The 72,089-nt window shown below is 38.9% G+C and overlaps 4 protein-coding genes across 5 annotated transcripts; 1 reads left to right on the top strand and 3 right to left on the bottom strand.

Moving 5' to 3' along the window:
* Positions 1 to 28,395: 28,395 nt before the first annotated feature.
* On the top strand, positions 28,396 to 33,095 carry LOC112190236 (4-coumarate--CoA ligase 1). The gene is made up of 5 exons (XM_024329662.2): positions 28,396 to 29,460; positions 30,779 to 30,977; positions 31,610 to 31,823; positions 31,995 to 32,097; positions 32,720 to 33,095. Exons 1-5 carry the CDS (start codon positions 28,465 to 28,467, stop codon positions 32,837 to 32,839), a joined length of 1,632 nt encoding a protein of 543 aa, XP_024185430.1. The 5' UTR covers positions 28,396 to 28,464; the 3' UTR covers positions 32,840 to 33,095.
* A 5,481-nt stretch (positions 33,096 to 38,576) lies between these two features.
* LOC112186604 lies at positions 38,577 to 39,442 on the bottom strand. The gene is made up of 2 exons (XM_024325068.2): positions 39,295 to 39,442; positions 38,577 to 38,862 (listed from the first exon to the last, which is right to left on the bottom strand). Exons 1-2 carry the CDS (start codon positions 39,405 to 39,407, stop codon positions 38,616 to 38,618), a joined length of 360 nt encoding a protein of 119 aa, XP_024180836.2. The 5' UTR covers positions 39,408 to 39,442; the 3' UTR covers positions 38,577 to 38,615.
* A 9,539-nt stretch (positions 39,443 to 48,981) lies between these two features.
* Positions 48,982 to 53,264, bottom strand: LOC112189732 (ACT domain-containing protein ACR11). Of its 2 annotated transcripts, none has more exons than XM_040515310.1 (10): positions 52,926 to 53,264; positions 52,049 to 52,127; positions 51,832 to 51,957; positions 51,600 to 51,694; positions 51,016 to 51,100; positions 50,853 to 50,912; positions 50,128 to 50,183; positions 49,810 to 49,915; positions 49,633 to 49,701; positions 48,982 to 49,294 (listed from the first exon to the last, which is right to left on the bottom strand). In XM_040515310.1, exons 1-10 carry the CDS (start codon positions 53,081 to 53,083, stop codon positions 49,232 to 49,234), a joined length of 897 nt encoding a protein of 298 aa, XP_040371244.1. In that variant the 5' UTR covers positions 53,084 to 53,264; the 3' UTR covers positions 48,982 to 49,231. The 2 variants fall into 2 exon arrangements, with proteins under 2 accessions (XP_040371244.1, XP_024184849.1); XM_024329081.2 differs by having other exon boundaries at positions 52,049 to 52,106; positions 52,926 to 53,259.
* Positions 53,265 to 66,829: 13,565 nt separating this feature from the next.
* On the bottom strand, positions 66,830 to 69,440 carry LOC112184415 (actin cytoskeleton-regulatory complex protein PAN1-like). Its single transcript, XM_024322672.1, has 4 exons — positions 68,787 to 69,440; positions 68,440 to 68,593; positions 68,114 to 68,143; positions 66,830 to 67,200 (listed from the first exon to the last, which is right to left on the bottom strand). Exons 1-4 carry the CDS (start codon positions 69,438 to 69,440, stop codon positions 66,830 to 66,832), a joined length of 1,209 nt encoding a protein of 402 aa, XP_024178440.1.
* Positions 69,441 to 72,089: the final 2,649 nt, after the last annotated feature.

Below are 72,089 nucleotides of genomic sequence, written 5' to 3'. Positions count from 1 at the left end.
TTTTTTTCATGAAATACCTCAAACTTTATTAAGTTATTCAGAAGATATTAGCCTGGACAAGTGGGTCAAGCAAGCCTAGTTAGGATGTTCTTCATCCAAATTACTACATAATTGAAATACAGACAACGAGAATCTAAGGAAACAAATGAACGACGAGATGTTGTTCATGTTTTGGGAAATGAAGGCAGAAGACACCATTATAGCCTCTTGGAACTGCAATTCTTCTGCGTATTTGCCATTTGGCATCTGATATCATCATCGGATCGATGCGAATCTCATCTTCATGATCATCAGAGTCATGATGAATCAGTGATGACAAGGAGGTATCATCCAGATTGAGAAGAAGAGCAGAGGCTGAGACAGCAGACTCCTCTCGTGCCATGACTCTTCAAGTCTTGACTTTTGATCTCCATCAAGTGAAGTTAATTATGAGAAATGGTACATATAGAAAAACTCATCTCCGAAAAGGAAGTCGCGCATGCTTTATTTGCTAGACCTTAGTAACGAACTTATCTAGGAAGGGTCGTTAGCTGCAATAGAAAGTCATCTATTAAGTCCTTCCTTGAGGGGTTTCGTCTTCTAGTCATACAAACAACACAACTTATGTTGGGGATTATGTCGGGTTTGGAAAAAGCTTGGGTCCCCTCTTTTCACGAAAAAAGATTGTAATATTGAATAAAGATTCTCTTGGCCATTGTGGATAAAAAATAAAAATAAAAACATCGTAAAAAATACAAATTGCACAACAATGCCCCATTTTGTATCTTCTGAATTACTGTTTCATTTGCTAGTGCTAAAAATGTAAGAGTCAAATGGTATGACAGTAAAATTGTAGAAACGCAAGTTACAGTCAGCGCTATAGTTTTAGCTAATGTCCAATACTTGCGAGATACAATCTTTTTTTTGAGAATACGATCCTTTATTAAAATGAAACCGAATTATAAAACACGGGAATGACCGGTGGTGGACAAGAATTCCCCACTCTCCTCCCTAAAACCTAAACCAGTTACGGGTCCATCACCACCATGAGCCGAAAGGGCCCAACCCCTAACCACCTATACCGCCCAACACCTCGGGCTACCGAGAATCCCGAAAATATCGATACCACCCATAGACAATCGCAACAACAACCAACGCCCTCTTCCACACCGTGTCCCAAAGATGCCAGACCACGTGCAAGGATAGCTCGTCAGCACATTGACCATAAGATAAAACCGACAATAAACCAATTCGTCCCCAGGAAAAACACCACATCCATGGCACCTCAATTTGACCCAACCCTAGCTCAATAGAGTAGGGACATGCTAAAAACCAGAAAAACCTAACCAAAACCCTAATCGAACTCCTAACCAAGAAAACTACTTTAAACAAAAACATAGACCAGCCGCCGCAATCAACTTCCTCCTCTTCAGTTGACCTGCCTGCAGACCACAACCATAGATCTGTCCCGTCAAACTCGCACCGTCGGAAAGACTCCTTCCACGCAGCAAGCCACACCAACCTTACCTTTTTTCGGCCAGATCCAGGCATAAAGCCAGATCTCGATGAGCCCACACCGAGTATCAGTGAGAAACTCACCGTGCCTTGTCGCCCGGCTTCATCCAACCGCCAGAAAGTTTGACACCCTTGCACTCTTCGCCGATCGACCAAACTCGGAGAGGGAATCAGCGCCGTACGATCCATGGCAAACCGCCGCCACGATCCAGCCTCTGACCACCTGCTCCAACCCTGCACCAATCGCCAACCAGCCATCCCCCCGCTTACACCGCCGCCTGAGAGGAAAGAAACGTCATACACGACCAAGAAGGTTGAACCGAATACCAAAACCTGGATCCCCAAGACCCCACAATCCCGTCCGGCAACACCCGCCACTCATCGATGAGACCTGGACCTATGATCGACGCAGGGGCGCCGCCGGACAGGCAACAACCTCTTCTGTGCTTTTCCAAAAACCTAGTTGCTTAACAGAGAGAAAAAGTTGAGGAGAGAGATGTCAGATCAAAACAGACTTTGGGGAATTTATACCCTAATTGAGAAAGGAGATGGAGATAAAAGAGTTTTTTGAGCTTTTTTCTTGCGAGATACAATCTGATAAAGAAAAAAAGAAGAAAAAAGAGTTTTGCGATACATGTTAAATAACAGTTCTTATATGAGTAATTGCTCTCAAGAAATTTTGGGCCATATACCATATATATGAGAATTCACTCTTAAGCAAATTTGGAGAAATTTTAGTGATCAATTTTGGGAAAGTTTATGGTGTCCCAAATCAATATGCTTCCTTTGGTTTTAGCCCACTTTTACGGAAGCCAGTTGCGCATCCCAAACTTGATGGGGTTTAGCAGCCCTACTTAATTCTAACATGGAATGGCACGAGACGCAAGGCCTTAAGCAATCCTGATATATTGGACGCCCATGTAGCCATGTTGGCTAGAGGGGTGGAGGCTAGGAAGTGTATAATGTCGATCTTTTTTTAATTATTATTTTTTTAATAATGTAGATCAGATTTTTTATTTTTTTTTTAGAATTATAATGTAGATCAGATTGAAGCATTGCTGCATTGATAATTGGGGATGTTATGATTAGTAGCTAATTTGGTTCATGGTGACTGTTGAATTATCGCTTAGTATCTGCTCAATTAAGAAGAGAATTTACTAATTTTCTTTTTAAATATAAAAAATTCGTTAGTCTAAAAGATTACAATGACGAGGATGACACCGTAAATTCTAACCCCTCCAATTAGAGAAGAGGATCTACACATAACCCTAGGATCTACACATAACCCTAATATAGAACCATCGATTACTGACATCATAAGCCGATAGGACTCAACTGTAATCTACAGACAATCAACCTATTCCAAGAGTCTCATACATTCCTACAGCCAACCTCAATAAGAGACTAACACATTCCAATACCATATACCTAAACTGTCAATATAAGTGTGGAGGTGTCTCCCCATTACACTGACAACAAGAAAACATCAAAATTAAAAACAACTACGTAATCTCTATAGATGACACCATAGCAATGGCACAACCAGTAGACCAAACCAAACAAGCCTAGCTCAAAAGAGCAGAGACTTATTAAACCTAAACAAAACCTAGAAATTCAAATAAAAGTCTTAATAAAAAAAACGCAAACAAGCCTCGCTGAACCACCTTGCTTCTGAAATGAGTCGACAACGGTCAATGAACCAATTATTAGAGACTTAGGCCAGTTCTAAAAAGACATCAATAATTTTCCTTTGACCCCATCATTCCTCCAAACCCACCAAGACCACATCTAGCCCCTATTCCACCACCACAGAAGCAACCCACTGACCGTGCACCACCACCTTAACCAAAGTTCAAAAGCAAAAACCGCTTTGAATCACTATTTTAGACTTCCACAGATCAATATCATAAAATTCATGTCACTTTGAAACCCCAATCCTAGCCTTTGAGCAACTCAATATAGATCATCAAAAGGAGATACGATCTCCAACCAGAGACAAGAGAAAAACCAAATCTAGAAGAACACAGACGAAGAACTCTGTGGAAGAACCCAAGTAACACGATCTATCTGTATTCCATCGGAGAACCAGATGGAGAAACCTCTGTCACTACCAACTTTGATCCGAGAAGAAGAAGAACACGACTAGCTTTACCTAATTGCACAACTACTAGAAAAACATACCAGCTTGTTAGGCCACACCTAAGCCACATCAATGAGGCCGGAAGCCAATGCCGGCGTAGAGGTGCTAGCAGACAAGCAAAGAAACCAATTATCAACTGCCAAACGTTGTTTCCTGTATTTGCAGAGCTCTCGAAGAGAATAACTTGTTAAGAGTTTCTTTTCTATTATTTTTTTCTCTAGAATCGTTCAACTCCATATACTAAATGAGTAGTTTTAAATTCACAGTTCTATTTACTTAACATATACCCCTCAATTTTATTTATCTAAATTTTTTCTCAAACTTCCTCTTATACTTCATAATATAAATAAATAAATGTTCAAGTAAATCCAGAATATGTGTCTGGCCCAAACTCTAGGTTACTTGACCTAGTGGTAATAAAGTTAGAATTAGAGATAATAACGGAGAATCTTAGAGATATCCAATCAATGCAATATTATGTTTCCTTGTACAACTCTGATTCTATGCCTTGTAATCCTCTACATAAAGAGACCCCTATTATCAATTAAAGTATGACACAATTCTCTCATGATTTCAGTTTTCCTTAAACACATTATCAACATGACGCCCTAACCCTAAAACCTAATAGCCAAAATGCTAAATCCGAATACAAAAACTTGAAACCCTTCCAGCTCCCGTCACACATCTTGAAGCTCTCGACACCAGGAGTCCAGAACCGGCGGCAGAACAACCAAAACCGGCTGGAAACCTACCGAACCGGCAACCGGAAGCTCCAAACCACCCGCAGCAAATACTCTACCAGTTCAACACCTTTCTGACCTCCGATTGCTACCAAATTTTTCCAGCAGCAGAGCTTCGATCCCAGGATTCAGGAACTGAAAGCAAAACTCATAAAACCGGCCTTAAAGTTACTGAACCGGCTAATTGAATGCCCTGCAGAAAAACCGGCAGAAAGAAAAGAAAAAAAAAGAAGAAGAGGGGCAGCGGGCCCAGAAGAGAAGGCACGGCCCGCATTAGAAGAAAAAAAAGGCCAACCCAGAAAAAAAAAAAAAAAAAAAAAGAGTGGGCTTGGGCAGAACCGATGTCCAATATGATGTCTCATTGGACATCGATTCTGATGTTGGGACATCATATTGAACATCACCTTTCGATGGTTATTGCATTGGTTCTAATGTAGGTTCTGTTATTGGGTTTAGGGCATCATATTGGCATGCGTTATTGGGTTTAGGGCATCATATTGGCATGTGTTATTGGGTTTTGATGTCGGTTTTGGGACATCTATCGGTTTAGGGCATCATATTGGCATCATCTTTCGATGGTTATTGTATTGGTACTGATGTTGGACATCATATTCCCATGAATACACCCAAATGGTCTCATGGAAACGACTATGATGGTAGCCCAGATATTGGTAATGCGCATCAATTTCCTTAAATCCGCTTGGGGTGATGCAATATCGCATGTAGCTATGCTAATTCGTCTACTACCCACTACCACTCAATCTATCTCTGCGTTATAGCTAGTGACTAGGTACAAGTATTTCGTACTTACGCACATTTGAGTGAGCCATTTATGTGTTAATTGCGCCGCCACAACGCACTAAGATGGGTCCTTACAGATGAATAGACAACTAAGTTGGATTTGAGACTCCAACCATCGTTCACCACTTGTACATACATGTACATTTGCAAGCATAATTAGCTATAATGGGCCACGCTCATTGTACCGCCAAAGGTACTAATTCCAACTAAAGGAATGACATGCAGACGCACCGCCAGGCGGGCTACAACCTCAGCGTTGGACCATCCCCAGATCGCCGGCGACGCGCCGCCACGCGCCACGCCAAGATAGCGTCAGAAGCTCCTGAAACTGGGAACTGAGACAAGTCAGTCCCACATCGAAAACAAAGAGAAGACCAGCCTCTTCCTCACCTATAAAAGGTTCTCTCCTCTCTCCTCATTAATTACGCAATCAATACTTACCTACTGTTACTTTGTCAACATAAATACATTGACTAACTTAGGCATCGGAGAGTTGAAGACCGCCCAGCGCGGTCTCCCTCTGACGCCCGTTGTATTTTACTTGACAGGTAACGGGGACTATAACATCAACACAAGTATCGATCCGCCCAACGGATCAGCGTTAGCTAAGGTCCGGCTACTGCCAGACTTTTAGACATTAACACCACTTAATGCCCTTGCTAGGCAATCTCTTTACCACATGTCTTGTGGATTGTCACTTTGATGAAATAGTCTTCCCGTCATTAGGGGGAGATAAGAACACGAATGTTCAGTAGGAACGATAAGAATTGTCGTGGTCTGTCCCCACTATGTCTCATCTCGATCCCTGTTAAAGTGACGAGATCACGCATATCTGTTGCAAACATGCCTGCAAGGATGGATGGACGTCCCTATAAGAAGACGTAATGCCACCCTACACGGAGGTAGGCATGGCACGAACTCCATAGAGAGTGACACTCTAGCGTTATAGGCCACGACCCCAGCTAAAATGCATGGGAGGCCCATGGGTTCAAAAGATACTTTGGCATAACTCAATCCTTGGATCATCGACACTCAAAATCTGTCTCATGAGTATCTTTCGTATTATGGTTATCGTTGGAGGACGCCTTAACGTCAGAACCTAGTCTTGAGAATATAAAGCTCTATGAAAATTACACTAGTGTACATGAGACATGGGATAGAAACTCCATCATAATTGATGATGTAATCGCGCATGAGTTTGTTGAGTCCGATGATATCGAACCACGCTCCGTTGATGAATGAATGCCAATGTAGAGAAATTTGGCCTAAATGGAAAGATGCAATCCAAATTAAGTTGGATTTTCTAACGAAGAGGAAGGTTTTTGAGCCAGTGATGCCTACACCTCTTGACATTAAACTTGTTGACTAATGAGTCTTCGTTAGAAAGCGTGATGAGAAAAAGAGATGGTAATCTTGCCTTATGGAGCAAGGCTTCTCACAAAACGCCCTGGAATAGACTACGATGAGACATATTCTCTCTTAATAGATGTCATTGCACTCCACTACCCTATCAGTTTGGTAGTATCTAAATAACTGAACATGTAGCTTATGAATGTGGTCACTACGTATCTCTATGGGGATCTAGATACGGTATATACATAAAGGTTCATGGTGAACTTCATTTACCCAATTCAAGTAGCTCTAGACCACGGAGTGCGTTTAAAATAAGGTTCAAACACTCACTAAAGTGGCTACTTGATTGGGAAGGGATATGCCCGCGTGTTTCTAAGACAAGTTCCGGATTCTATCGCAGTTTATGTTGGACATGATTTTCATTGGAAGCCTTTAAAGAGTTAAGGGAAACCGCTGAACACTTGAATCTAATTTTGAGATGAAGGATTTTGGGAGAACACAATTATGTCTTAGTGTGGAACTTGAGCATCGTGTTGATAGATGCTTAGGCGTTTTGACAAGGTCAAGCCTTCAAGCACTCCCATGATAGTCCATAGTCTTGATCCTGAAAAGGATCCTCTTCATCCAAATGATGATGACAAAGATGTGCTAGAGGCAGAAGTGCCTTACTTAAGTACAATAGGCGCATTATTGTACTTAGCTCAATACACAAGACCAGACATCTTGTTTGCCGTGAACTTGTTAGGTAGATATGGCTTTGTGCCAAGGTGACGCCATTGAATTGGTGTAAAAGATATCTTTCGGTACTTGAGATGTACAATTTATATAGGCTACAAAGAGACGATGGATTCAGACCCATCACATACCAGAAACACCGCCAACATTGGCCTGCATCCTCTATCCCCATCCCAAAACGATAAGTATTTTGGAAGGTTTTGCTGATGTTGGTTATCTCTCTGACCCACACAAAGGTCATTCCCAAACTGGTTAAGTGTTTACTATGGGTAAGACCGCGATATCTTGGAGGTCTACAGAATAGTCCTTAGTCGCTATATCTTTGAACCATGTAGAGATTATTGTTCTTCACAAAGTGGTTCGTGAATGTATATGGATTGGATCCATAATTACGCATGTTCGAACAATTGTGGTTTGAAGTCTACCATAGATGTGTCTACGAGCATTTAGGAAAATGCTGGTTGTTTTGAACCAATGAAGCAAGGCTACATCAAAAGCGACAACTCTAAGCATAATCAGCAAGAACATACTCTCCTCAAGATCAAAGTGAACTAGGTTCGATCTGAGGATAGTGTGGCAGACTTGCTCACTAAGTCATTGCCTAAATTCCACTTTCGAGAAGCATGTTGGTAGCATCGTTTGCGGAAGTTATCCGAACTCCCATAACCGTAGTCATCAGGGGGAGATATCTACATGTATGGTCTTGAAACGTGAAGGGTGTGTTGTGCTTTTTTTCCCCTTTGATCGAGGTTATTTTTGTCCCGCAGGGTTTCTGTTACACGGCAAGGTTTTTAATGAGGCAACGAGAGGAGTACCATGTTTGGGCGACACAAGGGGGAGTGTTCAAGTGAATCCAGAATATGTGTCTGGCCCAAACTCTAGGTTACTTTGACCTAGTGGTAATAGGGTTAGAATTAGAGATAATATCGGAGAATCTTGGAAATATCCAATCAATGTAATATTACGTTTTCTTGTACAACTCTGATTCTATGCCTTGTAATCCTCTATATAAATAGACCCCTATTATCAATGAAAGTACGACTCAATTCTCTCCCGATTTCAGTTTTCGTTAAACAATAAATAAATAAGAACGCTGACAAAACATCATTTTCCTAATATATAACCAGAAAATGCAGAGATGATGATGAGAAAACTAACGTGACTTCGTTAGTTTTGGATCACGACGCAACAGTTTAGAGAGAGAGAACAAAATTAGTCCTATCAAATTGATCAGACCTTTAGTATACATAAAGTCAATCAACTTGCAACTAGTCCATCACTAGCCATAGAAAACAACGAACTCGGTGCTAGTAGACAAGTGCATTTGCTAATTACACAGTACAGAAAATTGAGTTATATTAGCCTTTTCAATCATCAAGTAAAAGTGTAAAACTAGACTTTCAATGTATGCAGTCGCATTGTACTCATAATAGGAAGTTTGGGCCGAAATTACTGTAACCTGTCAAGATTCAAGATTATATAAAGCCAGATAAGTGTGAATATCAGAATATCAGAACCTTTAGAAGAAAATTCTTCATGATACTCGATCACCTTTGTAGAGTTCCAACTTCCAACAAGCTTGTTTCCCTGTACGTACTTATCAATACGGCGCCATTTTACCAATAGCATCTGGCAGCAGAATTTCTTCAAAAGCCTCACTGCCGGTGTTGAAAGACACAAGATAGCAAGAATGGCCCTTGTCCATAATCCAGTATGCTATTCCATTTTTTGATCATCCAGAGAACCACCGTACGGTCTTTATCGAAGGAGGAACTACAGTAATTTTCTTCCAAGAGAGCTTTAATTTTAAAACTATTTTTCTTTTACCTAGAGGTCGATCAGAATCATTAATAAACTGTTTCCAATAAGGTCGAAGAGATCCAAATATGACCACATATCAAGGTTTTTTTTTTTTTTTTCCTCTTGTTTAACCTCATTAGAAGGGTAAAGACTAAAGAGGTATTAAAAAAAATTCAAAAATAAGGGGTGTGTATTTAGTAATTAAGAGTGTGTATTTAAAATTTCTCTTACTAAATTACTATCACCAAACCTTCAAAACAACTTTGTACTACGTACTCAAGCTTAAATGTAATAACGAAGGATATAGATAAATTTGAAAACAATCTACTAGAACAAATTTCTGATATAATTCGTCCGTTCTTTGCACTTAACTAATTAAGCCTTCTTAATCAGCACCACACAAAAGATAACCATATAACAGAACTATTCAGTCCTCTTCTTGATCCTCTTCATCTTTCTGGCAACTAACACGATGTTCATCTGTCCATTCTTCTGCACAGCTAGCAGAACTGAAAATCGCACCTGAAACCACAATCATTCTGTTAATGACATCATAAACTCTAAGTAGATCCTAACCAAACCTACGAGGGTCAGACTGATTATTCATTTAAAATTGAGATCAAAAGCAGTCAGATCAATAAATCATCAAGATGTTCAAACCACTCCAGTGCATCAATTATGTCTTGTTGAAGACTTTAATGTGTCAATGGTACACCTCTGGACTATACTCATTGTTAGTTCCACTGTAAGACGTACTCATTGTAGTTTACTGTAAGACATTCTAGTTTAGCTGATCCCAACAGGTACTCGATCATTCACAGGTTCAACCGTACGAAAGACGAGGGTCAATTTTTGTATCCCATACCCAACATGCAGTATGCTAATACAAATAAATTACTAACCTGCAAGTAATACTCAAACAACCTCGAGTCTTCTCCAGATAAGATGTGCAACTGGGACACATCTTCCACTGCTCCTCCCTCATAAGAGCTTCAAAAAGGGATCCGTTCCACTTTTCAACTATGGATTTGGGGAGTATTGGAGTACATGCTTCGAGTTCTATGACGGCTTTACAGTCCAATCCAGGGCAAGAAACGATGTGTCTGCCGTCTTTGATCTTTGAGGCCACATGTTTGATTAAGCAGTCAGAGCAAAAGGAGTGTTTACTTATCAGTTTCTTTCCTATCAACACAAAGTCCACAGAAGATTTCGCATGATTGTCCAGCGTTTGGATCTAGAGTTTCATGGTCTGAACTGGAAGGGATTACTTGAGTTGCTTGAATTGTTGTTGTCACTGGCAATGATGAGGAAGACGATCCATTATTGTATGCTTCTGAGGAAGTAGTCGGAGAATCCATTTGAGCCTCTTGGAATACTGCAATTCTCTTGACGTGTTATATAGGGTTTCTACCTGCCGGGTAAGAGATTTCTCTCATCCCTGTTATTCCTTCTTTTTATACTGAAACGTAATAGTATAAAACGGACTTACGGAGCTTAAAATCTAATGATATTATTCATTTATTATGGGGTTTTGTTTTTTTTTTTTAAGGGGTTTGGAACCCAGCCTAGTTGGAAGTAGGGCTGTTAATTCCGACACGACCCAATAACATGACTCGAAACCCGCACGAAATAAAGCGGGTTGAACCCGCACGATTAAAAATCGGGTCGGCCGTGGGTCAACCCACCATGACCCATTTAATAAATGGGTCGGCCATGGGTCAACCCGCCAACACGAAGTGAACCCGTATAACCCAATTATGCTATATTTCTTCTTGAAATTTTAGACATTGGGAGTATTTGATCATAGGATTAGACAATTTGGAATATTTTGCTTTATAATGATTGAATTTAATTATGTATGAATTATATATAATTATTTATATTCTTTGTCTTGTGGAATTTTTAGCGAATTTAATCAATTTATGCATTTTTTTAGTTAAATGGGTCGCATTGTTAACCTTTAAATGAGTCATTTTGTCTAATACGACACGACCTATTTATTAAATGGGTTAAGCAGGTTGGAAATGGGTAACCCATTTAATAAATAGGTTGGGTTTGAGTTTAAATTTTTGACACGATTATAAATGGGTTGGGTTTGGGTTTGTCTCTTGTGACACGAAAAATACATTGACCCGACACGAACCCAACCTGACACAACCCATTGATAGCCCTAGCTGGCCGGGAGGCTCAGCCCCATGCCCAGTTCCATTTATTATATTAATAGTAAAATTTTACATCGGGGGGGACATAACACCTATACCCCGAGCTACAGATAAAGAATGACAATAATCCTCATAGAGAACATCCTGTATAATATCAGGTGTCTCCCCTAACCAAACATCATCAACGGAACACCTACTAGCAAGATGTGCAAGCCTATTTGCAACACCATTTGCTTCACGGTAAATATGTCGGATTCGAATGGATTGGAAAGCGTCAAAATACTCTTTACAATCATCCAGCACCCGACTTACCTCCGAGAAATTCTTCTCCTCCCTCTTGAGAGCAGCAATTAGGATGGCAGAGTCGCTTTCAATGTCAATGTTAGCCCAACCTTGGTGAATACCAAGAAGTAGACCAGCTCTACACGCCTCCGCTTCCATATTTAGAACCGAGTGTGCATGTACAAAAGGTATAGCCAAAGCAGCAATACCCATGCCAGAATCATCCCTCACCACTACTCCAATACCTCCACGACCATCCTCTAAGCAATAAGCCCCATCAACATTAATTTTAAGCCTTCCACTTGGTGGACATTGCCACTTAACCTTTGGCCTGCTCTTATTCTTAACTGCTTTAGGATGGTATTTTTGAAAATCTTCCATCAACCTCATCGTCCACTGTATCAGATTCATGGGTTGAAAATTGGCCCCCTTCCATAGAATATTATTCCGCTCAGTCCAAACAGCCCATAGACCCATGAAAAAATAATCCCTCTGATCCACCGTTAGAACATCTAGCACCTCCATTACCCAATCCACAACATTACCCGCTGGGTGTGTTAGAGTATTTAATTTCAAAGGGCCAAAAAGCCAAAAACAATGAAGTGCATGACATGATTTAAACACATGCATACCTGTTTCTTTCTGGGGTTTTGTTTTCTTTATTTATTTTGGATTTTATAGGATACCTAATTCGATTTTACTTACGACTTTCTCTATTTGATTTTGGCCTAATTACATATAAGGCAATTTTTAAATGTTTTTTTAGTCATAGGGCAACCAATTATTGTTTTTCCTCATAAGACCACTAGGTTAAAATTTGTGTTAAATATTAGATATAAAAACCAACATATTTACGTAATGTCATTAGAGTAAAAAATTAACAATCATTGTCTCTCTCCTCTCCGGCGAGGTCTCAGGCCGATCTCCGTCGTGCCTTTGGCCAACTCCGACCAGGTCTCAAGCGACTACAAAAACTACTGTCATTAACACCAAAAGCTACTGTCATTAGTAACAAAAGCTACTCTTGTGAGATTTAAGGTGACCTCCGGCAAGGTCACAAAAACTACTGTCACTAACAAGAAAAGCTACCGTCACCAACAAAAGCTACGCTCCCCAAAACCAAAAGCTATTATCTTCACCAACAAAAGCTACTGTCACCCACCAAAAGCTACTCTCATCAATAACAAATGATACTGTCACCAAAACCAGAAAGATACTCTCACCAGTAACAAAAGCTACTCTCACCATCACCAAAAGTTACTCTCATCAACGCCAAAAACAATAACCAAGCAGAACAAAAGCTCCTCCTAGAGACTAACAAAGCGATTAAAATGTAAATGATACAAAACCAAAATAAAAATGCTACTGCCATCAAGATAATAAAACATAATATTCAATGATACAAAAAGTATGCAAGGTTTAACAATGATATAACTATGCAAAAAGTTATTTTCATAGTTATAAAAAGCCAATACTATAGTTGTGAAAATTTATTACAATAGTTGAATAAAGCTATTGTCAATGTTATAATGCTACTATCATTTTTCAATGGTGAAGCTCTAAACTCATAGGCATAATTTTGCCACCTTCAACACTGGACTTCATTTCAACATTTCTTGGTTGGCCAAATATTCTCTTGGTCAATGGAGGCTTCAATATCCAATTTCATATGATTTTCAAAATCTACTACTACAAATGCAAAATGGAAGAATTCTGCAACAACAAATATACAACAAAATATTAGTATTTGAAATGAAAACTAAAATAAACAGCAATGTACCGCTGCACCGAAAACATAGCACTCTTCATCAACTAGATAATAATAAAAAATAAGCAATCTAAAAAGCTACTGATATAGGTACAGAAAGCTACTATAACCAAGGTTCTAAAAATCGGCCTAGGCGCCACACTACCGTTCGGATTTTTGCCTAGTCGTTTGAGCTAGGTGCTGTACCGATTTTCTGCCGCCTAGTCGGGTTGGGCGGAGTCTAGGCGTCTTGGGCGCTGAGCGCTAGGCGCTGCTTACTTTTTCTTTTTTTTTCTTAACTCATTGTTAAACTCAACAGACCGATCGTAGTAAACTAAAAATTTGAACCCAAAATCAACTCTAGGTTAGTCTTGTAGTGACTGCAGTCGCCATCTCTCCCCCCGCCCTCTCTCTCTCTCTCTCTCTCTCTCTCTCTCTCTCTCTCTCTCTCTCTCTCTCTCTCTCTCTCTCTCTCTCTCTCTCTCTCTCTCTCTCTCCGAGTCTCCGGCATGGCCTGTGGCCTCCTTTGCTCTCCAGACTCTCCTTGACGGTGGTACTTGCATAATTGGTAGGATTGAATTTCTGGGTTTCAACTTTCAAAGTTTCAATCAAACTGTCTCTCATGAACATATCCACTTTCTGAAGAACTGGTCATTACTCTCTTCCACATTCTGGGTTCAATTCTTCAATCTTCAGTCGAAGTCTTGCTTGGACGCTTGGTAAGTTGCTACTTTGCTAGGTATTCAATTATTCTGGGTTGCTCTTGTTTTGCCGTTTTGGATGATTGATGGTAAGATCGAATAATGGATATTTGCTTTGCTGCTTTCTGTACTAACTTGGCAATTGAATTGTATACGTGTTTAGTTGTATAATTGATTAGTTGCATGGTGTTGGATCGTGGCAGCATTGCAGCAAATAATCCAAATAAATATTTGTTATTCTCTTTTGAATTTTTTAACTAGTATCCGGTTTTGGGCATTTGGCATATGTATTTCCATTTGGGATTAGTCTTGCAAGAATCAAATTTGCAATTGTTTTTTTTATTTTTCCATGCATATTTTAAGTATTTTCATTATTTTCAAACATTATAATACCTTTTATAATTTTTATTTATATAATTATATGTTATAAAAATAAAAATAAATTGAAAAAAAAAACCGCCTAGTCCCTGCCTAGGCCCCTGGGAGCTAGTCCCCGGGTTTCCGCCTGACTAGCGCCTAGCGGTTTTTAGAACCTTGACTATAACACACATTCAAAGCTACTTGACCATTAATAAAAAGATACAAACATAGGTACAAAAAGCTACTATAAAACATTTAATTACAAAGTTACTGGACCAGTAATAAAAAAACTACTGATATAGGTACAGAAAACTACCATAACACATGTACAAAACTACTGGACCAGTAATAAAAAGCTACGTAGATATTGATTGCACGAAACCAGCTAATTATACATGCATATAGTTTAAAACAAATTTCGAACAAGAAATGATAGAGATACGAAATCACAACAAGAAGAAAATTGAATTTCATTTATAAGCATGATTTTCCAATTTGATAAAAGGATCGTAGAAACAATTTTAAGTTTTGCACTGCAATTATGAAGGTCTGCTCAAAGGCTAGTACATTAATTACGTGTATAATTACAATGACTGCAGAGACAATAGGTGGGGCAAAGATAATAGAGACACAATAGGTGGGGGCAAGGAGCAGAAACACAAACCTTCTCTCTCGAGAGCCTATCGTAATCTGAGCAATAACACATTCTGCAAGGATTGTAGAAGGTGTGCCACGAATACAGTAAACCTTCTCTAGCATGACTGCGTCTAGATCGTGCGAGCCAGGTATAAATCGTGCCTATGCAATCCTTTCACAGCAAGCTGGTTTAGATCCATCGAGTTCTTTATCTTGATGCCATGCTTGGCCTCGAGCCTCTTGGCGGCCTTGGCCATGTTAGTGCCGAGTACGATGGACTCTCGATAGAAGACCCCAATAAGCATTTGAAGGAGTTCCAATTTGTTTGTTCAAGCTGAGTCCACTGGCGAGGCACAACAGGTTTGGGGCAGGGGAAGGAGGCTGGGAACGCCTGTGTTGTATTTGGGGAGGGTAAGGCAAGCGAAAGTGTGACTCTTTGATTTTTTATTTTCCTTAAGGATTAAGTATTTTACCTTTTATTTATGTTGTTTTGTTATTTTAATTAGACGTGGCTTTATGCTGGTAATAAGTCCCTATCATGTTATGGTAGGGCAACGTGGTCTCTGTCCCAAACTGCACACTTTGTGTGCCTTGTCTTCTCTAATTAGGCTGATAGTTCCTAAAAAATCGCAACCTCGTAGTGGTAGGATGAAACTAAGTGTCACTGAACAAGTTTTCCGGTGGCAACAAAGTGGGCAAACTAATCTTATTAGTATATTATGGCTTTGAGTAAGCATTTACTTTTCGGTATGTCACCACATTTATAAAGTGATCGGGTAGCTAAAAGTGTACTCTTCGCTAATTGGTGCATGATAGAATACTTACTTTTTGTTGAGACTCTCGTTATTATCTTGGGATGTCCTCCCTATGCTTAATGTAATTTGGGGTTCAGGTATCATGTCCAGCCTATATATTTTGCAGTTTAATTAATGAACAAGGCTCAAAGGCAAAAATATTGGCCTTCTTTCAAAAAAAAAAAATTTTAAAAATTTGGATACCTTTTTAGTCCATATGATTTTTTGCTTAAACAATTCTGGGATTCTCTTTTTAATTGATTCAAATCAGTTCAATTTTACATCTTTGTTAACTAATATTATCCGTTAGTTATTTAATGGAAAATGATTCTCGGCCTCAATGAGGCATTAGATAAGTAACCTTTTGAACATAAAGATATCTTCATTGAAAAATATTAACGATTACAATCGTTTAAGATGGCATCCCTTATCATTTCGGGAGCAAATACAAACCAACTCTGACTCTCACAAGAAGTTTGAGCATGATTTGCAAGTACATGAGCAACTCTATTAGCTTCACGTTGCGCATGAATCAACGTAAACTCTGGGTGTCTACTCATAGTCTCCTTCACCTTATTAAGTATAAGACCCAAGCTTGATAAATCAGCTGCACTTTGAGTCAAAGCATGCACTAGTAATAAACAATCTGTCTCAAATATAACTTTGCAATAATTCAAAGTTTCTGCCAACTTCATACCTTCAAGGAGGGCCATCAATTCCGCATGGAATGGTGATATCAATTGCAATCAAGGTGTGACCGCTGCAGCAAAAAAATCACCTCTCTCATCCCGTATAACCATACCACAACCTCCTCTACGAGAGCTTGCAATGTAAGCACCATCACTGTTGCACTTAAACCACCCCTGCTCCGGTTTAGTCCAATGCTTGACTTGTCTTTGTTGAGTAGCCTCACTACCATTAGCCTTCTTGAAATCATTATACCAACCTAAGCTTAACATAGCTGCCTCAATTGGCCTCTGTTTTTTGTCCTCCCATAACTGAGAATTCCTATTTTTCCATATAGACCATAAGACCATAAGCACTTGTGAAAACTTTTCCTTTGATACACTTTGAGATATATCAAGCAAATGATCTTGCACATTTGTAGCTCCATCAGCATGTGTTAAAGAAGCTGCCACCCAAGTTTCTTGAGCATACGGACAGTGCACAAATAAATGGAATCCATCTCCATGAACATGATTACACAACAAGCAGTTCATGTCCCCCACATAACCCTTCCCACTCAAACCTTCTCTTGTAGGCAAGATACCAGCACATGTTCTCCAAGCATGCAACACCACTTTCCAGGAACTTTAGCATTCCAGATAGCTTTCCAAAGACTTGTGTAAGGATTCGGTGGTGGTGTAGAGGCTAAGACTAACCCCAATGCAATGTCTCTAGCCACATAGTATGCACTATTTGTAGTAAAAATTCCTTTTTTGTGACAATGCTAGATTCGGCTATCCATTGAAGCTCTACTACTTAAAGGAATACCAAGAATAAGATCCACATCCACCGGTGCAAAAAAACCTCTCCAATTTCTCTTGATCCCATTTTCTAGTAAGAGGATCAATCAATTCAGAAACAAAACGAGGAGCATCCCTCCCATATTGCAATTTTTTCTCCATTCCCTACCTACCATCTCAAACCCTGTACCAAGACTTCTCTTGCCTCCAAGATACTACGCCAAGGAAAAGAAGGAGTTGTCCCCAACTGTGCCTTAATAAGATAAGTAACCTTAATGTTAGGTGTCAGGTCATATAACATACACACATCACCTATCTGTCAAATCATGTAGAGTAATACTTGAAGAATAAGATCATGTTATCCTTCTAAAATCTAATGGCTCTAAATTATTTTGACTTTCTTTATAAAACAAATATTTTGGCTTTTTTTCTTTTCAATACACTCATGCTTAGCCCAATACCATTTGGTCTAGTGGCATAAGTCTCGCCTTTGTAAGTTGGAGTTGTTGATTTGATAAAAAAATAAAAAATAAAAAAACACTCATGCTTAGATTTAAACAAAAAAAATTTTCCTCAATCAAGAATAGAAAATATTTCATGTAATTCGATCAATACATTTGCAGATACATTCGTTCAATAGATTTTCATAACACATGTATATGAATTAGAAGTTTATTGGATTCCTGCAAATTATGAAAATATAATGTGAAATATATATATATATATATATATATATCTTATATCTTATATCTTATATCTTATATCTTATATATATAATTAAGCCAATTCTTGAGGGAATGGTTAAATTTTTGAAGTGCCATATATGCCCTCACATTATACAAATATTAATAAACAAATTAGGGGCCGTGACCACTTACCTAATTTTAGTCTAAAAATTGCCCACTTGCTCCATTAACAATTTTTTAACCCCATTTACCCGATCTAACATTTATGGACAGTATTGCCCTCATACTCTCTCTATCTCTCTCGACTCTCCTCAGTCACTATCCAATCCTTCTCCTTCTCCTTCTCCTTCTCCTCTTCTCCCTTCTTGCCACCCTCTCCCACGCCACCACAGCCTACCCTTCCATTCCGGGCACCACCCCCGTCGACGTCTCCTTCGGCGCCACCTCCACCAACTTGATCCCCCCTCGCTGTGAAGTCCACGGAAACGGCTGAATCTTAGCCATCAGCTACCTCTACAGCAGAAACCTGCGATAGGGACTCATTTGCCCCTGATCTCCTCCCCAACATGTTGGCGTTTGACTCTGTCGACGGTGTCGGCCAGTTCCTCTGGCTCCCCAACAGCATGAAGAACGGCTCCATTGCTAACAACTCCGAGATAAAGCTCCCCACCCACACAAGAACCCACGTCGACGCCCCCGACCACGTCTTCGATCACTGCTTCGACGTCGATACTCTCGACTTGGATGTCCGCCATCAGAGACGATCTCAACTGTCATGGTACCCCAAGCCATCCCCAAAATCAGAGCACTACATCTGGACTCCGTTCCCCTTACACAACCTTCTCGACCACTCCTGCACCGGCCTCACACTCCAGAGGGTGCCCATAGCACTTTTTTTTTTTTTTGAGTTCCGAGAATGGGTAAGGAAGAAAAAAAAAAGTGAACTTGTACAATTGAACATATAAATTGATCGATTGTGTCTGTACTATATTCATTTTGGTTTTGGGAGTTTATGCATTTCACTTGAAGGCAATAATATGATGGGAAAATTTCGCAAATAGTACACCAAGTAAACGCCACTAATAATTCTTATACACAAAGTTTCAAACCAAACATTTCGGTACACAAAATCTGAAACTCGACCCACTATCAGTACACGACGTCAATTTTTGACACCAAAATATCCATTATGCCCTCAATTCTTTTTTTTTTTTAATAATTTTTTTTGTTATTTTTTTTTTCCTTCGTTTTTATCTCTTTCTTCTTCCTTCTTCCGGGCTCACTCCCTCGCTTCCAACGCCACCCTTGCGAGGTGAACTTCTCTCGCCGTTGCTGCTCCGCCTCCACGTGGTTGAGCGGCGTGTCTCAGCCCAGCCCGGGTTTCCGGCCCCTTTTCTTCGGCTCTCTTTTCATCTGGCAGTCGGAATCTGCGAAGTCTGGGTTTGGGTTCGGAGCTCCGTTCTTCTTCTTGCTAGAACCAAAAACATGTTTCTTGTCATCATTGTACGAGCTGTGATCCTCTTCCTGCACACCGGCAATGATGCCGATGTCAAAAATGGAGAAGTTCCAGTTGATGAACTCGAGCGGTCTTATTTCCGGGTCGGGCTAATCCGACCGAACAACGACTTGGCTTGCTGGATCAACCCTCAGTTCTCTCTAATCAAACCGGAGGAACCCATTTCAAGAACACCGTCGGAAGTTGGGATGCATATCAAGGTCTCGATCTCGTGGATTTGGGCCTCTTTAGCTCTCTTGCAGTTGTTGAACTGAAGCTCGTGGGCCCCGCTCAGCCAGATTGAGGTCCCGGAGCCGAAGGCCTTGTCTGGAACAGAGCCGTCCTCGACGGCGAAAGATCGAGTGAGGGAGTGAGCCCGGAAGAAGGAAGAAGAAAGAGATAAAAACGAAGGGAAAAAAAAACAGAAAGAAAAACTATTAAAAAAAAAGAACTGAGGGCATAATGGACATTTTGGTGTCAAAAATTGACGTCGTGTACTGATAGTGGGTCGAGTTTCAGATTTCGTGTACCAAAATGTTTGGTTTGAAACTTTGTGTATAAGAATTATTAGTGGCCTTTACTTGGTGTACTGTTTGCGAAATTTTCCCTAATATGATTATTGGGGCAATAATATGATTATTAGGAGGCAATGATACGATTATCGGGAGGCAATAATAGGATTATTGGGAGGCAATAATACGATTATTGGGGGCAATAATATGATTATTAGGGGACAATAATATAATTATTGGAGAGCAATAATATGATTATTGGGTATTATTAGGGGACAATAATATGATTATTAGAGGGCAATAATATGGTTACTAGGTATTATTAGGGGGCAATAAGTTCGGTAGCCGGATTCGGGATTCCGGTGATCGGTCGCCGGATTCAGGTCACCGGTCACCGAATTCCTGTCACCGGTCGCCGGAGTCTGTCACCGGAGTCGGCGGCCAGCCACTGGTCACCGAAGTCCGGCAAGGTCTTCGATGACTTCTCTAGTTCTCTCTCTAAGTGAGAAAGAAGGAGAGGGCAAAAAAGTCCCAAAAATAAATAAAAAAGAATTATTTGGGTATTAGGGAAATAATGTGTTTTGGGTAAACAGGGTTAAAAAACTATTAGTGGAGCAAGTGGGCAATTTTTAAGCTGAAATTAGGTAAATGATCATTTCCCCAACAAATTATTTTTATATGTGGATAAGATAGTCAATAGACTATATCATATTTGAAAAAATTGCAATACCTCCCATGAAAAAAGGAGAAGGTTCCACAAAATTATGAAAGAAATTGCTGTAACTTTTTTAATTTAAAAAAAAAAAGTCAATTGACATGTGCAGAGCACATGTTAAGGGGCTAGTATATTATATTTGAAAAATATTCCTATAAATATTTGAACATGCAGAGCACATTTTTTCTTTTTGTTTTTTTAACAAACTCAAAACCAGATGCCAATATATTTATTTAAAGCCAGAATAAGCCGTTACAAATCATTTCACTATCATCTATAAACAGACAAAAAGATAGTGGTAGTACCCACAGTGGTACATAGATATAGACCCACCCATTAGACATTCATGTACGTAGACATAATGAGAATCCTTCTTTAGTACTACTCCAAAGGCGCTAGAGATACATAGAGTGCACACAAATGCATAGCTTCCTAATACAAGAAACTTCTTGTAATTAGACAAACTTAGAGCAACTCCAACAGATTCCCTATATTTTGATTTTTCTCTACTTTAGGGAAAAATAAGCATCTTTTGCTCCAACAGATTCTCTATAATTATCTCTATTTTAGGGAAAATGAGGAAAGAGAAAACCAAATTCCATATATTTACAGCAAACTCTAAAATTTTAAGGAATAATATGGAGATTTTAGAGATTGTTGTAAAATAGGGAATCTGTTGGAGTTGGAGCAGAAAAATAGGCTAAAGCTTTGACTTTTGATTCTCTATAATACAGAAATTATAGGGAAGCTGTTGGAGTTGCTCTAAAAAACATAGAGTTTGGGCCTAGAGCAAAAGAACCCCAGCCCAAAAAAATCAATTCAAAACATCTCCACTCCCAGCAAAACCAGCTTTTGCCCAACCCCAGTCATCATCACCTCTACACTATAATCGGACAACACCACTGTTGGAAATAACATTAATTTAGAATTATGTTAAGAGTTATCGTAAAAATAATGGTGAGAATTATAATGAGAATAATAGTGAGAGTTAGTGCTTCATAGGTTATGGGAGCTAGGAAGGTTTAAGGTTATTATAACGGTCTAATAGTTATATCCGTTGTAATTGTCATACTTATAGCATTGTCTAGTGTAGGCTTATATAAGTAGGTGAACGAAAGTGAAAGAGCTAAAGACCCTGAAAGAAGGTGTAGGGTTAATGTTATTGAAAGAAAGAATGAAGAGTATAAGTCCCTGAATGATCGAACCATGGCACAAATGGTGCCACGAAAAAGAGGCACAAAGATGCCAAGAGGATAATGCTCCCTAGAAGTGGCAAAAATCCCAAGATGAAGATGAAGATGAAGATGACACAATGGTGTCAAGTTGAAAAGGCTCTCTAAAGGCACAGTGGCACAATGGTGCAAAGAAGTTGACAAGATTCCCTAAATGCACAATAGCGCAACGAAGATTGGGTGAAAGTCCTAAAGAAAAGTACTCCCAGCTGGTGGCCAAAGTCGATGAAGATGAAGACAAGTCAGAGTTCATGGAAGCTCCAAGAGGCATGAAGGCCTTAAAGTATTGGTGAGGAATGAAATGATCTCAGACGGAAAGGAGAGAAGAAAGTTCTCTAAGTAGTGAGGGAGGAAAAGCTTTCAATACCCAAAGTGACTAGAGAAGTGTCCCTGAAAAATTCAGCCAAGCGAATTAAGGTACTTGCATTGAATGAAGAAGCAGATGGGCAAAGGACTGAGAGACTATGGTGAGGCGATATCAAAGAGAAAAATAAGCAAGTTGAAGAAGAAGAGGCAATGGAGCAAGAATCATGATAAAGAACTTGAAGTTAGAGTAATTCTAAATTAATGGAGGATGTTGGAAATAACATTAATTTAGAATTATGTTGAGAGTTATGTTGAAAATAATGGTGAAAATTATGATGAGAATAATAGTGAGAGTTAGTGCTTCATAGGTTATGGGAGCTAGGAAGGTTTAAGGTTATTGTAACGGTATAATACTTATGTATGCTGTAATTGTCATACTTATGGCATTGTCTAGTGTAGGCCTATATAAGTAGGCTAGTCTAGTTGAGTAAGGTGTAGAAGAGTATTTTGTATAACGTAAGAGTGAATTCCTTTATCAGGTATTTTGAAAGTCTCCTCCATAACTCTCTCTAGGAGTACATGTCATTGGGCTGTACATCTCCCATATTGTGTTATTTATGCATCATATCTCCCTACTCCAAATTAGTTTTTCTTATTTTACGCTTTATCCAACAACCATAGCTTCTGCGCTGCCTGACCATGCCTCCATGATGAGTGCAGCCGCGCACCATGCCAACATGACCCGCGCTGCCTCGATCCTTTCCACCGAGACCTCCACTGTCACAAATACAGAATCAAACCACCCCCCATGCCACCATTGATGCATCACCTCCACAACCCATGTCCCCGGCGTCTTAGGAAACAAATTTGTCTCTGGACAGTCCTACCACAGTGTTTTAGCGATCTCCTACCGAAATCCACCTCCAAAACCCTCTACCAAGACTTTGAGCCTTCCTTGAGAAAATAGTCTCCCATCCGGTAGGTGGCTACACACGTCAAAGAGGCCAAAGGCTAGCCCAAACGGCAACCGCCGTGATAGGAGCATTTTAATGTGATATTTTAATAGTTAATTCCTCACATTTTGCTTAGTTAATTCCTTAACTGAATCGATTTTTAATTCAATTTCTATTTTTAGGTACATTGGAGTAAATGAAGGTGAAATGAGCGTTAGGTCCATAATTACCTGGAAATGATGGAGAAAAATGGAAATGTACTAAAAGATCAATTTTACACATATTCCTACTCCGGCTAGGAGAAACCAAGCCAAGCAAAGAAGAAGGAGCGGCCGCCTGACCAAATGAACTTCAAATGAGCTGAAACCTTCCAGATCCATTCTAGACACCCAAAGGATCATTTATTATGAAGAGTGCCAGAGAAAAATATGAGTGGAAGGCCTTCAAAAAATCAGCCCAATTTTCTACAGAAGCAAAACCGGAAAACTGGACCTGTAAGAGGTCCAGCAGCATTTCCGGCCCAACCACATGGATTGAAGCTCTGAAAATTTGTCAGGATGATCTACACTCATAGTGGAACATTTCATATGAAGAAGTCGAAGGCATATAATGAAGTCTTGTTGGAGAAATAATTGAAGGAATAAAGGGGAAGAAACTGACCTGAAAACAGCTCAACACCACATATTCATGTTTCCCACCCACATGAAGAAAGCTAGATGCTTTTCTCTTTTTCCTTGGATATATTTTTTCTACAATCTCTTTAATAGATCATCATCACTTCCATGTTGCTGCACCTTCATGCTTTGCTTTCATTTCATCATTTCTCTTTCTTTTCCATATTTTACAAATCACTTTCATACTCCACTTTCATTATTTTTCTTCCACTCATCATTTCACTCTTCTTTTTCTTCCCTATATAAACACCTTCTCCTCTCATTCTAAAACACATTCCTTCATCCATTCCATCTTCTTTGTCTCTCCATTTCCTTTCCATTTTCCTACACCAATTCCTTCATCCATTTCATCTTCTTGTCTCACCATTTCCTCTCCATTTTCCTTAGTCACCAATTCCTTCATCCATTCCATCTTTTTTGTCTCTCCATTTCCTTTCCATTTTCCCACACCAATTCCTTCACCCATTCCATCTTCTTTATCTCTCCATTTCCTCTCCATATTTCTTTTTCATTCTCTAGTTTTCTTGTTCTTCATTTTCAAGCCTAGAGAAAGAGAAGCCATGCAATACATCAATTTCCTAACCGCCATCCACCCTTGTGTCGTCCCTAGAAGATTGCTTGCTTTCAAGGATCTTCAAGTTCTTCGTCTCAAGGCTTTATCATTCATCTTTCAAGGTGTATTATATCCTTTCTCTTGTTTTCTTTGTTTGATTTTGTAAGACTATGAATTCTAGTTAACAAATAATGTTTAGGGCAAAGTTTAAGCCCAATTTCTATGTTTAAATAAAGTTTTCGAATTCTATAATTGTGATTCTAAGTTTCTTATGTGAGTTTGTTCGATTAAATTTGCTTTACAGAAAACTTTTATATGTTTATCTTATTTGGGTCGACACTTATAGGATTTGCATGTAATTGGTGCTAGGTTTAAGAACATGAAATCGACTTTTCGTTTTGTGTAACTTGAATCAAAAGTAGTAAAGGTTCTGGACAAGAATCGAATTTAATTGAAGAGGATTGCAATTAGGTGGACTTTTCCATAACTAAGTTGTACACTTGAGTTGATAGCCTTTCTCTATGTCTAATGCGTTGAACATGTCATGATTGACTAGCTTTCTAGGGCTTGATTGCATGTTTGATAGGATTAATCTAGGTGCTTTCGCTTAGGTTAATTAGCATTGAAAAGTAAAATATGGGAAATCATTTGCTTTCGAATGTTTCACATGATCAACTCCTCTCTCATGACTTGGAAGAACAATTATAGGGTTTGAATCGAATTTGATTACATGGAATTGATTTTGATCTTTGTTCCTTGCGATCCACCCTTGTATATATGTTTTTACGTTTTCTTTATTTTTATTTTTAATTTTAAGAATCCTAAACCCCCCCCCCTTATTTGTGTTTACTTGTATATATTTATTCTTTATTTTATTTTTGTAAATAATACTTTATTATTTTAATTCTTTATTTGTTTATACAATTGTATATATTTATATTCTTTATTTTATTTTTGTAAATAATACTTTTCTTTATTTGTTTCATAATGACAGGTGTACCCTCAATCCCCGGAATAGAACGATCCCTACTTACTTATACTACTAACGACATTTCAGGGTTAAATTATGCGCTTGTTTCAGGCGCATCACGCCGCTGGACAAGATCGATCTTACCAAATTCGAAGACTCGACCTTTGGTTGCAGCAGAAGCTTAGGGTTTTTTTACTGAATATTTTTTTTCCTTTATATATAGATTGTAGAGTTGTAGGTGATAATGAATGACTGCTACTAACATAGAATATTTTCTTACCTCTTAATTTGGACATATGTATTTTTCAAATTCAATTTATTAATGATATATATTTTTACGTAATTAATTAATATTTGGAAAGAAAAGTTAGAAAATAGGTATTTGTCACCTAATTCAATGTATTAATGCTCTTTGGAAAGAAAACTTATGAAGAAAAAGTTTAATTAAATGAAGAAAAATATTGGTCAAAGAATCTATAGACATATCCCTTAAATTAATACATAATTAATGGCAGCTATTTACACATAACATTTTTTTCGTCATTTAATTAAATTTATTAATGTCATTGATTCAAACACTAAAATCTAAAGGGGCCGTGACCACTTACCCGATTTTAGGCTGAAAATTGCCCACTTGCTCCACTAAGAGTTTTTTAACTTCATTTACCCAATCTAACATCTACCGACAATTTTACCCATATTAATTAAATTGAAACTGCTCAATCTCTCCTCTCATACTCTCTCCTCCCAGACTCTCTCTCTCTCTCTCTCTCTCTCTCTCTCTCTCTCTCTCTCTCTCTCTCTCTCTCTCTCTCTCTCTCTAAACTGAAACTGATCGATCTCCACCTGCGAAGAGCTGGAGCATCCACACCCGACCCGAGATAATCGCCAAGTACCAGATCCTCAAGCGGGTCGGATCCGGCGCCTACTCTGACGTCTACCGCGCCCGCCGTCTCGCTGACAACCTTAGCGTCGCTCTCAAGGAGGTCCACGACTACCAGTCAGCCTTCCGTGAAATCGAGGCCCTCCAGACGCTCCACGGTTGCCCCAACGTCGTCGTTTTGTACTAGTACTTCTGGCTTGACGACGAGGACTCCGTGCTCGTGCTCGAGTTTCTGGGCAGTGACCCGGAGAATGATCAAAGCGGCGAAGAAGAAGGAGGGCAGGATTGGCTACGGTGAGGTCAAAAGGTGGATGTTGCAGATGCTGTCTAGGATTGATGCGTGTCATTGGAATATGATCATGCATCTGGATTTGAAGCCGAGCAATTTGTTGATTGGGGAGGACGAAGCCGTTCTGTTTTTTTTTTTTTTTTTTTGGTAAATTTGGCAGAAGAATGAATATTGAGTAGTTATACAAGTCTATTGCGGGGCAATAATAAGATTATTGGGAGGCAGTAATATCAGTATTGGGGGGCAATAATATGCATATAAATTGATCAATTGTGTCTGTAGAGTATTCATTTTGGTTTTGGGATTTTATGCAATTCACTGGAGGGCAATAATATGATTATTTGAGGCAATAATATGATTATTGGGAGGCAATAATATGAGTATTGGGAGGCAGTAATATGGTTATTGGGGGACAATAATATGATTACTGGGGGGGGTAATAATATGGTTACTGGGTATTATTAGGGGCAATAAATTCAGAAGCCGGAATCCGGTTAACAGTCCGGTGGCCGGATTCCGGATTCCAGTCACCGGTCGCCGGAGCCCGAGGCCGGCCGCTGGTCACCAGAGCACAGCAAGGTGGAGGATAACTTTTCTCTCTAAGTGAGAAAGAAGGAGAGGGCAAAAAAGTCCCAAAAATTAATAAAAAAGAATTAATTGGGTAAAAGGGAAATAATCCCTTAGAGTGTTTTGGGTAAACGGGGTTAAAAAACAGTTAGTGGAGCAAGTGGGCAATTTTAAAGCAGAAATTGGGTAAATGTTCATTTCCCCTAAATTGATCAATGGGTGTTGCACTATTATGATTTGGGTAGATATATTATGCATGTGGAATTGAAAATAAAAATTTATATTTGCTTACATGACATAATACTTAGGATTGAGGCTACAAATCTTAGGCCTCATTGAAGCCCATATCATTGCCCTTATTTAATACAATTTGCATGTAGGTTGATATATAACTAATGTAGGCGTTTCCATAAATTTAGTTTCAAATTGGGGTTGATTTATGGTTACCCTCAATAGACGAGAATAAGTAACCTCTTTCCTCATGCATTTCACCCTTTCCTTGCCAATATAACAGTCCCGAAATACAAGCAAACATTCCAAACAAAACGACAGAAGCAATGCTCTTTGTGTGACTAATACGTTATGCTTCGTGCAATTTTGGGATAAAACCCTCAACACAAAAAGCTATTGGGCTAAGCTTCTACTTACAAACATAAAACGTTCTAAACAAGAAAGCTCTTGGTGGGAAATTGGAAACAAGTAGTCGCAGTTTATGGGTTCAAATCAAAACACTGTAGAAACAGTGGCATAGAAACGTAGTAGGTGAAGGGCAGCAACCCATGCTGGCACTGCGTTCTTTTACGTCATCCGAGTAGTAGGTAAAAGGCTCACTACTTAGTAAAGAAATGGAAAAGTATCTCAACGAAAATGGCATATACCCCACCACCACCGCCATCCAAAACCCACTCTCACCAACCCAGCGCCATCATAGGCACATCCTCATTCTTCCGCCCGATCCAATCACCAACCCCAGTCATTTATTTTTCCTTAAAATTTTGGGGCATAATTGCAAATTTTAGTGCCGGTAAGTAGCAACTTTATATTTCATTCTTGATGTTTGATATTGTCTTCGGTTGAAAAATACTCTTGTCGAGATTAGATTGGATGAGCTTGTCCGAAATAATTTTATTTTTATAAATTCTGCCTTGTATCTTCGTAATCTAAACATTTTAAATTACTGTTCAAAATTATTTTTATGACCAAAGTCTTGGCGGTTAATCACAAACACATTTTCTCATTTTCCACTTTCATACTTAAACAATTCTGTAATTCCATCTCAGTCCCTCCACCAACCCCAACACCTTTGTCACCTTTGCCCGCATTTGTGGATCAATATAAATCCCAATTGTCATCTCCTTCCGCCAGCAGCTCCACCAATTCCTCATTCCTCTATTTTTTTCATCACATCCCATCTCCCAATGGCAATCGAAACACCCCAAAGCGACATCATCTACCGATCCAAGCTCCCGGACATTCCCATTCCAAACCACCTCCCTCTCCATTCCTACATCTTCCAAAACAAATCCCACCTCAGCTCAAAGCCTTGCATCATCAATGGCACCACCGGCGAGATCCACACCTACGCCGATGTCGAGCTCACCGCCCGGAAAGTCGCCTCCGGTCTCAACAAGCTCGGCATCAAGCAAGGCGACGTCGTCATGCTCCTCCTCCCCAACACTCCCGAATTCGTCTTCACCTTCTTGGGAGCCTCCTTCCGCGGCGCCATGACCACCGCCGCCAACCCTTTCTTCACTCCGGCGGAGATCGCCAAACAAGCGAAAGCATCGAAAGCCAAGCTGATCATCACTCTCGCTATCTATTACGACAAAGTTAAAGAGTTGTCATGCGACGAAGTCAAGTTGATGTGCATTGACTCCCCGCCACCCGACTCGTCTTGTCTCCATTTCTCCGAACTGACTCAGTCCAATGAGGACGACGTGCCGGAAGTTGACATCAGCCCGAACGACGTCGTGTTGTTACCCTACTCGTCCGGCACGACGGGGCTGCCGAAAGGGGTGATGCTGACGCACAAGGGCTTGGTAACGAGCGTGTCTCAGCAGGTTGACGGAGAGAATCCGAACTTGTACTACAACAGCGACGACGTCGTTCTGTGTGTGCTGCCGCTGTTTCACATTTACTCGCTGAACTCGGTCTTGCTATGTGGGTTGAGAGCCGGAGCTGCCATTCTGGTGATGCAGAAGTTTGAAATTGTTTCTCTTTTGGAGCTCATGCAGAAGCATAGAGTTAGTGTTGCGCCGGTCGCGCCTCCGATTGTTCTGGCGATCGCGAAGTTTCCCGATCTCGACAAGTACGATTTGGGGTCGATAAGGGTGCTGAAGAGTGGAGGAGCACCGTTGGGGAAGGAGCTTGAAGACACAGTCAGAGCGAAATTTCCCAGTGTAACGCTTGGTCAGGTATGTTAAGCACCAACCTGTATTCTGTTGTAAAAATATATGTTAATCATATTCAAGGTCAAGACGACGTCAGGTGAGTTTTTGAATTAAGTTTTAGAGTCTACAGTCTAAAGTTGGAGATATATTAAAGGGTTATAGACGGGATTTAGAGCCGTGCGGAGAACTCGATAATAATTAAAAAATAAAATAGAAAAATCTCGCATTAAATATTAGGTTTAACCTGTCATAAATTTATTATACCGTCACATTTTCAGATAAAATCTTAAGAGCTCACGACCTCCAAGAAAACAGAAACTAAATTACTAAATCACTGTAAACCTTGTCACGTTTAAACTATTGAGTATTTCTAATTTAGAAATGAAAGATACATGGAAAGTTAGATATAAATTGTCTCATGTAAAATGGGGTGTAATCATATATGTCATGGCCTAAATGCGGTTGGTAGCCAACCAAAGAAGGGGAGACCAAAAAATTTATTGTTACCTTGTGTGGTACGTATTATATTTATATTTTCCACATAAAGAACTAAATTCAATCATGATCCTGGGGCTTACCTAACGTTTGAACAGTTGTTAAGGAAGGGAGACAAATATATGGAATAATATTGTAGGTGATGACATGACAATGAATGGTGACTGTTCAACATAAGAGGTGGCTTTTAGGATAATCAGATCTTTAAGCTGGCTAAAAGAAAGTTGTGAAGACGTATTATGACATGTTCTTAGATTTAATGATATAACTGTACTCACCAACTTTATTTTGGTGTATTGCTAGCATTTTCTTCAACCAAAAAGCCAAGATTTGGTCATTTTTCAACGTGAACTCATTTTAAATTTTTTATGTAACCAGTAAGAGTAAGATAGTGACATGCCTACTACTAGTATTTGATCATATATTTAGGAAAATTCTAGTGTACTTGTGGGTATGAGATACCCACATTTACAAAAGTGACAACAAATTTGTTGTCAGAGTGGTAATGTTGAGTCATATTTTGTGTAATCTTAGTTCTAATAATGGTAATTACACCTCTTACGACATTGTTACAAGCTTTTGAACAATTTCGTTGTCAATGTTGTAATTTTTGTTTAACTATATGTAAATAGTGTAAATGAATATGGTAACTTTTGTTCTCAATGTTGTAATTTTGGTTCAAATAATTGTAATTTTTTATTCAAATAGTTGTAAATGTGTGCATGAGATACCCACAAGTACCATAGTTTGTCCCATATATTTGATAAGTTTAGAATTAGTGGTGTTGTTGTATAGGAGGTCGGAGAGGGATGATTGAAAATTTGACCTAATCTGATGTTACTTTCAGGGGTATGGGATGACGGAGGCAGGACCGGTTTTGACAATGTCATTGGCATTTGCAAAAGAACCCTTTGAGGTAAAACCAGGTGGGTGCGGAACTGTGGTCAGAAATGCAGAAATGAAGATCGTAGACCCTGAAACTGGTGCCTCTTTGCCGCGCAACCAGCCTGGAGAGATTTGCATCAGAGGTCACCAAATCATGAAAGGTATATTGTTACTACACATACATATAACAACACCTTCCATGCACATCTTTGAATAATTATAAATAATTTGATTAAGAGAATCCTGAATTCTTAGGGAGAAGATATGCCACATTTGAGTACAACATTCTTGCTCATGAATATTCACATATCCTGTTTTGGTGGCTACTCAAAATTATAGGCCATATTTTCTTTAATAGCTGAATTGGCGAGTACCTCAAACATTCATAAAATTCATTTCATAGATAAATTATTATAGAGAACTTCTATACTGATATAAGCATTTGATGCTCCGGTTTTAACAATTCAAAAGTCTGAAACATTCAATGCTCCGAGCATAGTGAATTTTAATATTATTTGTTAATCAAAGAAGATAAAATATCATTATCATTCACTGTCTCCATATGAACCCCACCAAAGAAGGAAAATATGAGTGGAGAAAAAGATTGAGGAGTTAACCCTTATTTTGTTTTCTTAAAATAAAATCAAAAAGTAAAAAAGCTTGTTATCATGAACCGGCCAACTTTTTTCTCTTTTTTGGGCCAATATTTTTTGTTATTCAAATGATTGTTATAATGTCAATGCCAAAAAAAAAAAATGATTGTTATAATGACTAGTGACTTTCAATTGTTCAGGTTACCTTAATGATCCGGAGGCCACAAGCACAACGATAGACAAGGAAGGATGGCTACACACAGGTGACATAGGCTTCATTGATGATGATGAAGAGCTCTTCATTGTTGATCGACTGAAGGAGATTATCAAATACAAAGGATTTCAGGTGGCTCCTGCTGAGCTTGAAGCCTTGCTCGTCACCCATCCTAACATTTCTGATGCCGCAGTTGTCTCGTAAGTCATATAACTTTTGATTGAGACGTTTTATATAATTGGCACATACAATAGCTTCTTTGACATTAATCACATTATGATGTTATAGCTTAAGCTATATGATAAGACGTATATGTTTTCTAGGTCTATAATTTACATTAACAATGTGGGCAAATTAATTTATAATTTCAGAATGAAGCATGATGCTGCTGGCGAGGTTCCGGTTGCCTTTGTGGTGAGGTCAAACGGATCTCAGATCACTGAGGATGAAATCAAGCAATTTATTTCAAAACAGGTGAATATTGTTAGTAGTTTTAGTATTTCAAATTGTTTCCTATCTTTTCCGCATGCAATTTTTTTCCTCCTCATCTCTACAAGATAGAGACCTCACAGCCGACTACCTCATCAATCACATGGGTACAATCTTTTAAGGTTAAAGTCAGGAATGCAATGACGTATAAAATATATATATCATATACTATGCACGGAGTATCATTTATGCACTTAAATGTCTAAATTTAAAACGTTTGAATTCACAGCTCATTTTTTTGTCACTTAACAAAATTATCAGTTAAACATAATCATAAAAGTAGAAAATGTCTTTGCATTTTTATCACTCTATAACAAGGAAACTACACCAAGCAAATTGTCGACACTAAGTTGGTGTGCCATAATCATCCCAAATCTAACTAGGGGTAATGCTCTCCTTATCATCACATGTAAGTCAACTCACAACCACCCCAAAACTAGGTGCATATACATTGCACATCAAAAGTTTAAAACCCAATGTCCCAATATAAGAAGGAAAACAAGTATTAATGGTCTAAGTCTAACTTTGGGACAATGCTTGCCTTGCTTGCTACCTATGCATTTGAGTTGAGATCGAATCTAAATTGCCACTCATTAATGTTTTGCAGGTTATATACTACAAAAGAATAAATCGAGTATTCTTCATCGAAGCCATTCCCAAGTCACCATCTGGCAAGATCTTGCGGAAGGAGTTAAGAGCAAAGCTAGCTGCCGGCTCAGCAAATTGATAAATCTTGCCCTCTATATCTCAGTTAAGGGCTATGTATACCTACTAAAGGGCTTGTTATCTCTCTCTCTCTCTCTCTCTCTCTCTCTCTGTCTGTACTCTGGACTAAAAAGGTTGATTGAATTCATAATACTCTAAAGTCCTCAAATATTGAAATGAGGTTCCTCCTAAATTAATGTGAATTGGGAACTTTTTACAGACTTTATGTAAAAATCAATTGAAACTTTGAAACTATTGCCTTGAAAAATTCGATCTCATTTGCGTAATATACAGATACTCTATATACCCCATTCGATAATCTATATCACAATCACAAGCAAACTCTAGCTAACTTGGACTTTAGTACGAAAACTGTTGTAACCTTAATGCAAGTTTACTTACAAAGAAAGAATCAGAAATTCGTGATGATAGAAGAGTCGCATATTCGTTTTCAAAAAAGAAGAGTCACATATTAAGAAAAGGCATATGACTCTATACCTTTTCCCTCTCGTTTGTGACAAGTAAACACGTTATGTACACAACTTCACTTCTTTAAGGTGTCTGTGACTAAAACAATGAGATATCATAATTCTGACTTCCAAGTGTGAAACTCCTACCGATTTTTTCCATATAGATCATATATGCCGAGTTAGATTTATGATGCGAAGTTGAACAAATAGTAGAAAAGAATACTTTGATTTAGGGTTTTCAATAATAATTCTATTCATCCCACAAAGGGGTATATATACAATGATAAGATGAGTAGTCTAACCCTAATAGGAAACAATCATTCCTATAATTACATGATAACCTAAATTATGATTACATAAGATTTACAGATATTCTACACTCCCCCTCAAGTTGGTGCATAGATATCTATCATGCCCAACTTGTCAACTGAGCTATCGAATTGCTTCCTGGACACTCCTTTAGTAAGAACATCAGCTAACTGCTCCTCTGAGTTTACAAATGGAAAACGAATAACCTTTCTGTCAAGATTTTCTTTAATAAAATGACGGTCAACCTCCACATGCTTTGTCCTATCATGCTGAACTGGATTATGTGCAATCTCAATTGCAGCTTTATTATCACAATGCAAATTCATAGGTTGTCTAAGCTTGTAACCTAGATCTTTCAGGACATTACGAATCCATAACATTTCACAGACTCCATGTGCCATACCTCGAAATTCAGCTTCTGCACTTGATCTAGCCACAACTTTCTGTTTTTTGCTACGCCAAGTGACAAGGTTCCCTCCTACAAAAGTGAAGTACCCAGATGTAGAACGCCTGTCAGTTTTATCACCAGCCCAATCTGCATCTGTGTATCCCTCAACTTCCAATTCATCATTTTTCTCAAACAGTAATCCTTTACCTGGCGCCATCTTCAAATACCTCAAAATCCGAAAAACTGCATCCATATGTTCTTCACTAGGACAATGCATAAACTGACTGACAACACTCACAGCATAAGCAATATCAGGTCTAGTATGTGAAAGATAAATCAATCTTCCTACAAGACGTTGATACCTTCCTTTATCAGTTGGAATTTGATCAGGATAAATGGTAAGTCTGTGATTCATCTCAATGGGTGTCTCAATTGGACTGCAGTCTAGCATCCCCGTTTCAGTAAGTAAGTCAAGAACATACTTCCTCTGTGACAGTGAAATTCCCTTCTTAGACCTCGCAACTTCAATACCCAGAAAATACTTCAGTTGCCCCAGATCCTTCATTTCAAACTCCTTTGACAGATACTTTTGTAACTCATTCATCTCTTTCGGATCATCCCCTGTAACAATCATGTCATCAACATACACAATAAGAGCTGTAATCTTACCATTCTTGCGCTTGATAAACAAGGTATGGTCAGAATTGCTCTGTCTGTACCCAAAGGCTCTCATGGACTTTGAAAATCTCCCAAACCAGGCTCTTGGAGATTGCTTCAGGCCATACAAAGACTTCTTCAATTTACACACCTTGCCAACTTCACTTGGGTAATTCTTAACACCTGGGGGCACATCCATGTACACTTCTTCTTCCAAATTCCCATTAAGAAACGCATTCTTCACATCAAACTGGTGTAAGGGCCAATCTTTGTTTGCTGCAAGTGAGATCAGAATCCGAACAGTATTGATCTTTGCCACAGGTGCAAAAGTCTCCTCATAATCAATCCCATAACGTTGTGTGTATCCTTTGGCAACCAACCTCGCCTTGTATCTATTAATAGTTCCATCTGCATTAAGCTTCACAGTAAATACCCAACGACACCCTACAGTCTTCTTTCCAACCGGCATAGGTACTAGCTCCCATGTTGCATTCTTTTGAAGAGCTTCCAATTCTTCATTCATCGCCTTGGTCCATTTTGGATCCGTCAATGCATCCTGCACGTTACTAGGAATAGATACAGTAGATAATTGATCAATAACAAGTGCATGTGACCCAGAAATCCTATGGTTAGACATAAAATTAGCTATAGGGTATTTAGCTTTGGCTTTGATATCTGGTTCATATTGTTTCTTAGGAATTCCCTTTGCAACCCTTTGTGATTTCCTAGGTTCGACACTTTCTAACCCAGAAGATTCATTAAAGTTTAGGGGTACCTGAGGAGGATCATTCTGACCAGAATCTTCAGTTGGTGATGCAGAAGGGGAAATATCTTGTGTGTGAGCTTCAGATACGTCATGATTTTGATTCAAACTATCCAGAAAAGTCGTCTCTTCTGACTCGGAATTCACAACACTCTGTTCGGCAGTTACATTTTCTGACTCGGAATTCACAACATTCTGTTCGGCAGTTACATTTTTTGTTTCGGAATTTACAACACTCTGTTCGGCAGTTGCATTGTCTATTTCGGAATTCACAATGCTCTGTTCGGCAACTGCATTTTCTGTTTCCAAATTTCTACCCTCAAATGTATCCTCCAAATTTTCCAAGTCTTCAAAGACATCAAAATCAATGATAGAACAACGAGGGTTCCCTTCACAACCTCTCTCCCCCTGAAGGGAAGACTGAGTAGCTCCCCCTGAGTAATAAGGCTCGGATTCACGAAAAGCAACATCAAGAGAGACATGTAAAGTGCCAGTAAGGGGATCATAACATCGATAACCCTTCTGGAAGTCAGCATAACCAACAAAGATACACTTACGGGCACGGGGATCAAGCTTGCTGCGTTGAGGCTTGGGAATATGAACATAGGCTGTGCACCCAAACACCCGGGGCTCCAAATTAGGCATAGAAGGGATGGTCAAAAATGTATGAAGCTTCTGATGAGGATTCTGAAACTCAATCACCCGTGAAGGAGTACGGTTGATAAGATATGCTGCAGATTTTACTGCCTCTCCCCAATAGGACCGAGGTACATTCATGCCAAATAAGGAAGCACGAACAACTTCCATCAACTGCCTGTTCTTCCGTTCTGCTAATCCATTCTGTTGAGGAGTATAAGAATTGGAGGTTTGATGACGAATTCCATGTGACCGGCAAAACTCAATCATAGGGCCATTCACAAACTCTCCACCATTGTCAGACTGAAACACTCTGATGGATTGTTGATACTGAGTTGCCACCATGTTGTGAAATTCGATAAACATTCCAAATACATCACTCTTATTCTTCAGTAATGACACCCATGTCATGCGAGTGCAATCATCAATAAATGTTACAAAATATCGAGCTCCAGAAAGAGAAGGAATCTTTGCAGGACCCCAGACATCAGAGTGAATTTTCATAAAAGGAACAGGACTTTTATTAAGACTTGGTGAATATGAAATACGGTGGCTCTTGGCCAGTTCACAAATGTCACAATGGAAATCCAAATCACTGACAACCGAAAACAAATGAGGTTGAAGTTAAGATAACTAAAAGATAGATGACCTAAACGGCGATGCCATAACCATACTGCTTCCTTTGCATTCTCTACCCCATTAATCTGATTAGCTTGCCCCAAAAGATGCTTCTGGTTTTCTCCAGTCTCTGTCAGATCCAGGTAGTATAATTTTCCCCTTCTAACACCATAACCAAGAATCCGCCGAGTCAGAATGTCCTGAAAAACACAGAAAGATGGATAGAAGGTCACAATACATGCAAGTGCTAAAATAATCTGACCAACAGATAGGAGATTATAAGCTAGTGAGGGAACAACTAGGACAGATTCAAGGGTTAAGGTATCAGATACAACAATAGAACCTTCTCCGATGACCGGAGTTGGAGTACCATCAGCAGTAGAGACAATATTTTGAGAGGAACGTCTAAGGTTTTTCACAAGACTAGGGTCATTGGTCATATGATCAGATGCACCTGTATCAATTATCCATGTATTATTCAGAGTAGCCTTACCCTTCATACCTGACTGCGCTACATTAGCGGAGGCATTGTTGAGATGCTCTTCCTCTGTAGTAGCAATAGCCGCCTTGCCCTGATTCTTTCGAGGTTTCCTGGTGAAGTCCCACCAATCAGGGTAGCCAATCACTTCATAGCACCGCTCCTTGGTATGACCTACTTCCCCACAGACAACACATTTTTTGTTTGCGTATGGGTTTGGTTTGTCATGAGGACGGCGTGGAGAAGGACCTGAGAAGCCTGGAGGAGGACCTGGTCGGCGTTGAACGGCCATAACAGAAGATTCGGTAGGTACCGAACGCCCCATAGCTTGTTTCTCTGATTGCACCTTGCGAATGTAAGCATAGCTCTGCTCCAAGGAGAATTTAGGCTCCTTGCGTAGGATTTCTCCACGCACCTGATCATACTCTGGGTCAAGTCCACTCAAAAATAAGTGAACACGCATCCGGGACATTGCTGAAGTTTCTTGAACAACAGCTGCAACATTATCATGTTGAGAGGCCACCCTTTGATCAATCTCCTGGAACATTGCCACTAACTCATTGTAGTAGGTCGGAATGGGCCTTCCATTCTGCTTTGCTTCAAAACACTTTTTATTCAACTCAAATATTCGGGTTTCATCAGAATCATCATAAAAGGTTTTCTCTACAGCTTCCCAAATATCTTTCGCAGTAGGAAGACGAATATACCTGTTCATGAGAGAGGATTCCATGGAGTCAATTAGCCAACTTTTCACCTTTTCATTGTCCGTGGCCCAAGCTTCATACTCTGTAGAATTCATGGCTGGTTCAGCCTTTACTCCAGTCAGATAACCAACCTTCCCTCGTGCTCCAATGCGCATTCTCATAAGAGGAGCCCATATGGTGTAGTTGGATTCATTCAAGACAACACTTGTGGGGAAAGCAGAGTTGTCTTGTTGGGTGGTGTAGTGGTGATGGATGATCGGTGAGGATGACACCATTGTCTTCTCGGGATTTGACTGTTCGCCTTCAATTGTAGGTCCGGCCATTGAGGAATTTGGGGTTTGTTTGATTTTTTTTCAGGTTTGGTTTTTCTAGGGTTTCAGAAAAATTCAGGGATGGCTTGATTTTAATGGTGGTGGTACGCAGCGGTTTGTGGTGTGCTTTGGGATTCAGGATTCAGGATTCAGGGTTCAAAGGATGCAGGCAAGTTCAAAGGATTGAACCTGCTCTGATACCAAGTAGAAAAGAATACTTTGATTTAGGGTTTTCAATAATAATTCTATTCATCCCACAAAGGGGTATATATACAATGATAAGATGAGTAGTCTAACCCTAATAGGAAACAATCATTCCTATAATTACATGATAACCTAAATTATGATTACATAAGATTTACAGATATTCTACACAAATTTCTCTTGATCAAGGATGTGGCATGCATTTGCATTTTATTTATATAGATATTATGTATTCAATAATCTGGGTCAAAGGAAATTAGTTAAGTGAACCAATTGACACCCATATCCCTGCCAGCTGCTGGAGAAATTTCGTCCATCACTTTCTCTTGGCCTTTGGGGTAATAAATCCCAGTCCTCTCATGGGGAACCCAGGAAATATTGCCATCATTTTCTGATCCCATACCCATATGGCTCTTGTTCTTCATTTCATCACCTTCAAACTTCCTGGTTTCTCTTATCATATCCGCGGAAGTGCTTTTCTTGTGGAAAGCTTTTCGCCCCACCGGCCTGCACATAAATGTGTTAGCTAGAGCATATAGCAATGTATATTATAGATTTTTCGCTTTTACCACAATTTCCTAGAGTTGCTATTTTAAAATATTTGGTTTTAATTGTTTAGTCGGTCGCACTAATGATCAGTTGATTTTGAGTTACGTGCTCAGCATTTCACAATGCATGAGTTACAAAAATATCAAGTCTAGTTCTACAACTAATTTGGCTACCTGTAATCCAGGTCACCCAATTTACTCGAATCAGCTTCTCCTACTGTAATTTAGTGATGTGTTGTAGCTGTGTGCGACCAGACATGAAAGATCCTAAATCTATTCCAACTTCTCAGGCATCTCCGAAACCAAAATCCTAAATATCCTCGCAACACATTTGTTAAAAGCATGAACGATCCATATGTAAGTGATGTAAATAGCTAGCTAGAATGCTTACTTGAAAAACATGGTGTTCATGGTCTGTGCTCCTCTCGCAAAGACCGTTGCCATTTCTCTACCACTGTGTTTTTCAAAGCCAGGATAGTCCACTTGTATTTTTGCTGCTTTCATTGCATGTAGTTGGATTTCATGTATATAGGGTTGGAGTGGATAACAGGACCATACCTTATTATCCATTTCTCTCTTCCCAATGGAGGATTTTGTTATGGGACCGTTACAGCATGTGCGTCATTTTCTAGTTGAAGATATAAAGATATAGAGGTTCTGGATGACCATATACGCTTGATCTATCGATTAAATACTCCATTCCCTCAACTATGGACTCTGATTTTGGACCATGTATACTCCATTCAATCAATTATAGTTTATGGCTGACCAAATAAAGCAAAATTGACAAAAACCAAATACAAGGATGGGCATATGTACATGTCATATAGACATATAAGGTTGAACAACATCAGCAACTGATGTTCTCTAGGGTTAGCCTCCTAGGGTTTCAAGAAATAAATTAGGGTTAGTGCTTGGTTCTGTTCCATTGCTCCTCTAGTAGTGTTAGGTTATAGATTTTGGTCTTAATCTTAGAATGATGTTACATTTTAGGTTGCCCCAATTATACTTCATTTGGTTTCGGCCATAGGGTCCCTAAGAATGGCTCAATCTCATCGTAGCCCTTTCTTTTGGATGAGTTTAGGGATGGCAATGGGGAGGGTAGGGTAAGGGGATTAAATTACCATCCCCATACCCGACTTCATTCCCCATCCTCTTACCCTCCCCAATCTCCGTTAACAATATTACTAATTTATTATATAAAATCAAACATCAACATAAAATAAATTTTTTTATTTCAATCAAACAAAAACAAATATAAGTCTCGCTTAAAAAAAAACAATAAAAGTCTACATTTGTTAAAGGAAAAACATATTGTGTGCCTTCGTCAAAGCAACTGACGGAGAGGGAATCAAGGAATCAGTGTTTACCATCAATCAACACAATTATAGATCAATCAGCATTCAATGTATTTAATGTAATTAATATTTCCGTTGTAACTCTATCCCTATATAAAGGGACTATGAAATGAAATGAGTAGACCAATTCCAATCCATTTTTATTTTTACACGTTATCAGCACGCTCAGAGCCAATAGCCAAAAAAAAAATCTAGTTTTCTAGTTTATTTCAGTCGAAAAAAAAAAACCTAGAAGAAAAATAAAACTTTTTTCTTCTTCTTTCTGCCGCCACCAAACAAACAAAAAAAAAAATTGCAGATCGATCAGCCGGCCTCATCCTTCCTGGCCACGAGGCCTTGGTCTGGGCGATCAGCCCGCCCACCAGCATACCCACTCGCGCTACCCCCCTCCGCGTCTGCTAAGCTGCCTGCAACAGCAACCCACCCATCGCTGCTACAGCAACCCAGCCGGCAAACCTGCAGCCCACCAATCCTAGCGGCCACCGATCCCAGCGCATAGCCCATCCCCGTCCGGCCTCCTCCCCACCTTGCAGCAGCCCACACGAGCCCAGCTCAAGATCGAGCCTTCGATCCAGCCTCCGCTACTGCCCCTTTCCTACTTGCCGGCGCAGCCTCCATCTGCAAACCACCACCTGTAACCCAGAAAACCAAACCAGCAGAAGGAGAGAGGAAAGAAGACGCAGAAGAAGAAGGGAGCGAGAAAAAAAATTAATAAAAACAAAGAAAAAATCGACCCGGGCCAAAGTAAGGACCCAATTCAAAAAAAAAAAAAAAAGGCCCAGAGAAAAAAAAAGTGCTAATTCTCAGCCCAACAAATCAACAGGCCCAGCAGAACCCGAAAAAAAAAAAAAAAAACATCGCTACGCAAGCTTGCATCAACACGCGCGTGCGCTAGGATTGTTTTTCTCGAAACCAAGTATATTCTCTTTTATTTTCATACTATGGTATATTTAATTATTTATAATTAGAATTTTTATTTTGAGCATGCTATTCTATTGCTTGTTATATATGTAATATATATTCGTGGAATCTAAAGCATGTGCACTTTATTTATATTTTCTATTTTAAAGCATGCTTTATATCTTATTGTTTATACCTTTATTATATTTTGTTATTAAGCATGTTTAATTAGATAATTTCGATCATTTTAAGCATGCCTTGTTTTTATGTTTTATATAATTATCTTTAAGCCATGATTATATATTTGATTTTTGAGCATGCCATATATATCTATATATGTTGTTATATATTATTTATGAAATTTTGAGCATGTTTTTATTTTATTTACGCTTATATAAATTATGTCTACGCATGCTTTGTATTTTACTATTGTTTACATTTTATTTTACGCATGCTATATTATTGCTATTATTATGTGTAGTATATAATTTGTTGTATATTTGTGAAATTTGAGCATGCCATGTAGTTTATTTTTATATGCTATATTTAAATGAGCTATGATTTTTTTTAATGCAACATATCAATACCATTTGGCCATGATAATGAAAATTCATGCGCATTATACACACACTTATGTGATAAAGTATTTTCACATAGCATCGAAAAAAAATGCGTGACCATTACGAATCTTGGTCTTGAAATCTAATTCATACGTTTGGAAAATAATTTACATGGATGTCTTTATGACTGCGTAATTTATATCTTCTCTCTTGTTTTATGTAGATGGCTGATCCAACTCGACCTGAGTTTGACATCTTGGACTCAGAAGGACTTGAGTACCATCGTTGGGTTTCCGATATGGAAACTGCCTTTGTGGCAAAAGACTACACTACCATCATTACTGATCCCAAAGATGATGAACTATCTAATAAGGTGAAAGCAGATGCCTTAATTTTTCTGAGGCGACATATTGATCCTAGCCTACGCTGGGAGTACCTTCAGTTGAAGACACCCAAAGCACTGTCGGATGCCCTTAAAGGACGTTTTGGGAACATTCACGATACTTTACTCCAAGGACTAGCTGTTCAGTGGAATGGAATCCGCTTGCTTGACTATAAAAAGGTCAATGACTTCAACAAGGACATGTTGCGCTTAAAGGCATGTCTCAATTTCTGTGGAAGGGAAATCACAGAAGATGATATGATCTGCAAGACTCTTACCACCTTTCCTAATTCAGCTTTTATACTAGCGAACCATTATCAGTTGGATTATGACAACAAAAGAATCACAACCTTCAATAAATTGATAAGCCTACTGCAAGTGGCTGAGAGACAAAATAAGATTCTCTTGAATAACAATGCCAGGCCCACTGGGACACAGAAAATTCCCGAGGCTAATTATGGAAAAATGAAAGGTGGAAGTAACTCCAATGCAAGGGGGTTTAGACGTGCTGATCCATACCCACGTGGCAACAATGCACCACGTGGAAAGGGACATGGGGATCATGGAAACAAGATGCCAAAAGAAAGAGTTGACAATGAACCATGCTATAGGTGTGGATTCATTGGGCATTGGTACAAGAATTGCTAAGCAAACAACAGAGTAGCAGCCAATTACAAGAGGTATAGGGAGTCTAAAGAACAAGTGGCTCACTATATGGAAGAAGGAGGTCATGACCTAGACGTCAACCTTACAGTTGCAGACTCCAATGGCAAAGAGGAACTTGCTAAGTCAATGGATGCTCTCAATCTTGACTGATCTGCTTTATTCATTTTATTTTCCAAAGACAGTTGTGAAGGCATAATGCCTCATTTTTAATTAGACTATTGTTTGGTCTTAAAGATTATTTTCAATCATGGATTGATGAATAAGATTTCTGAACAAAGACCCTTGATTTGCTTATCGTTGGCTTATTAATAAATTTTGAATTTTATTCTGAAGCACTGAATTTATTCAAATTTATTTCTATACACATATTTACATGGTTCGAAATAGCACTATCAAGATGTAAAGAAATACATCCAGAAAAAAGAAAAATTATTAGAATGAAAAGAATACCATTCTACGCAAATAGAAATACTCTAAAGAATATGAGTTATATTTTCTAAATACCTCCCATTTATTTGTAGGAATGAATGGAGGAGAACTTGAGTGCTTAGATGATAGTGGGACTACCCACACAATATTAAGAAATAGGCAATTATTCATTGAACTAATAGCCTATAAATTCCTCTGTGACTACGATGATTGGATTATCACAACTAACAAAATGGCGAGGAACTGCCAAATTTTTGCTGCCTAATGGCGCAACATTTCAAGTCACAGACGCTCTATATGCACCAAGAGCTAATCGAACCTTGTTAATGTTTCAAAGCTATTTGTGCCAACGATTATCCAGTAAAAACACACCGTGAGAATGGAACTGAATACCTTGATATTACATCTAATGACTGTGGAAGGCAACACATCTTAGAGAAACTTATGAGTCAATCTAGTGGACTGTACCTCACCAAGATTTGGATAATTGAATCCTATATTGTCACCAACAATGAAATGTGGGACCCTGACTCATACAGGCTTTTGCATGACTCATACCCGTATTTTTTAAAGAACTCACACGGACATCCCTTCTTTCGAGTGAAAAATGGGAGAAAAATCCGTCACACTGCAAGGTGTCGGTTCTAGTATTGCTCAAATGCAGTCATTGCATTCTGAAGTACCAGAAGCACTACCTCCCTCCTATTATGCCTCATTGACTATTTCAAAGGCACATCACTCGTTTTGCAAAGCCTGCTCTTTAGGAAAAACAGGATTGAGACCTTCCCATGCTAAAGATACAAAACAAAACATTCCATTCTTACAAAGGATACAAAGAAATGTCTGTGGACCTATCCATCCAGAATGCAGACCATTCAAGTATTTTATGGTTCTGGTGGATTCTTCGACAATATGGTCACATGTCGTTTTATTGTCCACCAGAAATGCTGCTATACTCCTAGCACAGATTATACTTTTAACGGCTCACCACCCTGATCACCCTATCAAGTCTATAAAGGCTTGATAATGCTAGAGAGTTTACATCAAAAGCATTTGATGATTATTGCATATCTATTTGGATCGATGTAGAGCATCATGTACCCCATGTGCATACAAAAAATGGTCTCGCAGAAGCCACCATCAAAAGGCTACAGATGGTGGCTAGGGCATCGGTTATGCGCACCAACCTGCCTATATCTGCATGGGGTTATGCAATAGTGCACGCAGCTTTACTTATTCATTTCAGACCCACAGATAGCCAACTATTATCTGAGTACCAGTTGGTAACTGGATATGAGCCTGACATTTCACACTTACGCATATCTGGTTGAGCAGTATATGTGCCTATTGTGCCCCCACAGGGCACTAAACTGGGTCCTCAGAGACGATTAAGTATTTATGTTGGATACGAATCCCCAACAATTATACGCTATTTGGAAACCTTGACAGGCGATCTCTCTACCGCTAGATTTGCGGATTGTCACTTTGATGAGACAGTCTTTCCGTCGTTAGGGGGAGATAGGAAAAAGGATTTTCCAAGGGAACGACAGGAATTGTCGTGGTTTGTCCCCACTCTGTCTCATTTTGATCCCCGCACTTCACAAAGTGAAAGTGAAGTGAAAAGAATAATCGATCTTCAGAACGTAGCAGATTCGATGCCTAATGTGTTTACTGATATCTTAAAAGTGACGAGATCACATATACCAGCTGCAAATGTGCCTGCAAGGTTAGAAGTCCCCAACAAGGGGCACGGTGCAGCAGATAGAGGCACTGCAACCGCACTAGGTGGAGGTGTGGTTGAGGCCGTGGCTCCCCAAGGAAGATGGGGAGGTCACTTGGTTCGATTGACACTCACCCAAGGAAGAAGAGGGTGAGTAAGGCACAAACAATCATCAATGTATAGAATCCCTCTCATGAGATTATCTCTGATATTAGTTATGTCCATGAATCAATACTGGAGGACGCTCCGATGTTTGAAATGATTCCAGAGAACAAAGAAATCTCAAAGGATTACGAGAGTACGTATGAGTTGATAGAAAGATCTTCCATACACATTGATGATATATAATGTTGCTCAAGGAATCATAAAGCACGATGATATCGAACCACGCTCTGTTGAAAAATGTCAATAAAGAGCAGATTGGCCTAAATGGAAAGAATCAATCCAGGTAGAATTAGATTCTCTGACAAAGAGACAGGTATTTGGTCAGGTAGTGCTAACCCCACCAAATGTAAAGCCTGTAGGACATAAATTAGTCTTTGTCAGAAAGCGTAATGAGAATAATGAAGTCCTGAGGTACAAGGCTCGCCTTGTGGCGCAAGGTTTCTCACAACGCCCTGGAATTGACTACGAGAAGACATACTTTCCCGTAATAGACGTTATAACGTTCCGCTACTTAGTTGGCTTAATAATTTCCAAATGACTGGAAATGCAGCTCATGGATGTGGTTACTGCATATCTCTATGGAGATCTAGATTCAGAGATATATATGAAAAGTGCCTAATGGCCTTACATTACCCAAGTCAAGTGACTCTAAACCACAGAGTGCATTTGCAATTAAATTGAAACGATCACTTTACGGATCAAAACAATCCAGGCGGATGTGGTATACCCGTCTAAGTGACTACTTGATTGGGAAGGGATATAAGAACGATGAATTATGCCCCTGCGCATTCATAAAGAAAACAAGTTCCGGATTGGCAATTGTAGCCGTATATGTCGATGATATGAACATAACAGGTACTCTTGATGAAATAAGAGAAACCGCGAGCTACTTGAAATCCGAATTTGAGATGAAGGATCTTGGGAAAACTTGATTCTATCTAGGTCTTGAACTAGAACACCGAGTTTGTGGAATATTAATCCACCAGTCTGCATATGTCCAAAAGTCAGGCGATATAACATGGACAAAGCACATCCTGCTAGCACTCCCATGATCGGTCGAAGTTTGGATGCAAGGAAAGATCCATCTCATCCAAAGGAAGATGACGAACAAGTGTTGGGAGCTGAAATTCCCTATCTAAGTGCAATAGGCGCATTATTGTACTTAGCCCAATTCACTCGACCAGACATTGCATTCTCAGTGAACTTGTTAGCTAGATTTAGCTCAGCGCCAACGCAGCGTCACTGGAATGGTATCAAGAACATTTTCGATACCTAAAAGGAACCATTGACTTAGGACTGTTCTTTCCCTACAGAGAGACAAGAGGGACCGCAGATGGAACTGCAATCCCTAAAGGAAATGTTGATGGCGAAAACGCCACTCACTACACTAAAACGCCAAATGACGTTTTGGTCGGTTTTGCTGATGCCGGATACATATCTGACCCACATATCGTTCCCAAACTGGTTATGTATTTACCAATGGGAACACGGCGATATTTTGGAGATCAACAAAGCAAACCCTTGTGGCTACCTCCTCAAACCACTCAGAGATCATTGTTGTACATGAGGCGGTTCGTGAGTGTATATGGTTAAGAGCTATCATTACACATATTCGAGGGACTAGTGGTTTGAGTTCTACCACTGAAGAGCCTACTTGCATTTATGAAGATAATGCAGCTTGCATCGAACAGATGAAGCTAAGATATATCAAGGGGATAATACAAAACACATATCGCCAAAGTTTTCATACAATCAGCAACAACAGACCCTCCTCAAGATTCAAGTGAATCAAGTAAGGTCTGAGGAGAATGTGGCAGATTTGTTCACCAAATCACTGCCTAAGGCCACAGTTGAGAGACATGTGAAAAGCATAGGAATGCGAAGACTTTCCAAACTCACTTGATTAATGTAAAGATCAGGGGGAGGTGTATACTTCAGGGGGAGTCTAACACACACATGTCATTCTCAAATGTAGAAGGTGCGTTGTGCTCTTTTCCTTCGACCAAGGTGTATTTTTGTCCCACAGGGTTTTTATTGTTACTTGGCAAGGTTTTTAGTGAGGCAACAACTCATGCACCATTTTGTCTTTGACTTGGCACAAGAGGGAGTGTTAAAGGAAAAACATATTGTGTGCCTTCGTTAAAGCAATTGACGGAGAGAGAATCAAGGAATCAGTGTTTACCATCAATCAGCACAATTATAGATCAATCAGCATTCAATGTATTTAATGTAATTAATATTTCCGTTGTAACTCTATCCCTATATAAAGGGACTATGAAATGAAATGAGTAGACCAATTCCAATCCATTTTTACTTTTACAACATTCGATAAAAAATTTCCACAATCAACTACTTAGTGTAACCTAACAACTTACTCATTCACTCGAACAAGGTGAATTGAATAATATCAAAAATATATTGACAGAATTTAAATATTGACAAAAATATGTAGTTTACATAGATATGTATATATATTTAAGATGGGCCTTTGTTTGGACTATTCAAGATGGGCCTTTGTTTGGGTTCTGTCTTCTGTTTGGATTCGTATTTGGGATCCAGGAGACTCTTTACGGATTCCTTTTGCTGCTATACTCTGGATTTGGAATTTTGGCTACCTAGGTAGAAGATTGCTCTCTACTCGATGTATTAATTTGTGTGGAGTGGGAAAGGTCGGTTACACTACCGCCGGTTACCTTGATAGAAGGTTACCCTCTATTCGACGTATATCTTTGCGTGGAAGTATGGTCGGCCATACTATTGGTACCGTTTTACATAGCCCGGATTATGTTCGGTGCTTCATCAAATGCTTAATTGCATCCCTTAATGCCCTTGTTAGGTTTTATTTCCGATGCATTGTTGCATCTAGTATTGTTCATGTTATTTTATTTTTGATGTAGTTTCTACATCTATAAGTTGTAATTTTTCTTATGATTATTATTAATATGGTGGTTGACAGTTTCCCTCAAAAAAAAAAAATATATATATATATATATATATTTTTTTAGATAATTCTTATTGGGTGGGTATGGGGATGAGGATCAAAATATCATCCCCACCCCGTACCCTATTTCAGAATTCGAATACTGGGGATCCCCATCCCTGTTACCCGATTTTCCCCAAATTTCTCCACATTAGGGTCAAATACCCGATGGGTACCCTACCCTATGGAGATTATTGCCATCCCTAGATGAGTTGTTCTTTGTAATGTTACCGACTTTGAATTAATTGATTGACACCTAAATTCTCTAATATATATATATATATATATATATATATATATATATATATATATATATATATATATATATAATCAGCAACTGTATTCCCTTGTGTAAAATATGTATATTTAACAAAGAAATTGGTTTCTTGATAATCAACCCGAGCAATTGATCCAAACTGACCTGAAAATTCTCCTTCCTTTAAGCTATTAAATTAAACTATGCAAAAAGGTTTTACTTCTGTCATGAGAAAGTTTGCATCTTTTATATGGAAAGTTATATGGTACATTAATGTACCAATACAATCAAGCCGACTAAATCTCATATAGAGGGAGATTGACTCCATGCATAATTAGACTGGCTTGACCTGATCTCATATTAGTCTATCTCTATAATCAGTATCGAGTTAGTCTACTTGGTATATCGATATAGTAATGTACCATAAATTAGCCTGTTTTACATTAGGATTTATGAAAGTGCTTATGTTCCCTAATTTTCATGATTGGGTTGATGCTGGATCATCTAGGCAGCCTGGATGACTAGCGGATGCGATAAAAGGGAACTATCTTTCAGCAAAAAGCAGAAACCCCTGAAAAGAAAAACATGTGCAAAAGTTGGACAAGCTGCCCTTGCAACCAAACCAGGACTCTTTTTGGCCAAAATTAGGAAAACCTCTCCTGTGTGATAAATCTTAACATTTCATTTTTCTATGATATAAAATTACAAGAGCTTAGATGATAACATTGTACATTTATATAGAAGTTGAACAGTTGAAGCTTAAGTTTTTAGTTTACATGTCTGGACTCTCATCTTTTTTAATTTTCTGTCATCCTTCAACTGAATTGAGAGACTACAACAATGTTCAAGAACTTCCATCAGCTTAATCGTATGGAAATTCCAAGTATACTTCATCAATATGGTCTACATGGCTCAAAAACTCGACTCCTCAGTCGATGGTCGCCTCAAGAAGTAACGCAAGCTGTTTGAAAGAACCTGCAAGAATTGGTAATAAACACCTTATAGTCGGTATATAAGGCATAATGGCTGACGTAAATCCTATGCACTGCACCATCTTGAATGGTATTGGCTGACTATAAGGTTAGGTTCCACTAGCTAGTCTCGTTCGCAAGCTTAGCTTTCATAACATATTGTACCCATGATATCTAGAAGTCCCCAGTATTCTTCAGAAAAATAAAGCAAAAGGTATGGGGAAAGGACATAAAGTAGGTGAATGGCAGAACTTTCTCCAATAGAAAACAGTTCAACTTTCACTACATTAACTGGTTATACAATATATCCAATGCTCAAACATTTCCATATTGTAAGCTTACCTGCTGGAGAGGCTTGATGATAGGTTTACCCCTATAGCTAACATGAAACTTTGCTTTGGCCAACATCCCCTGGTCCAAGTCGATAATTACAGATGAACTTATATTAGCTTGGACATAGAAAAGAATGAACGGGAAAAAATATCAAAGCAGCAATGGTAGGGTGAGAAAGGATCACACCTCGGTGTCAAATTCTCCTGACTCAACAGCAACGCTAATGTCAGTTATAATCCTTACAAGATCCACCAGTAATCCAGGGCGATCAGCTGACTCCACAGTAAGCAAACTGCAGAAATCTAAGATTAGAAAAGAAGGAAAAAGAAAGACAAAAAAGAGAAACAGACAAAAAGCATGTTAGCTCATGATCACATTCATGCAAACATGATGTCACTCATCACAGATGCTGTTATGGATGCCTTAACAATTATTATCGCATGGGCAATGATTGTTGGATTGTGAAAGCCCATCATATCACGCAAGATACATGCACACAATTACCTTCGGTTGGGGCCGTCGTCATAAATGCGTATACGGGTTGCTATATCCACATCAACCTGAGGAAATAAGCACAAACTTGAAATGGAAAGAAGTTTTGCAATGTACATGCTCTTTTATAGTAACAGATGTTTACTGCTTCATGCATACAATTTCATGGGTTGCCATCATGCAAAACAAGATATGGAAACACATTCAATTGAAATGATATTAAATCTACCATGGTCAATGAACTTCCTTAGCAGTCACAACAAATACATATCATTGAACTTCCTTACAAATATCATGTCAAGGCCTCCTTTCCTTACAAGTGAACTCTAAACAGAGAAAGGAAATGGATACTGAAGCAGAGAATTGATTACGAAAAGAAAAGGCCATCATCTGTGAGTCTCGTATGAGAACATTACCAATCACCACGACAAAAAGAAACGCATGTACTATGCGGATGCCGGAATTCAAAAACTATAGTTAGCGTCAGAGTGCACAGAAGAAGGGTGCCTAAAGAAAGAGAGATAAGACGAGGGCACATACTGTCCGTATGTATTACATAATACATACATGAAAATATGAGAAGGGGGTGAGAGGAGGGGAAGATAAACATGATAGTGTATGTATTACCTATGAGAAGCTCAAATACCCAAACATTGCAGCAACTATTGTTCCATGACAGAGAAATCTAAGCAGATACTTGCATACGCTAATGAAGAACAAATTTAAAGTTTAATAACCTGTTGTGGTGGTGGCACAATTCCAAATGCTGTTCCCATTGCTAATTGGGAACTTGATTCCTGGACCACAGATTAATGCAGTAAGAAAGCTTACAACTACAGAAAATCCTAAAATTCCACAAAATATTATCTCAAGGAAAAAGCAAATAATTAGAAAGAATACCGGATGATACTGTATCAGATTATTTATAATTGTCAAACGAATAGCCTCAAGCAACTCTGGATCATCTACTTTTCTACCAGTATCTCTGCAAACAAGCCCAAGCACCAAATCAGTAGAATTATATGTGACAAGCAACAGCTACAGAGGAAAACTACTTTTTACCCCCGAATCCATGGATTCTATAAAATTAGTGCTTCCATAAGAAAGTCAATTTTGTATTTCAAGTGCAAACGGCCATATTTGCTAAAGAAATCACAGCAAAAGAGGTTTGAACTTAATCATATAAAACCTTTCCAATTATAAAAGGAACAGAAAGAAACAAGAAAAAAAAAAAACCATATAATTATCAATAAATTATATCTATTATGAACTCAGGACTTTATCTTCTGTAAATTAATTATAGTGAGATCTATATTATACCAAAGGTATGGAGTATCCTTGCAAAAACACGAAAAAGGAAATCAGAATAACAGAGATCATTGCCATCAACCACAGATTGACAAATACTAACAAAAATCTAGCGATAGATGGATTTATACTCAACAAAAGGGAAAAGGTCATCTACAAATGTAAAGCATACTCACGCTCTAGTAATGGCAAACTTGTTGTGCTTTCCAGAAGAATCCAGAAACACATTGGCCTTGACAACGTTCAGGCCAAGGTTCTTAAGCGCACTCATCTGTGACCCAAGTTAATCATAGTTACTCTATGCTATATGACATGTTCAAACATAAAGATGAAGATATATCATGCACAGTAATGTTCAAAAGTCTACGCAGGAACAGGAAACTAGACTCAGGAAGTGATGCACTATACAGTATCAAGAAGAGCCCCGAGCCGATCTCCGAAGGTTATCTCCACCACAGTTGCATCTGGATCAGAATCCTGGTCAATGATAACTTTGGGAACTGGAATCACGTCACTTTCATCTGGCTTACCATCCTATTTTCAACATAAAAAGTACAGAAAAAAATGAGGTTTCAGAAAATTAATACTCAACAATGACCTAGTATAAATTAAATCTGTCAAATACCTCCACAGCTGTAGCAGAAGATGCTTGTGCAATTATTGAAGCTGATGATGATAGCCATCTATCAAGGATTGCAGATACACTTAGAAGATAATGAATAGCAACCGTAAAGACCCTAGTTAAATGTTTTCATATCTCAAGAATGTTCCATCAGGATAACTATTACAAATACAAGATAGATACGAGAATCAAATGTTTTGAGCACTACGACCCAATATCGTCTCTCAGCTCTTAATGTGGTTCAGGGACCTAGAATTTGAGCCAGAATCAAGGCCTTGGGCTCAAAAGACATGATTTTACACAACCTCTAATCAAAACTTGTCAACTTATGTCAAAGAGGGCAGTCACAAAAATACTTGACATCAGAACCGTACTAATGATAACCTGATGTCCCCAAAATTTCATACCAAACTCTCTGCAATTTATGTTTATATTCTAATCTGTGGGACTGTAAATACTTTTGAACAGAACAGACAAGATGAATAAACTTGATTTTGGACCAGAAACTACTCAATACATACAAAACACAGAAGCATCAAGTGATTAATTCACACACAAAACATAATAATCTGAAATTAGACAAGGCATCACCAATCAATATAATTAAGACTTCGGGGTACCAGAAACTTTACATGAAATGAAGAACCCAAAAACAAAACAAAACGCTTCTATTAGCTCAACTGAAAGACAAATAAGATTTCTATTGACAGGACAGGAGAAGGGGAGATCCATAAGCAGCCCAAATGCAAAAATGAACAGCATTTTCACGACTTACTTTGCAAAAGCAATGAAATTTCTGTGAACAATATCTGATAGAATTAAAACATACCCATTAAAGCAAACAGGGAAGGAGTAATTTCCAATCAAATAAACACCATACCTTCCCTTCTGAACAATGCTGATGCTTTTAGAACCAAACACAGGGGAGCCTTCCAGCAAAGCCCCTGTTGGTAATGGGTTTACAAGTGGTTTCTTCAAACTAGAATTACTAGTGTTCAAGCTAAGCCCAAGACTGCAAGAAGCCATAGCCACAGCCATTGTGAACTCCAAAGTTTACAACCCAGGGAATAAAAAGAGAGAGAGAGAGAGAAGACAAACGTTATATACGTGAGACTAGAATGGACTAAAGAATAGAACTATGGAGAACCCAAGTCAGAAATCATGGTGAAACTGAAACATGGGAATGTAAAACAAAATGGGTTCCGGACAAGTTCTAGGACCAAGGACGCATCGAAACATGCGCCATTCGATATTTATCTTGCTTTGCAAATTGCACCTTGTCACTTTGTGTTTGCTTTTTTTTTTTTTCCTTGATTTATAAATAAAATTACAAATACGAGGCAAATTATCCAATCATGCATAATTCCCCAACGTCCATTCATGATCTCCTCAGGGAGTAATTCTGGTTTTTACCCGGAGGTAATTTACATTTTGTTTGGAGATGTCAATTTTGGTTAGCTGGTAGGCGTGTCAACAATAGCGACGCGTTTGGTGAACAATTAAAAAGAAGTGAGGATTGTGCTGCATATGGATCCTCCCCTTGTGCCCTCCTCTCTTGATTCATGACTCGGATAGCACGTGTTTACCATTTTTTTTTGGTTCCTTTTCCTTTTTCTTTTTATTTTTTTTTAAATATCAAATCTTTATTTTTATTTTTTTCACTTGCGAAGGGGAATTTCATATGAATTCATGAATTATGATTTGTAGATCTGAAGAATTCCATACTGCTTGGATAAAGAATTCCATCATTCTTTTGTACTTACTAAAAAGATTTGAAGAATTCAGTATTCTTTTTTTTTACATAGTGATCATTTTTTAAAGTATTTAATTAAGTTAACAATGTCTCAATCGGAAAGGTCGTCTGCAAAGTTTTTACTAAAGTTTAGTTTTGCAACAATTTTATTCCCAAATGTTTACAGCATAATGGAGCATCTTCGAATTGGCGCTTACTTTGAGTGAGAATTTGAGCCTACTTTGCTTTTCTTCTCTGAGAGATATTAAGTTATCTATTTTTCTTAACAATGGCTTATTAGATCTCATTATTCATTTCATCTTGATTAACTGCAGAATGGTAGAACTTATTCTCATGCCTCTTGAAAATTTATGTTTATGCAAGAACCTCTAAAATGATTAAGGCACTACGATTTACCCCAATGCCATGTATCGAAAATCAAGATATTAGAATCCTTCCAAAAATGTTCACCTTGAATTGTGAAAAACAACAAAGACAGATTTGCTCGTGATAATCATTGCTCTATTGATCTGTGTAACATATATACAAGAATACAGTTTGATTCTAGGATACAAAAAGGAAAGCTATTCTAGCCTTATTAATGTCTAATGATATAGAATCAATGTGATGATACAGAGTGAATGTGTTAAATGTTGACAGCTATACCAAGCTAATTTTGCTCCACTTTCCAACACTTCCCCTCAAGTTGGAGAGTGGATATCCTGCACACCCAACTTGCGAATCATAAACTCGAAGTCCTCCTTCCCAAGAGCTTTAGTCAGAACATTAGCCAGTTGATTTCCAGAACTCACAAACCGTGTCTCCACTGAACCATCTTGGATTTTATCCCTGATATAGTGACAATCCATTTCTATATGCCTTGTACGTTCATGAAGCACTGGATTTGCTGCTATATGTAAAGCAGCCTTGCTGTCACAATAGAGCAATGTCGTTTCCTGGTGTAAAATCCTTAGGTCCTGAAACAAATAATGTAACCAAGTCAATTCACAGCAAGCACTTGTCATAGCACGACACTCTGCTTCAGCTGAAGAAAGAGAGACTGTTTTCTGATGTTTCGACCTCTATGAAATTAAAGAAGGCCCTAGGAACACACAATACCCTATAGTAGACCTTCTTGTAAGTGGACATCCTGCCCAATCTGAGTCACAAAAAGCTCGTAGCCAAAGATCACTATTTGAGGAAAAGAACAAGCCTTGACCAGGAGCTGGCGTGAGGTAGCGTACCACTCGCAAAGCTGTCTCCTAATGAGCTTTTCGAGGCTGATACATAAACCTACTTAATATATGAACAGGATATGTAATATCTAGCCTTGACACTGTGAGATAAATCAATCTTCCAACCAAACGCCTATACTTCTCTAGATCTTTGAGTAACTTAGTCTTATCTGACAACTTTAATCCACGTTCCATGGGTGTGTCAACAGGGGCAACACCCAATAATCCTGCATCTTTTATAATTTCTAACGCATACTTGCGCTGGCAAATAAATATCCCTTTCTTATATGCTGAAACCTCAATGCCAAGAAAATACTTGAAACTGCCAAGATCTTTCAAACGGAATGTTTTATGCAAAAATTTCTTGACATCAGCTATACTCACAGGATCATTTTCAGTAATTAATATGTCATCAACATATATCAATGAGACTGTAAAAGACTTGCCTTGTCTCTTGGTAAAAAGAGAGTAGTCTGCTCTAGATTGAACAAAACCATGCAACAGAAAGTCTTTTTAGCGACCAAGTTTTTTGCTAGGAATTTATTTTCCTCAATAAATCTCACTTTTTACGAGGAATATTTCGATTCCACACTAAATGTTATTAGGTTTTCTGCGAGAAACATATTTTCCTCACTATACACCACTTTCTACGACGAATATTTTTGTCCATCACTAAAAGTGACCATAATTTGGTCTCCTAGTCATCATGTTATTAGCGAGGAAATATGAGACTAGGGTGAGGAATTTTTTCATCACAAAAACGACATTCAACGAGGAAATAATGATTTTGTCATTATTAGTTTGGTGAAAAATTATGCAAAACCCGCCAAATTCAATGGTGACAAAATTATAGATTCCTCGCTAAAATCCCGTGTTTTCCGAAGAACTATTTCCTGGTGAAAAGAAGTAATTAGCGAGGAAATAATGATTTCGTAGTTATTAGTTTGGCGGAAAATTATGTAAAACCCGCTAAATTAAATGGCGACAAAATTATAGATTCCTCGCTAAAATATCGTGTTTTACAATGAACTATTTCCTCATGAAAAGAAGCAATTAGAGAGAAAATAATGATTTCGTCATTCTTAGTTTGGCGGAAAATTATGTAAAACCCGCCAAATTCAATGGCGACAAAATTATGGTTTCTCGCTAAAAATCCGTGTTTTACGATGAACTATTTCCTCGTGAAAAGAAGTAATTAGCGAGGAAATAACTATTTCGTCGTTACTTGTTCGGCAAAAAATTATGTAAAACCCGCCAAATTCCATGGCGACAAAACTATGGTTTCCTCTCTAAAAGTCCGTGTTTTGTGATGAACTATTTCCTCGTCAAAATAAGCATTTAGTGAGGAAAATACACTTTCCCTATTATTAGTTTGGGAAAAATTTGTGTCAGGCCAGCCAAATTCAATGGCGATAAAACTATGGATTCCTCATTAAAAGTTTGTGTTCTACAAGGAACCATTTCCTCATAAGAGAAAAAATAATTAGCAAGGAAACAATGATTTTGTTGTTATTATTTGGCGCAAAAATTGTATAAGACCCACCAAATTCAACAACAACAAAATTAAGATTTCTTCGCAAAAAATCCATTTCTTCTAGGGAACCATTTTCTCGTCAAAAGAATCCATTAGCGACGAAATAACACTTTCCTCACTATTAGGTTGGCCGGAAGGCCTCATCAAAAAAGCCCCCTATAGGCCCCGCCAGGTGGGTAGAGGGTCGGGCTTGGTTTAGGGGTTTGAAACCCATGGGCCCGCTGTCACGCCCCTGATTTTTAACAAAATTAAAAATCGATATATAATCTCATACTTATATATGCGCGATCGTTCAGCCATCAATACAAAATATCTAGAAAATTTTCCCTTTTAACTCAAATACACATTGATGCCCTGAACCCACAAAAATAACATATACTCGCCCTCCACAGAGTTATGTAATACAACAACTTACGAATTAAATTGCCACAACAAAATAAAACGTAAATCCTCTTCAGAGCTCACTACAAGCGGAAATCTTAATAACAGTAAAGTCACATAAATGGCTTCCTACTGTTAAGCTGCAAGCACGCTACCTCAGCATCAGCCACGATTATCCTGACTTGAAACAATAACCCCTACACCGTTTGAATGATGCACCAGGTTGCCACACAACAAACCCGATAAGCTTTTGCAAGCCCGTATGAGTAACTCAAAAACACACACGCACAACTCACCCAACGAGGAAACACATGAACTCGTAAAAAGGGATACACACCATGTTTTCCCAAAACAGCACATTCTTTTCCTAAAAGAAAACAACTCAAATCACCCCGTGACGAAATCATATTAATTGAAACTCTAACAATTAAATATGATACACAAGTCCTCCCTGGACATTTAAAAGAAAGAATCCCCGAAACTCTCTTTTAAAACACGTACTCATGAGCATCAGATAGCTCCCCGCTACCCCCATGATGTACCAACAATAAATCAGTCCAACCTAGACACACAACACATCAATACACCCTCAATCATACCTATCGTTAACCTAACAAATAGAGTATGATTCACAAGCCCTCCCAGGACATTTTAAAAGAAAGAATCTCCGAAACTCTCTTTTAAAAACACGTATTCATGAGCATCAGATAGCTCCCCGCTATCCCCCATGATGTACCAACGACAAAACAGTCCAACCTAGACGCACAACACATCAATACACCCTCAATTATACCTATCGTTAACCTAACAAATAGAATATGATTCACAAGTCCTCCCAGGACATTTTAAAAGAAAGAATCCCCGAAACTCCCTTTTAAAAACACATTCCCAAATCAACACAAGTCGAAATCATATTAATTGAAACTCTGACAATTAACTATGATACACAAGTCCTCCCCAGACATTTAAAAGAAAGCATCCTTGAAACTCTCTTGTAAATCACGTACTCATGAGCAGCAGATAGCTCCCCTCTACCCCCCATGATGTACCATGACAACAAACTAGAGCTCTAACTGATCGTATCCACAAACCCCGCCAAAGGCGTGAAGTCCCGATATATATGCCTGAGGTCACTCCCAGCAACCCCAAATCCTCAGACCTCCCCGGTCGTCAGATCAAAACATTAACTCAAACCAAAAGGAGAAATCACAACCTGTGACTCTCACAACCTCAGACCACCGGTCGTATGATCAAAACGTTATATCAAACCGAAAGGAGAAATCACAACCTGTGACTCTCAGATCTTCCGACCCCTGGTCATTAGATCAAAACATTCAAATCACATCAAAGCAACTCACACCAAATCTTAGTACTTTTCAAACAATAGAAATTCCCAATTCCTACATAATGTTTCCCGAAAAGTCAAGCCCCAAAACAATAGAAATGAAATCCATCAATACCTATTGCTTCAATTCACTCATCAACCTACAAGAATATACATATTCCACGTATATATATATATATATATATATATATATATATGTGGTCATTCACTCAGGAATGTCACTAATACCAACTATATTTTGCAGTTAACTTAATAACTCTCAAAAACAATATGGTCAACCGTTCGTGAATGAACTTCGTGAGATTACTCACCTCGAAACTCCCGCTGCGTCTTGAATACAGAACAAGGCAGCCACACCACAAAACAACCATCCAAGGATACCTCGTCAAGTACTTAATCACATACGGTTTCAATTTAGCAACAATCCACAAACGATTTAAGTCTGAAACCCCTGTTTTAAACTAAAATCCCCAAAGTGATGCTAATTGAGGCGAAACCACATCCGAGACCACCCAATGTCTCCGAAATACTTCTACGATCGATATGCCAAAACCATAAGTCGATCGGATAGTCGGATCCTCATGGATCGAAACATCGAACGGTCCGAAACCGTAAAATCCCTAACATGCTCATACGATCTCCAAAAATTACAAACAATGCATCAAAATGCTCGTATCGACAAGTAGATCGAATCAGGGACAGAAACTATCCCTGAGGTGGACGGAAACCACCGGAAAACACCAACACAGTGGCGGCGCCGCCGCCGGCCCAAAGTCAGAATTTGATAAAACTCCCAACACCAAAGTTCTTCATCTAAACTCCAATTTAAACTTTCATAACTAACACAAAGTCTAAATCACAGCCTTTTAGCCGGAATTTACTTCGCAACATCTGAAATTCGATGAACCCTAGAATTTCAAAGCTTCAATTCGTCCTCCACAAGTGAAATCGTCCCAAGCCGCTTTGGGAGAAGCATCTACGTCCTCCAAGCTCCAAAAGCCCTCAAGAATCACCGGCAAAGGTGGCCGGAATCTGAAGTTCCGATCTGGGTTCGAAGCATCGCCGCCGCCAAACTTCCCGGCCTTGTAGCGCCGTCTACGGTGCTTCCCACGACGAATCACCACTACAGACGTGTAGAGGGGACTGAGGAGAGCAGGATTCCCTTTAGCATTGAAGCAAAAGGTGGCCGGAGGAGGAAGAATGACGCCTGTAAAGGTGAGGGGGCGAACCGGGCTAGGGAGAGAAGAGAGAGAAAAGGTTTCCAAAAAGGGAAATCTAACATTTTTATGATATTTTTCCGGAAAAATCCCATATATACCAAAATAGAAACTACTTCATAAGAACTCCGATTTCCGCCTTCCATATGTCCACGAACTTGTATCGACGCGCTCTACAACTTTCGTGAAGAAAGTTTTCGGAGAATCCCAACGAATAAAAAGTCAACCCTTGCGCCCCCTAAATGACGCTTCCTGAATAATTATTCGCCCGAAACACTTCCGCTCCATCCACGAGCCACCAACCATCAGATACCCACAATTTAAATTCCGAAAAATCGTCGGAAAATAAATACGAATTTCCGGGGCATCACACTCGCAAACAAAAAATGTTATATAAATAACACAAAAATTGTTGTGCAGAACACCTAATTTCGCTGAATTGCTGGGAACTTCTCAGATGGAATTAGAAGCTGTACCCTATATGCACGGAAACCCCATGTGTGTAGTTTTTTAGAAATTTTACTGTTTGTGATTTCGACTTTTCTAGAAGGAGTTATGGCAATTTAAGTGAAGGCAGTTCAGCTTGAACAAGAATCTGCAACACAGAAACTGTTGTGCAGAACACCTAACTTTGCTGAATTACTGGGAACTTCTTGGATGGTATTAAGAGATGTAACCTATATGCACGGAAAGCCCCATGTGTCTAGTTTCTGTGGAATTTTACAATTTGTGATTCCGACTTTTCTAGAAGGAGTTATCGTAATTTAAGTGAAGGCAGTTCAGCTTGAACGAGAATCTGCAACACATAAACTGTTGTGCAGAACACCTAACTTCACTGAATTACTGGAAACTGGTAGAATGGAATTAAGAGATGTACCCTATATTCACGGAAAGCTCCATGTGTCTAGTTTCTGAGGAATTTTATAGTTTGCAATTCTGACTTTTCTAGAAGGAGTTATAGCAATTTAAGTGAAGACAGTTTTTCTTGGACGGGAATCTGCAACATCTTTTACAAGTTCATATCTAGACCCAAACTTTGCTGAATTACTAGGAACTGCTCGGATAGAATTAGGAGCTTTACCCTATATGCACGGAAAGCTCCATGTGTCTAGTTTATGAAGAATTTTATAGTTTGCGATTCCGACTTTTCTAGAAGGAGTTATGGCAATTTAAGTGTAGGCAGTTCAGCTTTCGTGTAGCAGCTATTGATCTGCCATGCCCAAATGGATCCCGTTCTACTTCAGGTAATTTTTCAATTTTTGTTTTGCTACAACAATATTTACAGAAAGTTAGATTTAACTTATTGATTTGATTCATATTGATTAATTTAACATGTGTGTGTAATAACAGGTAGTGTAATGAGTAAACACTCTCGTTTGCAAACTACTGATCAGCCATGCCAAAATTTTGTAGAAGATGGACTTAATTCTGTTATTGGTATCACTACAGAACAAACTACTACGGGTAAGTTAGTATTGCAATCTTCTTGAATTCTATTTTTATCACTGTAATTATTTATGTACTAAGAAGTGTAGAGAAAAGAGAGCGGAATGTAATTTTGTTTTCATGAATTGCAAATTAGAATGGCATACCTAAATTATATGTATAATGACAGGAATCAGAATTAGTTCACATCTTTAGCATCAAACTGCTAATAATAAGGTATTGATAAATGTTACAACTGAAGAGCGAAATGATAATGTGATGTCAGCCAGTAATCAAGAGCCTCCTATAGGTATATACAATATTATATATATATTGTTATATTTTGAAAACTAAATATATGTGTGTACTTCATTAATTAAGAATTATGTTAAAGGTCCAACAAAAAAGGTGCGGGGAAAGACAAGAGGAGTGAATGTAGATAAGGTGTTTTCTCAATTGAATGCTAAAAACCTGTCACTCTGACTGAACAAAATGGCAAACCTACAAGCCCATATGCTGAAATGTTGGCCAATGAAATTGGTTTCACAGTTCGAAACCATGCCCCACTAAATGTGGAAAAATGGAAGAAGATTCCGAAAACTGAAGTGGATAAGTTGATTAAAAGAATAACGGTGAGTGATGGTTTGTTTTTCTAAAATGTAAGTTTACATTGATTGCTTTAATTAATATTTTGTTTGACATGAAATTATTTATATGTAGAACAAGTTTGACATTGACATGTCTCTTCCTTGGGTCGAGAGATATGTAATTACAACATGTCAGACTGTATTTTGTAATTATCGTTATAAGTTGAAAAAACATTTTGAGAAATTTTCAACAATTGAGGAAGCAATTGAAAACAAACACGATAATGTCAAGACTCAGGACGAATAGGAGTTTCTTTGTGCTCGTTTTTCTAGTGAAAAGTTTCAGGTACAATATTGTTTATTTATTTTTTACTATTTTTCAACACAGTTTACTTTTTTGTTATATTAGTTTTCTTTTTCATTCAGATTCCAACTAACTGTTTGATATTTCATAATAATTTTCAAATTTGTTCAGAGAAGAATGCTATAAATAAGTCAAAGTTGACACATACATCACCACAAAGCTAGGTCAAAGTCATTTATGTCTCACCAAGAGCAAATTGTAAGATACTTATAAATTTTATTAATAAATTTATAGCTTCAATATGTATTTGTAGATGTTAAAAGAATGTGTTTGAACGTAATAGGCAGCACAGACTAGAGAGATGCAAGGTGCAATTGATCGCTTTGAAACATAGTACAAAAACACTAAAAAAGGTTGGGACTTGAGAGCAAAAGCAAAGTGGGTAAGTAGCTTGTTAACGATGCATACATATGGACAAAAACTCTATAATGTATATATGTTGACCATGACTATAGGTGAAATTATCTAATTGTATATATTTTTTATTTGTATGATGAAATGATTAAGATGCGAACTGAGACAACTCAACCTGATGGAAGTCGGACAATGACAGATGATGAAATTTGTGGAAAAGTCCTCAGAGTCAAATCAGGCTACATCAAGGGTTGCAGAATTTTGGCCCTAGACCTCCACCATTAAGGGTCTCTCATTTGTCGATAAATAAAATGTCTGAAAAGAACAAAGAGTTGCAAGAATAGCTTCAGGAGACCCAACGCCTTGTACGGACTCAACAACAAAAGATTGATGCACAAAATGAGGTGATCCAAAGATTGCTGGAGCAAGCCAAAAAGTTTGAGGAGTTTATGACTAACTTTTCCAGGCAACATCCATCAAGTTAGTATCTTTATTAGAGAACTTAAACATGGAGAAATGATTTTTAGAACATCTTGATTTTGTTATTGGTTTTAGACTATTTTTGTTACTCCTTATGTTAGAGAACACTTTATTGTTATTTTGGTTTTATTATTATGAGATTTATTATTGGTTTGACTATTTCAATTAGTTTTAAATATTTTGATGTAATATGGTAGAGAACGATCGGTGACAAAACCATCTGTATTGTCAACATTTTCCTCGTAACAAGCAATCAATTGTAACGAAAAAGAATTTCCTCGCTATAGGCTAAAGAATGTACAACGACGAAAGTAAATTTCATCACTATACAATACACAACTTATGAAGATAAAAATAAATTTCCTCGTTATAGATTATAATATGTACGATGATGAAAGTAAATTTCATCGCTATAGGTTATACAACTTACGATGACAAAAAGTTAATTTCCTCACTATAGACTATAAAACCTACAACGACAAAAGTAAATTTCCTCGCTATAGACTATACAACCTACAACGACAAAAGTAAATTTCCTCGCTATAAACCATATAACCTATATCGACAAATGTAAAGTTCCTCGTCATATAAGGAAGAAAATAAATTTTCTCGTTAAAGATTGCTTTTAGTGAGGAAAGACTTCCTTGCCAAAAGATACCTACAACGACGAAAATGTTTTTCAATTTTTCTATTATTTATAATTTCTAAATTATTTACATATCATTAGCTGGAAATAATATTTTAGCGATGAAATTTATTTTATCAGGAAATATATTTAACGACTATTTTCTAGCCTTCAAAAATTTTCAGTGAGAAAAAAGTATGAGTTTAGGCGAGGAAAAAAATTGTAGCTAAAGAATAACGGCGAGAAAAAAATATTTTCATCGCGAAAAGGGATTGGCGAGGAAGTATTATTTTTCTCGTTGAAACTTTTCTTGACCACCCTACCGTGAGGAATTGGCGACCAAAATATTTTCATCTCAAAAACAATACGGCGATGAATCTCAGTTTTCAGTGACAAATTTGTTCCTCACAAATTAGCATTTTTGTTGTAGTGCCAGCAGACCAAATAACTTCTGAAAATCTAGAAAACCACTGCCTTGAAGTTTGTTTTAGACCATACAAGGATTTATGCAACCGACAAACCAAATGCTCTTCCCCCTGTCTCCGGAGCCCAGGCGACGGAGACATATACATTTCTTCATCCAGGTTGCCATGGAGAAAGGCATTGTTGACATCGAGTTGAGAAAGGGACCAACCACGAGACGCAGCTAAGGCAAGGAGACAACAGACTGTAACAATTTTAGCAGTAGGAGAGAAGGTGTCCTGATAGTCAATACCTGCCAACTGTGTGAAGACTTTGGCTACCAACCTGCCCTTGTATCGTTCAATCGAACCATCAGACTTATGCTTGACCTTGTAAACCCATAGACAACCAATTGGGATCTTCCCAGGGGGCAGCGTGCATGGTAAGGGGCCACATACCATTGGCCTGTAAGGCCTCCAACTTGGATCGCATGGCATCCCTCCATTCTGGAACAATGGCCACCTCAGAAGAAGAGGTCAGTTCAGTGAGGGCACTAAGCTGAGCAACAAAAGAGGAGTAGGCAGGAGTGTAGCGATGATAAGGGATATAATTTGCCAATGGATACCTCGTACCTTTGGTAGGACCTGCCGGGAAGGAGGAAGATTGGTAAGTGCAAGCGTTAGATTGAGGTTTGGAGAAGTCGATATCGGCGAACCGAGCAGGCAGCATAGTGGAGCAACAGAGCGGTGGTGGGCCTGGAGGAGGCGGGTCTGGAATAGCATCGGGTGAAGGTGAGGGAGGAGGAGACGAAGTGTAACGTCCCAAACCAGAATTTACTGATTTACTAATCATTAGGACGGTAAACGACATTTACTTTCACTTTTACTGTCGTTTTAGTACTTTTAGGAGGCCCTAAAATATGACTTTTTGTTCGGGTCAAAATTTGAGAAAATTTCCTTCATGGAAGTTGTAGAGGACGTTAAACCGAGCGCGTGAATATGTGGTACGTAAAAATCGGAGTTCGTATGTGAAAGTTATAAGCGAAAGATTAAAGTTACAGTTTACTGTTACTGTTTATGGTAACTTTCTATAAATAGCCAAGTCACTGTGGTAAGTTTTCATTTTTGGAAACCTACCGGGCTTTTCTCTCTCCTTTCCCCGACCCTTTCTTCCTCTTCGGCCGATTTCTTCTTCCTCCGAATTCTTCCTTCTCCGGCAGACCCACGATGGAATCCGGGCACCGGCAAGCTCGCCTCTTCGTCCTTGTCATGCCTGTGGTGGTGTTTTGCGGTGGCTCGGCCGGTGGAGCTCCGAATTGAGCCGTGAAGTTCACTGTAGCAGTTTGAGAGTTTTGTCGATTTAGGGCGATTCCGGCCTTCTCCGACACCAAACCGGCGTCGAAGGTGCGATTTTTGCCAAGGATCATTTCCCCCCTAGCCTTGAGCCACGATTTGCAGTGTGGAGGTCGAATCAAAGAAATTTCAAATCCTAGGGTTCTTGAATTTTTTCTAAAAAATTTTCACCGCCCAAATTGGAGCTCTTCCAGGTAAAATTGGAACTTGTTGTAGTTGAAAAAGAGGTTGGATTTGTTGAGTAGATGGTGCTGCCAAATTTTGGTGGCCATCAGAGGTGGTTGTTGGTGGCGCGTGGGGCCTATGCGCTGCCACTGTTGGTGGCGGGTGGAGGCGTGTAGGGCAGTGTTTTAATTTCGGTTTTTAGCCCATTAAATTGTATATATGTTGTAGTGCTTGTATGTGATTGGTGAATTATGGAGGAGTTTGGAATTATTTGTGAATTTTCGAAGTTTGAAGTTTTGTGATTGAATTGTTGGAAATCCGGCCGTCGGATTTCCCTCGTTTTCGTTTTGGAATATGTTAATTGAGGAATTGGTGTTGTGGGAGAGATTTGGGTTGAATTTGAGAAGTATTGGAGATTTGGGTCGGATTTCCGGAATTATACTACTTATATTATGTTTCTATTCGTCGATTTGAGATTTTATAAGAGATTTTCGAAATGAGATTTCGATGGAGTTAGTTTTCACATTTATTTATCGACCTTCGGTTTTGGCATTCGGAATGCCTTGATGATGATCTAATTATTCTTTTAGCGTGTGGGACACGCTGTAGATTTATGTGACTTTCTACGAGAATTTCCGGGTATGGTTGGGAATCGTACCCGTGTTTTCTTTATTCGCCGGACTTATGGGGAAGCCTTACTGATTTTCGATTTTCGTATGATTTTAACCCACCATACCTGGGTCGTCATATTTATTGCTAGCTAGCCTATTAGTACTCCTCCCTGCTTACTATGTGTTCGTGGGTGAGTAAGAGCAGAGCATGGGATCCTCCAGAGTGTGGGACACTCCGACCCGAGCCTGGGAGGCTCCATTCTTTCGTATGGTGAAACTTCTTCCCCATATTTTATCGTTCCCGCTAGTCAGATTTTCACTGTAGCCAGCGGGGCTGGTCTTATCTTCTTGAGAAACGAGATTTCGGTTTTACGATATAGTTTTCGAATGTGGTGACTAGCGAGGCTAGTCGATTTATCATTTTGGAATTCTTTGATTTAAAGCTAAATGTGTTTTTCTAATTGTTGCATGCATCGGTTTTTAATGAAATAAATGTGGGAAAGTATGAAATCCTTTTTCTTTTAAATTGTTTATTTTTGTCCACTCACGCTAACGTTTTTCATCTACTTTCCCCTGGGCCTTTCGGTTTCTAATGCCCAGTTTGCAGGCGAATTAGTGGAGGTCGGGCGTACATGACATTTGAGGCATAGTTGTAACTACTTCCGCAGTGTAGGATCCCTTGATCCTTTACTCTTCTTTTTAAATCCCTATGTATAGTAGTATTGTTGAGTTTTGTGTTTTGTGTTATGTGAAAGTAGAGTTGTTGGTAATTGGGAGCAGGGTGGCTCCAGGAGTATAAGATTGGTTTTCTTGAAGTGTTTTTGTGTGCTTTACAGGTTTTTGGGTAGTCCATTTTAGGGGTGACTCTGCCTAATTTTTGGTAGAGCCATCCCTAAGGTGGGCCCCACAGGGCCACCTCGGATTTCAGGGTGAAATTCGGGGCGGTTCCTGTCACGAAGAAGATAGAGGGGATGGTTACCATCCTGGCACAGGGGACGTCAGGGGGGTAGGAACAGGGGTGGAGAAAGTCGAAGGAGGAGGGGCGAGGGGCAGTGGGGCAGGAGGCTTGGGTCGGCGGGAATACTGATGAAGAGACGCTGTGGGCAGGACAGGAGGAGGCGGAGGCGGTATAGAGGAAGCGCCAAGATCGGCGTCTATGGAAGGACGGGCAGGTGGAGAAGAAGAAGGAGGCGTGGGCAGGTTAACCTGGGAGTCATAACTAGAATAAAAAAGGGAATCAGTGAGAAGTGGAAGTGGGCCTGGGTCATGGGCCAACGGTGCAGAAGGAAGAGTGGGCTGAGTGGAGGCATAAGGAAACACATCTTTATGAAATCTAACATCTAGACCTGTAAAATTTTTCTTAGTCGATAAGTTAAACAGTTTGAAGACTTTTTGTCCCACTGGGTAACCAATGAAAATGGAAGAAATTGCTCGAGTGTCAAATTTATGAGTGGAGTGCACATTAGTGGCATAAGCTAAGCATCCAAAAACCTGAAGATGAGAAAAAGAAGGCGGTTTTGAGTAAAGAAGCTCAAAAGGAGTTTTGTAAGAAAGGATGGGTGAGGGCAACCGATTGATTATGTGGACAGCTGTGAGAACACACTCCCCCAAAATTGTGGAGGAAGATGAGCCTGAAATTTTAAGGCACGAGCCACCTGGATAATATGGCGATGTTTGCACTCCACAACCCCATTTTGTTGAGGCGTGTAAACACAAGAATGTTGAAAAACAACGCCATTATCATGAAAAAAAGAGCGAAGTGAAAGAAATTCACTACCATTGTCACTTCGGAAAGTTTTAATGCGAGAGTCAAATTGAGTGAGAATGTGAGCCAAAAAAATGCTTCAAAATTGGTTGTGTTTCATCTTTGTACCTCATTAAGAAAACCCAAGTAAATCGGGTGAAATCATCCACAATAGTAAGAAAATAAAAGGCACCAGAAAGAGAAGGGTGTCGATAACGACCCCAAATATCACAATGAATTATTTCAAATGGTCTTGTAGAAGAAATAAAACTAGAATTGAATGGTAATCGACTCTGCTTAGCCAAGGGACATACATGGCAATTATTAGTTGGCTGAATGGAAAAATGCAAGAAATTCTTTGCTATGTGACTTAAACATGGAGAAGAAACATGACCCAAGCGATTATGCCAAAGATTGGTAGAGGAAATGGCAAAGTTGGAAGATGATCTGGAAGGTCTGGTTTGTTCCTTCGCTAGTGCCACCAAATAGTATAGCTAGCCTTTCACGTTCTTTACCCAACCAATCGTCCTCTTCGTAACCAGATCCTGCAAAACACACCAATAAGGATAGAATGTCACTGAACAATTCAGACCTCTTATCAAACGGCTAACCGACATTAAATCAACTTTAAACTTTGGCACAAATAGCACATCATGTAGATAATATGCGGTACTCAGAGGCAAAGAACCTGTGGCTTCAATATGCACTTTGTGTCCACTAGGTAGCAAAACAGGCGGTAATGCATAATTTTTATTTTTATTCAACAATTGAAAGCATGAAGTAATATGATATTTCGCACCGCTATCAATTATCCAATTGCGGGAAGCGACTCTAGACAAACCTGGCTGCGTTACAGCATTAGCTTTGGAACTATAGCCAGTATTTGGATTGGGCTTTTGGGCTTGATGGAGAGCAGCTAAAAACTGCTTGACTTGGGCTTCAGATAAAGTAATTGCTGGTCCATTCACCTCTTCTACTATTCCCGTCGTAGTAACCTAATTAGCAGAAGGAGCGGGAGCGGGCGCGGGTGGTATGGCAGTGTGCTGCTTTTTGGGGAAATTTCCCGATCCTTGTTTTTCCTTGGGATGACTCGGAGGAACCAATCAAGTGAAAACAGGTTTGGACCCAATGTCCACCACAATAGGTACAGTGCGGCCTTCCCCTTCCTCGACCTGAACCAAAACGTACGGTGAAGCCGCGTTCTGCAACCCAACCGGTTTGAAAATTCGGTCGGTCACCATGACGGCCTCTGCTGCCGAATTGGTTTGGCCGGCCGCCACTTCGGACAACCATGGCAGCGACACTTGAACTGAACTCTACTGCAGCAATGAAACGTTGCTTTTCTTCTTGGGCAACGACGACATATGCTTGTCTGACACTTGGAAGGGGATTCATCAAGAGGATTTGACCGCGGGTTGCACTGTAAGTCTCATTTAATCCCATCAAGAATTTCATGAGCTTTTGTTGATCTGCCTGTGCTCCTTGTGATGCTTCTGAATAGGATGCCAATTCATCCCATAAACTTCTCAATTTCATGTAATATGCTGAAACTGATTGTTGTTCTTGCCTGAGTGAAGTGATGTCTCGCTGAATTTCAAATATGCGAGGTGCATTGCCTTGTGAAAAACGCTCACTTAGATCTTCCCATACCTTATGAGCTGTAGGATAGTAGATTATACTGTCAGCAATTTCAGAACTTACTGTGTTAACGATCCATGAATGGACCATGTCATTGCACATTGACCAGGTCGCATATCCTTCTGGGTCAGCTTCGGGTGTTGGAGCTTTGATTGAACCATTCACAAAGCCAAGCTTGTTTTTTGAATTGAGAGCCAATGTCATAGCCCTCTTCTAACCTGTGTAGTTGTCTCCATTCAATGGTTTGGAGACTAAGACTAGCCCTGTGTGATCTGAATGATGGGTGTAATAAGGATTAGAAAGGTCTGATTTGGACATTTAGGATATAAAAGGATTGGAGCAATCGGCATGTGATTTTCCGTGGTCTTTTAAAGGTGGAATATCGTCTTTACCCATGTTGGTTGGGTCGGTGAGAGACTAGAGAGCAAGCTACACGAGAAGATAGAGTGTAGTAGGGAAGAAGAAGAGTCAGGATATAGTCCTGCTCTGATACCATGAAAAACAACAAAGACAGATTTGCTCGTGATAATCATTGCTCTATTGATCTGTGTAACATATATACAAGAATATAGCTTGATTCTAGGATACAAAAAGGAAAGCTATTCTAGCCCAATTAATGTCTAATGATATAGAATCAATGTGATGATACAAAGTGAATATGTTAAATGTTGACAGCTATATCAAGCTAATTTTGCTCTGCTTTCCAACAAATTGAGTTGAGGCTTAGAACACGCCCATATGTCTCGTGCACAATATCTAGTAGATAGGCATTGCGAGATAGGATGACTGTAACATCAAATACCTACAATGTTACTGCAAATTAGCATCTTGTTATAAAAGACATTAATTTGGAAATCTATTACGAGTAAATGAGTGAATGATAGAGAGGAAGAGCTAACTGGGAAGTAGAAAGTGGAAAGTGATGTAGGAGCATATGGAAGTTAATTAAGTGACTTTAATATCTACTAAAGTCAAGGCAGCAATAAACCTGGCTAGTTTATCTTATTTTGATGATTTTTGGATTGAGGAGACTCCCTCTATTATTGAGGACGTTCTCTTTGCAGATGCATGTAATCATACTCGAGGTTTAGGTGCCATGTCCCCCTCGCGGTATAATAATTCCAACAATAATACATCTGATGGGCCTCTTAACCCCTTTCAAAAAAAAAAAAAAAAACCTGGTCAGTGGTCACAAATGAATGCTAAATTCCTTCTCATATCTTATTTGTAATTGCATAGATTTAGCAGTATTTTTATTATTATTAATTGGGTAGATTTGATATTCTTTTTGTTATTTTCCATTTATTACTTTTTCTTATTTTGATTCGACTCTTATGTTATTTACGCAAGAGTTTGTTATCTTTATAAGGGACCTTTTTTGACATTATAGTGAAAATATAACTGCTAGCTGCCTATAATGAGTTGTGTTCTAATTATTTCTGGCAATGTGTGCTATTACTTCTAGGCCTATGTTTTAGGACCCATCCCCCATCAAGTTGGTATCATCCGTGCTCTGGTGAGAGCATGGTGGGTTTCATGGCTCGAAGTAGGCTTGATCGGGGAGGTTCTCGAATGGCTCGGTCATTATGGCAACGACATAGAGGAAATCAATATGCACTACTAGCAAAACTGACTTTACACATTGATTCAAATTAGTGAATATAAACTCAAATAGCCACTGATATCTGTGTGGGAAGCCCTATAGCTACCCTACACTCACAGATTTAATTTCTGTCCCATTTGAGGGGGTGGCCTTTAGTCTCTCCACACTGATAAAAAAATCAGTGTGAATTATTTTGTGGGACCCATTCGTTTCTCATATTATATAAATAAAATTGGAATGTAAAATTAACTTCAACAAAATTTGTGAGAACTAGTTCAAAACTAAAATCAATGAGACAAAGTAAGAAACATTAATCTGTGAAAGAGACAGTAAAATTTCATTCTCCACCTTCAGTAATGTATTACACAATAAAAAAATTAAAATCAAATGCACTAGGATTTTTCCACAACCTGTACCAGTAACTTATTGCATAGTAAAAGACCTCATTCCAACACATCAAATTGAAATAGATACAAGGAAATATAATTTCTCATTTCTAAAGCATAATTGTTCACATAATTACAAAATACAATTCATATAGTTTCTAGAATACATTCCTAATGCATTGAGAGTTCTTGGAAATCAAAACAAGGTAATTGTTGATGAAGGCGGAAGACCACCATGACTTTCCCCTTCAATAACAAATTCCTTGTCCAAGAACATCACTATTCTAGCCCATCTATATTTACCATGTCCACTTCATTATGATTAGATTGAGAGTAGTTTATCACAAAAACAAAAACTACTCTCATGATATTTACATTGCCATAACTCACCATATTAGTTTGTCAAAGTTTTTGGCATTTCTGGGCGATATCCATGTTGCATAGATGGAGTTAGAATGATTGGAATATTACTTTGTGGTTGGGTTGAAGTAGCTTGTGTAATTTGCTCCACAAATGCTTGTGATGCGTGTTTATGCCTGAAAATCCAACTTCTTTCATCCATTGACCAATTCTTAGAACTGCTCTTTGCTCCACCATCTTCAAGTTATCATCCATTATTGCCATATGATCTCTTTTAAATTTTTCCATCTCTTCAACCATCTTCTTCTCCCGTTCAGCAAGTTCAAATAAGATCCTTTCATCTCTCTTAGCACCCTCAACCTTCTTCCTTTCAGCTTCACTTCTTATTCTTGCAGCCTCCAACCGTTGTTCCTCAAATCTAGCTTGCAAAGCCTCCACAGTTTTTGAAACTGCCTTCTTTTTAGTATGAATGTAAGGAGCATCCCACCAGCTGACTCCTGCTCC

The sequence above is a fragment of the Rosa chinensis genome, chromosome 2, assembly GCF_002994745.2.
Source record: "Rosa chinensis cultivar Old Blush chromosome 2, RchiOBHm-V2, whole genome shotgun sequence".
In the NCBI taxonomy this organism is placed as follows: domain Eukaryota; kingdom Viridiplantae; phylum Streptophyta; class Magnoliopsida; order Rosales; family Rosaceae; genus Rosa; species Rosa chinensis.
The sequence above is the reverse complement of the archived record's forward strand: the minus strand, read 5'-3'. Positions and strand labels throughout refer to the sequence as shown.

What these genes read in the sequence shown, in the direction of transcription:
- LOC112190236 (XM_024329662.2), top strand. Translation starts at nt 28,465, where the DNA reads ATGGCAATCGAAACACCCCAAAGCGACATCATCTACCGATCCAAGCTC. An exon ending in CCAGTGTAACGCTTGGTCAG is followed by an intron (nt 29,461 to 30,778) that starts GTATGTTAAGCA and finishes TGTTACTTTCAG; the next exon opens with GGGTATGGGATGACGGAGGC. An exon ending in AGCAATTTATTTCAAAACAG is followed by an intron (nt 32,098 to 32,719) that starts GTGAATATTGTT and finishes AATGTTTTGCAG; the next exon opens with GTTATATACTACAAAAGAAT.
- LOC112186604 (XM_024325068.2), bottom strand. Translation starts at nt 39,407, where the DNA reads ATGAAAGCAGCAAAAATACAAGTGGACTATCCTGGCTTTGAAAAACAC. An exon ending in ATGAACACCATGTTTTTCAA is followed by an intron (nt 38,863 to 39,294) that starts GTAAGCATTCTA and finishes ATTTATGTGCAG; the next exon opens with GCCGGTGGGGCGAAAAGCTT.
- LOC112189732 (XM_040515310.1), bottom strand. Translation starts at nt 53,083, where the DNA reads ATGGCTGTGGCTATGGCTTCTTGCAGTCTTGGGCTTAGCTTGAACACT. An exon ending in AGCATTGTTCAGAAGGGAAG is followed by an intron (nt 52,128 to 52,925) that starts GTATGGTGTTTA and finishes TTATCTTCTAAG; the next exon opens with TGTATCTGCAATCCTTGATA. An exon ending in TCATCAAGCCTCTCCAGCAG is followed by an intron (nt 49,295 to 49,632) that starts GTAAGCTTACAA and finishes CAATTCTTGCAG; the next exon opens with GTTCTTTCAAACAGCTTGCG.
- LOC112184415 (XM_024322672.1), bottom strand. Translation starts at nt 69,440, where the DNA reads ATGACATTGGCTCTCAATTCAAAAAACAAGCTTGGCTTTGTGAATGGT. An exon ending in TTGCAGAACGCGGCTTCACC is followed by an intron (nt 68,594 to 68,786) that starts GTACGTTTTGGT and finishes TCTGCTAATTAG; the next exon opens with GTTACTACGACGGGAATAGT. An exon ending in CGAAGAGGACGATTGGTTGG is followed by an intron (nt 67,201 to 68,113) that starts GTAAAGAACGTG and finishes AAAATTTTACAG; the next exon opens with GTCTAGATGTTAGATTTCAT.